Source organism: Ruditapes philippinarum, unplaced genomic scaffold (genome assembly GCF_026571515.1).
Source record: "Ruditapes philippinarum isolate M1 unplaced genomic scaffold, ASM2657151v2 ctg3206_1_1_1_1, whole genome shotgun sequence".
Taxonomy (NCBI): Eukaryota; Metazoa; Mollusca; class Bivalvia; order Venerida; family Veneridae; genus Ruditapes; species Ruditapes philippinarum.
This window is the reverse complement of record NW_026859304.1, coordinates 166,950-239,038: the sequence shown is the minus strand read 5'-3', so window position 1 is coordinate 239,038 and position 72,089 is coordinate 166,950. Positions and strand designations below refer to the sequence as shown.

The 72,089-nt window shown below is 32.1% G+C and overlaps 6 protein-coding genes across 9 annotated transcripts; 3 read left to right on the top strand and 3 right to left on the bottom strand.

Moving 5' to 3' along the window:
- Window positions 1–14,379: 14,379 nt before the first annotated feature.
- LOC132756008 (uncharacterized) lies at window positions 14,380–18,910 on the top strand (the record flags this gene model as incomplete). The annotated part of the gene is made up of 2 exons (XM_060746953.1): window positions 14,380–14,518; window positions 16,351–18,910. Coding segments are annotated over 2 exons (353 nt in total), but the record flags the coding sequence as incomplete, so codon positions are not given.
- A 1,907-nt stretch (window positions 18,911–20,817) lies between these two features.
- Window positions 20,818–29,193, bottom strand: LOC132756004 (failed axon connections homolog). Its single transcript, XM_060746948.1, has 6 exons — window positions 29,007–29,193; window positions 28,412–28,544; window positions 25,849–26,045; window positions 25,145–25,350; window positions 23,581–23,700; window positions 20,818–21,142 (listed from the first exon to the last, which is right to left on the bottom strand). The coding sequence occupies exons 1-6, from the start codon at window positions 29,114–29,116 to the stop codon at window positions 21,027–21,029; spliced, it is 882 nt and encodes a 293-aa protein (XP_060602931.1). The 5' UTR covers window positions 29,117–29,193; the 3' UTR covers window positions 20,818–21,026.
- Window positions 29,194–34,202: 5,009 nt separating this feature from the next.
- LOC132756011 (carbohydrate sulfotransferase 11-like) lies at window positions 34,203–37,171 on the bottom strand. Its single transcript, XM_060746956.1, has 2 exons — window positions 37,023–37,171; window positions 34,203–35,499 (listed from the first exon to the last, which is right to left on the bottom strand). Exons 1-2 carry the CDS (start codon window positions 37,087–37,089, stop codon window positions 34,274–34,276), a joined length of 1,293 nt encoding a protein of 430 aa, XP_060602939.1. The 5' UTR covers window positions 37,090–37,171; the 3' UTR covers window positions 34,203–34,273.
- A 143-nt stretch (window positions 37,172–37,314) lies between these two features.
- Window positions 37,315–47,251, top strand: LOC132756003 (uncharacterized). Of its 3 annotated transcripts, none has more exons than XM_060746946.1 (5): window positions 37,315–37,577; window positions 42,844–43,001; window positions 43,849–43,990; window positions 45,236–45,452; window positions 45,704–47,251. In XM_060746946.1, the coding sequence occupies exons 2-5, from the start codon at window positions 42,927–42,929 to the stop codon at window positions 46,248–46,250; spliced, it is 981 nt and encodes a 326-aa protein (XP_060602929.1). In that variant the 5' UTR covers window positions 37,315–37,577; window positions 42,844–42,926; the 3' UTR covers window positions 46,251–47,251. The 3 variants fall into 3 exon arrangements, with proteins under 3 accessions (XP_060602929.1, XP_060602928.1, XP_060602927.1); XM_060746945.1 differs by lacking the exon at window positions 37,315–37,577 and adding an exon at window positions 39,897–40,198 and having other exon boundaries at window positions 42,853–43,001; XM_060746944.1 differs by lacking the exon at window positions 37,315–37,577 and adding an exon at window positions 39,898–40,198.
- Window positions 47,252–49,599: 2,348 nt separating this feature from the next.
- LOC132756002 (uncharacterized) lies at window positions 49,600–58,227 on the top strand. 2 transcript variants are annotated; one of them, XM_060746943.1, is made up of 6 exons: window positions 49,600–49,719; window positions 51,409–51,984; window positions 53,081–53,239; window positions 54,196–54,327; window positions 54,881–54,935; window positions 55,201–58,227. In XM_060746943.1, exons 2-6 carry the CDS (start codon window positions 51,427–51,429, stop codon window positions 57,612–57,614), a joined length of 3,318 nt encoding a protein of 1,105 aa, XP_060602926.1. In that variant the 5' UTR covers window positions 49,600–49,719; window positions 51,409–51,426; the 3' UTR covers window positions 57,615–58,227. The 2 variants fall into 2 exon arrangements, with proteins under 2 accessions (XP_060602926.1, XP_060602925.1); XM_060746942.1 differs by lacking the exon at window positions 49,600–49,719 and having other exon boundaries at window positions 51,290–51,984.
- Window positions 58,228–60,036: 1,809 nt separating this feature from the next.
- LOC132756001 (uncharacterized) lies at window positions 60,037–67,613 on the bottom strand. Its single transcript, XM_060746940.1, has 4 exons — window positions 67,450–67,613; window positions 64,357–64,431; window positions 62,312–62,411; window positions 60,037–62,081 (listed from the first exon to the last, which is right to left on the bottom strand). Exons 1-4 carry the CDS (start codon window positions 67,514–67,516, stop codon window positions 61,481–61,483), a joined length of 843 nt encoding a protein of 280 aa, XP_060602923.1. The 5' UTR covers window positions 67,517–67,613; the 3' UTR covers window positions 60,037–61,480.
- Between the last annotated feature and the right edge of the window lie 4,476 nt (window positions 67,614–72,089).

Sequence of the window (72,089 nt, the reverse complement as noted above, 5' to 3'; positions counted from 1 at the left end):
AAACTCCAGGCAAAATTGCCTACGCCGTTTTCCTAAGAACATATTTTATAAACAGCATGGTAAATCCATTTATATATGGTTTCATGAATTTGCAATTCAGGAAAACGGTAAAAGATTTATTTTTCAAAGATCTTCTGTAGTAAATGTTGCAGAAGAAATAACATGTTATCTAGCAATGTGTAATTTTTAAGATTATTTTTTTCTTCTTTTTGTCATCATTTTTTAGACATTTATAAAAAGTTAAGTTAGTTAGCTTAAAAGGCTAGCGGATGTAAGCAGTCGGGTCTGCCTCTATACTGGTGTCAAAGACTGTCAAGCAGTACAAGATTTGAAGAGTTTTTTTAACACAATAATGGTTAATGAAGATTTTTCCTTTATAGAACTATAAGTTAAAAAGAAAATGTAAATTTATGTGTTCAAAATACAATGTAAATACATCACTTTAAACAGGCTTATCGCGGTATAAACCTAAATCATACTTGTATATTTTTATTATCAAGTTAAATCACTTATGTTTCTAAGTTATGTCACTTAATCGTACATTTAGACAAGCTTTACATGATGTGCATAGATTTATAAAAACAGTGAATATGTGATAAATGCTTTCTTTTCTATGTAATATCTTAGCTTAAAGTGGCCTTCAGTTTTTTTCTCTTCTGGTGGTCAAACGATTCCGTGTTGTTAAGTAAGTATTTTCATAAATGTTTATCTTTGAGAAGAACTATCATTAATACTGTAAAAATCTCCTTTAAGCCGTCTTCAAAATCCTGCGTCCCGAGAGCTATTTTAATAACGCATATAATGTGACTTTCCTTTCTTAAACTTAGAAAAATGATGAATTGTCCGCTTTTACTTGGGAAAATGAATTGTCCCGCTTGTACTGATTTAAATATAGAGGGTGCTGACGAGTAGATAAGGGGTATCGAAGGTGTGTTTCTTCATTTTCCACCCTATTCTTTTGATATGACAATTAAATGAAAGATTATATCTAAAAACAAACAAATATTCAAACTTTAGAACAACCTTTATCCCAAACCAGATAATGTTTTCCAGGGCAATTTCAGCAATTCCAAAAGTTCACTAAAACCAAATATATTTAAACTGTATAATGACTGAAATGTTTTTTCGTTCGTTGAAGGTGGTTTAACAGTGATGCTTAAGATTATTTTAGAACGATTCAAGTGCATGAATGTCTTAAAATTTTATGTACTTGCGTTTCTAAAGGTTTTCTATTCCCCAAACATTGCATTATTCTAGAATTGTCTCACATGCCCGTGAAATAATATCTTTTGGGGCATAATGGGGGAAATTTGTTTCATAAAACAAAAGTTAATTGACATCAGTAAACGTTTATGTTTTCTTTTATAGTATATGGACTTTAAACAATGGAATTTTTGTTTCAGTTTTATAAAAAGAGGAAGAAAGAATAGCTAAAAAGCCAAAAATAGTTAACTTAAAAACAGGTTTAAATTAAAGCCTTTCATGCGCAGGGGTATTTACAAGCTACAGTCCCCTCCCTAAGCACCGGGTTTAAGTGGAAATTTCAATTGGGAAAAATTTTGAAATTTTGAAACATCAGCAGGTGTGTTTCATAAGGCGGTTTTAAGTAACACCTGGTTTTTGTTAAAACATAAGTAAACTAAAGAGAGATAATGAAAATGTGCTTTCCTATTTCTTTTGTATAATTAATACATATCTATTTCTTTATATATAGAACTGTCTGTATTTTCCCAAAATATTAAGTGGCATAAAGATAATTTCAATTAATTGTTTTAACTGTGAATAAGTGGTTATTTTCTGTTTTCTGCTATGTTGGGTTATTAAATTAACTGATAATAATACTGTAATATACTAGTATTTTTATTGAATCACACAACCATATTTTGCTTTTTGGCGACAATGTTACATTGATGTTATTTTTAAAACTTAACTGTAACTGTTAGATCTTGATTGTTACTGTTTATCTATAGCGGTGTGTGTATAGAAAGAGATGGTGTGCTTATTTGTTAGTTTGATAATTATGTAAAAAAAGGCCAGTGCAGTCATTTTGTCGATTTGTGATCAAATGTTTGTCATGAAAATAATTGTATTATTGTACTGCTATATGAAGGTACAATCTATAAACTAACATTTTGATATACATACCCTTAAGATATGCTTTCATGTATGAGCGCAATTTTGAGATCTTCTTTTTTTAGTATGGTTTAACAAAGTAACAAATATGGTCATTACACTTTTGTGTGAAGACTGTGAATGGATTAGTTGGCATCTAGTAATGACAGTGTAGCTGAAGTGTAGCTGAAATGAAACGATTTAACTGGACAAAATACATTTGTATAGTTGTCAACCAATTAATCTATTTATAATGTATTTGTCATGTGATTTAAAATTATTTAAGATAGTTCTTATAAATTCGCAATGGTTATATATCAATATGTTTAACTGTTACACCATTGACACAACTATACTGATAGTAATTTATAACTATGTATCTTATTCAACGTCCTCTTTTATATTATTTCTGTACGTTACCATATTGTTTTACAAATGGAAATAAGATTTATTTTGAAACTAGGTTAGCGGTCTATATTTATTTACTTTTTTATTTATTTACGTATTTATTTACTGTTGGCCACCCAATATATCTTGATATGTACAAGTCTGGCAAAAATGACGGCCTTTTAATACCACATCATTGTGGTAGACTACTTTCATATGGAACGCAGTACCTTGGTGATAAAGGCTCCGGACATTATGATATAATGCATCATACAATGATATGTTTACCCGGGTATTGTAGAATTTCTTTTTCTGTCCACGGTAACCCGCCCACAAGAAAGACGTGGGACGTGTTCAATATTGCCTTGTTATGAGTTATTGCCAAAACACTGTTGTAAACATGGTAATTAAGATGTAATCATTGAAATCAATTATATCAGAGTTATTGAATGAATGCAAAACGCAGACGCACCAACAACTGATAATCAAAAAAGACAATAACTAGCCGCCGATTGCTATTAACAACTTCGGTATTGGTAATATTTTCATCATATATCCCTATGCGCTTTACACGCCAAAAAAAACTTATGATTTGATTTATTATGGGTTTTGTATGTGATACAAAGCCTTTTTACGCCTTGACAAAATAGGAAATCGGTATTGTAATATGACAAGATATGTATGTATATATGTATCAATTAATATGCTTTATCCTTGGCCATTATTCATTATATTTAAAGCACAATGCCTTTAGATTCATGCTAATTATGTTATGAAAATCTTTTAGAATGTAAAATATTGTCAAGTGAATATCAAAGAAATCTACATGTTGCAAGCAGTAGGTGAAATATATGAAAATTACCACAAATTGGACAGAATATACAAATTTAAAATAACCATTGCTAGTAAGTCACATAGTACAAAATATGGTGATGTATACTGCAAAGCCAGTCATTAATTGTACATAGCATGCAAACTGTGTCTTAAATTGTGATTATTTTTTACTTTTCTAAAAATCTAAGTAAATTTTTCTCAAAGTTTAATTTCTGGAAATATTATGGCTCAGTTGGGAGCCTGCTACTTTTCATACTCAAAAGTAAATCTAACACTTGTTATTGTTCAACTTTTAAATAGATGGATGTTTACAAATGAAAGTGTTTAACTGTTACAGAATTGAATAGCATAATAATTTTATAATTATGAATCATAATGATTGGTATTTGAGAATTTATCATTTTTGGCAAAAAAAAACAAAGAACAGAAAAAAAAACGAAATATTTCAGCGTTCAGAGCGCTTTCAAAAGTTTGGCAACTGGTTATCCCATGAGAAGGTTGCAGGTAAAATTAACGTGTTTAACAGGAAGCTTGATTTTATTCCTTTTTTTTATTTTCTTTGACAACAAGGGGAACACCATCATTCCATTGTAAACCCGCTATTCCTCAGAGATAACTTGCTTTAGAAAGGGCAAACAGGTGATTTATAATGTTAAAGATATATGTATTTAAAATTGCAATGGTTTTAGCCTGAGGAATAAAAAGAGATGTATATAAAATAAATCTAAATCATTAAAATGGTACCAAATGTAAACAAAGAGGTATTTTGACTTCAATACTCATACTCGTTGCAAGAAAGAAGCAAGAGATGGCTCCTCTAAATAGTGAACGGGTACTATTTATAAACTGTAACAGGACACCAAAAAATCAAACTTTTGAAAAATAGTCCGACGGAAAGAAAATCGTTAATTCTCTCATATTTTGTATGATGAAATTAATTCGTTTTACTTACATAGAGTTCGAGCACTTCTCGGGTCTCGACTATGATTTTTCATAGGACACCAGCACTGCTATAGGTACGGGAAGCTAAATACGAACGTTATATATAAGTTGCATAAGCTTGTTTCGAGCTTAAATATAAGTATGCTTCATTAAACCACGCTCAATAGAAGAGAGTGGCTACAAACTGCTCAATCAACCGCTTCCACTACAAATTGAAAGTAGATGTTCTAATACGCCTTTGCTAAAATACCGACCAGAGTTATCTAACTTTTCTCCTATATCGGGCATAAAGAATGAGAAAATAGTTACAATATTATATTAACTTCAAATTTAGTATAACAAGTAGTATCCGTGCTAATGTGGTGAAGCTGTTTATCTATCTAGACAATTCTATCATTTTAAGGGAGATAAGTCGTAAGGACTTATAACACGCAACTCAGAATATGCCTCCCTTTAGTTGAAATGCCACAGTTAATGCTAGCGCTTACGTCATCTGAAGTAACGTGAGTGTATTCAGTGAGCTGCGAAAGGAGCGTAAACCTAGTTTAGAACTTGATTCAATTTTAATAGAAATCGCATAACTCGGGGCAAGGTTATAATGTTTTTACATTAAATTAATGATGCTTTGTTGTTGTGAAAAATAACGTTGCAACAATTACAATCATTGACTGGTTAATTGGATTTTTTCGTAAAAGCAGTGCCCTCAGCACGTGCGTTTATTCGTCGGCTTTACTCAGCTGTGACGCAAGCTTAAAAAGCCGTATCACAAAACCCGCTTGTCAAACGGTCTTACTGCGATTTAAATATATGAAAAACTTTCTTGACTAATAATAATGGCAATTCGGTAATGAAAAGCACTTAATGGAAATCGAATTCAGGAATACAGTTTTTTTTTTGTTTTTTGTTTTTTGTTTTTTTTTGGGTTTTTTTGAGGCCCTTAAATGGTAACCCCGTTTATTTTGAACACAGATAAATACATACATACAAACATACATACATATATACATACAAAGACATACATATATATAAACAAACAAACACACGAGGTACATTAAAAAAATAGAAGCCTGTGATTAATTTATAATCTCACTTAACTTTTCAATATATAGTTTTGTAACCTGTAGTCTAATGAATAAAAACTGTTTCTAGTCATATTTTGTTTAAAAATAATAATAACACATAATCAATAACACAATGTCCACACTCACATACTAATCTTTGTATGAAGAAATGAAAATATATTTCAAACTGTCCCACTGTTTGTCAAAAATGTCTACCTTTTAATATTTTTTTGTGTTTCTCTCTCGATTTGGTATTACTACTTAATATAATGCTTAGCAGCCTCTATAGTCGGTCTTTTAAATTTCATTTTACAAAAATATATATACTTCTTGACAAATAAAAGCAAAAGATTAGTTTCATAATCAACATTTTGTATTCCTAAAAGAAATTCTATTCTTGTCAAATGTAAATGAGTATTTTCAAAAAGACCATGAATCATATCAAAAACAACTTCACAGTCCCAAAAAAGGTGTTCCAAGCTTTCAGAAAATTTGTTGCAAAACTGCTGTTTGGATTATCTTTGTATTGTATCTTATACAAAAGTTCGTTTGTGCCAAGTATTCTGTGTACAATTCTGTATTGAAACCATTGTAAATTCGTGTTTTTAGTGGTTTCAAAAATACGTGAAAAACATGTATTCCATTCTTTATCTTCAAAATTAGTATTAAGTTTTTGTTCCAATTTAAGTTTACAAACAGCTGTACAGTTATTTGATTTTAATATATTATGCATAGGTTGTGAACTCTTTTCATTTTTTTAATATCTGAGAGAGTATCAATTTGGTGGAATATAAGGTCTTGAAACATATTTTAAACTACTAATAGAATAACCAACACTTTTAAGATATTTAACTACTGCGTTACATATGCCTTGAAAATGCAAAAAATTAGCACTCAAATTATAATTTTTATTGAATTCATGGATCTCATATAAATCCCCATTCATGTTAAACAAGTCACCTATACACTGGACACCAGCATTAAACCATGACTTTAAAAATATACCTTTTTTACCAATCAATATATCTGGGTTATAAAAAAATGGATATTCCAACACTTTATCGAAACATGGTATTTTTTTTTTACATAATTGAACAAAAGCATTTAAAGTATCTTTCCAAAATAAGTTTTTACAGGATTTTGGTATGGTTTCTGGGTAATGAGAGCCACAATTTAATAATTTATCTATATCTATTAGTTTAGAAACAATATCTAGCCATTTTCCGTTGCTCGTAATGATTCGTCTAATCCAAGTAGTTTTTAATGCAGATATAAATGCATTTAAATCTATCATGTCAAGACCTCCATCTTTTTTTATTTTTTATCAAAACGTCTTTTTAACTTTGCACGGACCTTGCCATATAAAATCAAAGAATAAAGTTTCTATTTGTTGAATATAAGATTTTGTAGGATTAGGCAAAGAAACAAACAAGTGATTAAAGAGTGACAGTACAAGAGTTTTGATGACAATTATTCTTCCAATTGGTGTAATTATTCTTCTCTTCCACATTATAAAAATATTTTCTGCTTTTGCAATTTTAGATTTGTAGTTTAACTCTATCATTTTTGACAAATCTTTTAAGATATTTAACTACTGCGTTACATATGCCTTGAAAATGCAAAAAATTAAGGAAACTTAAAGCCAAGCATGTCAAAATTTTGCTGATTCCAAGATAATTTTCATTTTGTTTTTATACTATTTGCACTATTTTTTTCTTTTCCAATCCAGACGACTTTTGTTTTGTCAAAATTAACTTTCAAACCAGAAATAAAAGTAAAAGTGGACAATGTGTCTAAGGTTTCATTTAAAGAAGAGGCCGAACCATTTATATACCTTTATATACATTTTATAAATTGTATTAAGCAGTGTTATCGGTCGCCAATTTTTTAAAAATTGTTTTGGCTTATCACCTTAAGGGATACATGTTATTATACCCTGTGTTTGTGTTACAGATAAGTTTCCGGATATAAAAGCATGGTTTAGAGCCCTGCAAACAAATACGTCAATTCTGTTCCAAAAACATTTATAAAATTCTGCTGAAAATCCAGATTAGCCTGGACTTTTATTATTTTTCATATTCTTTAAAACGGTTGATGCTTCTTCTAGTCTGATTTTACCCTCGAGGGATTTTGATTATGTATTTGATAATGTTGGAATGTTTATATCTATATGTTTAAAAACATATTATCCTCTAAGCCATGTGAGGTACAGGTATATAATGATTCATAAAAAAATGAAATTTCGTTTAAGATTTTCCTCTTGTTTTGTTATTAAAGTACCATCGTTTTTCATGATTTTTGTGATACATTTATTAACATAATTGCTTTTTTCAAGATTACTAAATAATTTACTTGGTTTCTCTCCATCAATTACCCAGTCCACTTTTGATCTCAAAATGTAACCTTGAAACTTATTTTCTTGTATAATATTTAATTCGTTACGCAGCTGTTCGAGTTTGTCATTATTTTGAATAGTTTCAGAATTTTCTATTATTTCAATATCTTTTTTTATCTGTATTTTCCTTTCATTACTTGCTTTTTCTTATAAGAACCGTAGGATATGGATTTACCTCTTATTTCCATTAATAAAGTTTCTAAAAATTAACTGATCGTTTATTACAAATTGTATATCCTCGTTTGGAACACTTTCAATTGTTTCGAAATTATAAACAGGTATGGCATATTGCTTTTTAACGTCTTCAATTTTTTTATTTATTTCATTAACATATTGAATATCTCTAAGTAGAGAATTGTTGTGTTTCCAGAGCCCTTTACCATGCTTAAAATCATTAAATTTTAATTGCATTATAACAATTGAATGATCAGACTGAAAACAAGGTTTGATAAAAACATTTTCACAGTATGGTAACATAAAAGAAGATAAAATAAAGAAATCGAGTCTAGCTTGTTGCAGTGGGTTTGCCTTTCGCCAAGTATATCGCTTTATATCAGGTTGAAATTCCCTAAAAGGATCAGTTATACTTTTTTCTTCCATGTGTTTCAAAAGAGTTGATCTTGCATTTTTATTATTTATATTCTTATAGTTATAATAATCTAAATCAGGATTTTGCACTAAATTGAAATCACCACAAATGCAACACGAGTAATTTCCTATATTCTCAACGACCTTGAAAATGTTCTCAGGAATACAGTTGTTTACAGACAGCCTTGGGCAGTCAAATTTGGGCTGTGGTATTTATTTCAATGGTTGTTGTTTTGCATGCAATTACATCAACTGAAATATACAGATATTCTTAAAGATATTACCTTTTTGGGAATAATATTAATAATATTGGCTTGTTTGTTATGGTCCGAACAGTTCCGTTCTATGCGTATTCAGTTTATTTAATAAAACTGCTATTTCATCGGCAAGATTGACATGAAGTCCCGCGGGATTGGTGTTGGATGCCCTTCTTTTTCAGGTGCTTAGATTCGGTACGTCTTCCACTGCATATGGGAAATTGAATCAACACTTTTTTTTGTTTACACCACTGATATGCACAGCATATGATATTGGAAATCAAATTTCAGAAACCATAACACTATTTGTCGAACAAATGCCAATACTCTTTCAGATTGCGAAAATTCTGAATTAAGTTTATGCACTTCTGCCATTTTGTCGCAGCAAAACTGAATACGCACAGTACGAATCGTTTTTTTATACAAGCTATAAATGTATTAAAGAGCGTTCGATGTTTGCGTGAATTAGCGGGTGTGTGGCCCCTACCGATGGATCACTTGATAATTTAATAAGTTATATCTCAATCATGAAGTTTGCTTTTGCTACAGGTAACTCCTATTTATCAGGTATTTCCTTTGTTAAAGCTGACTGATGTGCCGGATAATACACAATTATATATAGCAAAACAGATGCTATGAGGAATGCGACGCATCCGATCAAAAAAGGATGTGTTCATGCCAATAACGTAACTTCTTTGCTTCCAAATGGTTTTAAAGAAAGTGCATATTCAAACTATGAATCAATATTGTACAAAACATCTTTTGTTTGTGCATTTTTTTGTTTTCTGACATGTCTGAGGGTAGTAGAAATAACCGTCACCTCGTTTTGTTTGGAGGTACTCCGAAAACATAAAACTATGGATGGAAATCGGAAAAGAATAAATAAAGCATTGATATTTTCTTCTAACACAGCTTGGTCATAAGTCTATAAATCCAGATTGTTCAAGACAAAATACAAGCATTATTTTCTGATGATATATCTTTAAACACAGTTCAATGTGCTATTGTAACATTTTTGACAAATTATTCAAGCGTATACCCATTTGACTGAATAAATAATAGCCTCGCAGCAGCGAAACTTAATTTGGGCGTGAGTACTGCGTACTAATATGCAGATTTTTCAACATTCGACATTAGTTCTTAGATTGGTCAGTCAATGTGTACGAGTCGAATTTGTAATTAATTTGTTGATTTATGTATGGTGAACTGAATGATAAACAATGATTTTGGAATGAAAAAAAGTGATAAATTATGGTTCAAAATGAATATACATGTAATTGAAAGGTGACTTGGTCTATTCCCTAGCACTCTAATTTTCCTTTGCATGTTTCGATGTTTAAAATAAATTCGATATCGTCGACTGTCGTGCTAATATTCGCTTATAGATTTTAACGATAATTTTTGTTTTTGTTCTATTGTTTTGGTTGATTAGAATTTGTCATTGATTATAAGTATTATCCGTGTTAATGTGATAATGCAGTTTATCTAGACAATTATGTACATATTAGGGAGATAAGTCGTAAGGTCTTATAAAACGCAACTCACAATATGCCTCCTGTTTAGTTTAAAGATCAGAGTTAATGATAGCGCACACATCATCGTCTATGTCATATATTCAGGAGCATTTGGCCCAGTCTGTTTTTTCAGATGAATAGAAGTTGAAACGACCTACAAATGAAACAGTTTACTAACTCCAGTTCGTTAGACAGCCGACAAAAAATCATTGAGGATTGCCCATGGCAGAATTTTCGACGCAGTTTTTTATTAATTTAGAATAATTAAATTTAAGTAAAAGAAAGAAATAAAACGTTATGTTAAATAGTTTTTGTGATTCAATCATAACAGCTATATCTAGCCGTAATTATTAATTCGGAGATCGATCATTCAATCTGCCATTTGACTTGTTGTGTACTAGTCGAACTTTACATTGATTTGAAGATTTATGTATGCTAAACTGAATGTTCAAAAATAAAAAAATAAATGTTCAAAGTAATTACGTTAAAATGTGTATTGCATTAGTTTTAAAGTATTTAATTAGTTTCAGTTTCATATCAAAGGAAATAGATACCACTCTGGTAAATTCACATTCTGTCACTCAATTTCAGGATCATAACTCGTACCATATTGTTTATTTTATCTCCAAAATTTTCAATTAATTTTAAATGTATAAAGAATAAACTGCGATCCGGCACAGGATTTTATGTATCACATTTAATCGAGTTTTATAAAAAAACACATTAACTCATGGGATTTATAATTAGCACGCACTTTTCGGATAGTTTATATTTTCACTTCATGCATTTTTGGTTTTATAATAGTGTCGTGAGATTAAATTAGTTGTAAATGTAAGTGAAAATATTTGACATCTTTAATCAACACATTAAAGGTCAAAAAAATCTATAATTATTAACTTTTTATTTAGCAAAAGCTTTTTATTTTTGGTTCCGGATTGCAGTTTAAAAAAAATCGTCATCTATCTTACCTACTTTTGCTTTTTTTAAATTTTGCAAGTAAATATAGTTATCAAATTTATGCATCTTGTATGGATGTAAATATTCAACATTGATTGTATTTTGCTACCTTTATCACAAATTGTTTCACATTCAACGATCTTTACATTCAAACACCTTAACTTTTTGCCCTTTTTTAGAAAGAAAAATACTCATTTCTTAGACATAATGTGCCATTAATATAATATTACATATAAATACATAAGATCCCTTCAAATAAGAAACTTTCAAAATGTACTGTATGAACAATATATAATCAAAAATGTAAATTCAACAAGTCCATGGTCATTTATGTAAAATATAGACAATGCTTTGATCATCTTTGGCTACTTTCCCTTCGGGCTACAAATTTCTTCCTCCTGGTTTCCCTTTACCTTGTCAGTCGCCCCCGAACGCATGTCTTAGCATGTTTCACTTTAACAATACCTAGGGCACAATTTTTGAATATTTTGAAATAGTCTTAAAACATTTGTTACAGACAGAACATATTTCAAGTTGGAACTTTTCGACTTCGTGAATTCACAATTTCAACTTCATTAATTAAAACCTTCCTGATTTTGCAGCAGCGGCACTAAAGATTTTCGTGATTTTATCAAGATACACAGCTGCATTCATCAGTTTGACACCTATCGAAATTAAACAAATATTGAAGTTAAAACTAATAAAATTCTTTGTTGGAGGGACAATTATGTTTATGCTATATTCAACAAAAGTAGAAAATTTAAGATTGAATCTCCGATGGATTTATTCATTTTAATTTAACCATTATTATTATTGTTATTATTATTATTATTATTATTATTATTATTATCATTATTATTACTATTATTATTATTATTATGCAATTGCGCTATAAGTTCATTGTAACTCACCATTATCAGGTTTGATATCGTAAGGGACTTCTTCATTATTCAATCTGATCTTATACACTTACTATTTTGCAAAAAAGTTTAAGAACACCGGTGTAATACCGAATGCACGCACTATGGGCTGCTGTTATGTTCGTTTTCTTTTCCCACCAGTAACCTGAATATTCTCTCATGACCATAACAGTTTTGCTGTGATTAAAAACTTGGTAGGGTATACAATTTTCAGTCTTTCGAAAGAATAAATCGTATATCATGTTATAGTCTGATTTTATTGACCTGTCAGTTAAGAATACATTATTTAGATATTCGACCCCACTTTGGTTATATCCGTAAAATTTACGAGAATTAATATGCAGTATATAACTAATCTTTTGAAAAGACACACTAGCTTCATGTATAGTGTTTTGTCACATCAGCAATATCAAAGTCAGTTAATTGATTACCTTTTATCTGATAGGTCTATGGTTCGATCAATACTTTCACCATTACTTTAGGCCTATTCTTTCTTTATTTTTTAATATATTGTGATTATAATGGCCAAAAGCTTTCAAAATTGTTTGAACAAAAATGAAACAACTTAAGTATCGGTGATTTGTCTCATTTTTGTATTGTTTTTACGGCACTGAAATGACACATGTTGATTCTAATTCCAATGGTTTTTAAATATTACTTCTTAAATTGAGCCTTGACACGAAATTTTCAACAGAGTAGTCAAATTACTTAACGTTAATTCAAAGTTTACGCATATTTTTAAATTACACGACGCGCACCTTTCCATTCAGAACCGTGCATTTTTTAAAAGTTGAGGACATCAGTTGACTTTAAGCAAACAAAAAATTGTTATTGCACTGCAATAATAAAATTGATAAACCACAATGATGACGGTTTCCTCAGATGGAAATGACTCATTCTTTGCAGCCTGAAGGTTAAGTACATACTGTGCTTACTGATATACTTGTTATGGTAACCTTAAACCTGCTACAAAACACTCGCTGAATCGTGATCTTACGTACAAAGACATAAAATTTCAAGGAAAATATGAGCTGACAAATCTAACTCCATCTATAAAAACGACCTTTGACACTAGCAACATAAAACACGTTCAGGGCTTATGTACTAATATAACAATGAAACAGTAATAGAGAGTTAACTCAAAAATCATAATTCAAATTGAGTAAAAGCGCATTTCAAGCTGGAGTTTAATTTCGTGCCAGCTCGAAGATCGCAATTCAAAAATTTCAAAGGCAGAATTTTGAACTGGATTTGAATTTCGAGCCAGCTCGAAGATCAAAATGCAAAAATGTCAAAACCTGAATTTAAAGTTTAAGTTGACTTTCCAGCAAACTCAGTTAATATGGTACTATATGAACGGATACTTGCATGCATTACCCGCCCAAATGTTGCATGACTTACTTCATTGAATGACACGTCATCAAAACAATTTGTAAAGACTTCTCTTTTTGTCAAATGAACAATCCGCCACATAAGCTCAATAGGTAGGGCGTTGGACTGTGAATCGGGCGACCCGAGTTTGATTCCCGCATTCAACTATTCTTCTATCCTATCAAAATAAAAAAAAATCGAAAAAGAAACATAAAAACGCAAGCACTGGGTTATTTGGATAATTTGGAACTACAAGCTAAGGTTAAGTGTTGCTTAGCTTAATCAATATTTTAAGTATGTAACGGTCAAAGCTTAAAACAAACGTGATAATCAATATCAAACCCGACAAAAAGTCCTATTATTAAATCTTCCAGTTTTGAACAATATACATGTACATAACTTAACTTAATACAAATAATTCAAAATATTTAACTCGATACGACAACGCAACACAATATAATATCTTGAGAAGCATAATATTTTTAGTTAAGATCTACCATTTTTAGAATCATATATTTATGTTTATATGAATACTCTTTTTATAATGTAGAATAATATAGCTTTTCCTTTTCTTTTACATACAGACAACAACAGATAAATCAGCAGCTCCTTGAAACACAGGGCTGATAAGCTGGTAGATCAATCCTTTTATTATTGATATACTATTCATGAATTTGGTATTTTCTAAGGCCCATTAGGCCTATGACATACATGACGAGTATGTAATCCATGTGTTTTTAAAGTTAGGACAATAGCATGAAAAATTTGAAAAAGGACGTAATTGTAGACATGTTTTAATTGATACTGATCGTGAGTTATATTAGAAAGTGTGACTTTCTCTGGTAAAGTTTCAGGTAATCTTCATGCATAATTTATAATGCATATTTACGTTTATTCAATTTTACACAAAAAAAATCACGAAAACTCAATTAGTGGATTGCTTTGCCTCATTGCTTAACTTGAATTTCCTTAAGATTTAATTTTGTATTATGCTGAAAAATATTTAACCATGATGTACATTATTATTATCATCTATTTTAGCAGGTGAAAATGACGATACTAATGACACCAGAAACGAAACCGAAAATAACAATGAAAATGACAAGGCTCTTGTTGCTGCGATATCTGTTGGTTTGCTTCTAGCTGCAGGAAATTTGATTATTTGTATTTGGATCAGGAGGTAATCAATAAATACAGTTCAAATATATTGTTAAGATTCAACTTAATAACATACACACAAAAGCGAAAACAATTTAATCCGTACAAGAAAGCGTATTTTATTAAGATTATTATTAAAATTTCCTCTATATACAACATCTTTACAAAATGTTAGCTAAAGTTTCCATTGTCGCGATACTCTATCAATAAATGGCTTACATGTCCTCAAAACGAAATTGTTAAAGTGCTTTAAAACTTTCGCCGATATGAGTTATATACATTCTTCAAACAAGAATAGCATTGTCACAAAATAAACCCGTCATTAAATCTTTAGGCGGAGAAGTAGGCGATAAGGAGTGTGACGAGCAAGGTCAACCCCACACACATTTCCGTCTGAATTATTTTTCTTCTTTTGTGACTTTGACCTTGGTTGCAATGATCGCAATCTTATGTGCGCAACACTCCCCCTCGCAATGATGAAAATGTGTACCAAATTATATAAAGTTCCCTCAATGCATGCATAAGTTTTGCTCTGAACAAACACTTTTCAAAGAGATCTAAGTTAGACCTTGACATTTGAACTTGGTTGAGACTATGTTCATGAAAGTCGATTACCAATTGTATAGAGTAATATTAACATTACTCCAAGCATATGCTCAGGTGTATAATTATCTTTAATGCCCCTGACCTTGAAACTATTAACATAAACTACATTTTTACACCTAAAGTAGTGAAAGTACCATTTGTTTTACTATTCCTCAAAATGTGACGATGGGTAAATGGTCCCTTAACACATCGTCACATTTTATCTAAAACTTTGACCTATATATGTGTGACCTTCACTTTGTTCGCAGGGACCTTCATTTTAAATATTTCTCTATGGGTGTAGCAGATATACTCAAGACATTGTCTGGACAATTCATATTTTTTAGTGACCTTGTCTTTGCATATAGTGACTGTTATTATAAGTGTCACATCCGTAGGTCCGTAGGTATGACTTAACCATTTGTGTTACAATCCTTCAATAAATGACAATTACATGGTCCCCATATACATCTTTATATTTTTCAGAAATTTGACCGCCTTGCAATGGTTAAAATTTGTGACAAGTTATATTGAAATTCTTTTATACATGTAATTCCCAATTTTCTGTTCGGTGACTTCTGGATGCTCTAGTGACTGAATTATGCAGAGGCTGTGTGGTGTAAACTTGTCTTTTCTTGTTTATCTTTATACTCTTTTTTCAAATTTTTGGCATTTGTTCAAGAGATCTGCATTATATTTCTATGAAGGTTCACACAATCTTCCATATGTGTAGGAGATATGCTTTGGACAAAATCGGACCCAGCCCACAAGGTCATCTGTCATGTAATACAACGTGTATAGCGCCGATGCCTGACTGGTTAAAGCCGTTATCTTCTAAAAATGTGCGCCATCGCTGTGGGTTCGAATCCCGAAAAGGATTTTTGATTATTTCATGTGAGAAGTTATCCAACTAGCTTAAAATACGCCAGTGGTTCTACTCAGATGCGCGTTCAAGCCTGAAATAGTGCACGGAAGGACACTTGAGATTTTCCTCCACCAGTAAAGCTTGAATGCGCCATATGAACTACACAGTGTTGGCGTCACATAAAACCAAATCATAGATACAAACATCAAACAAGCTTACAAGTATCAAAGAAACACCGACAAATATCCACTGAAATCCCAATTTTAGCAAATTTAAACAAATTTTATGCTAAAAGTATTTTAGAAACACCGACAAATCTACTGAATTTTAAGGTGTTGAATTAGCCATATTTATCATAGTTCTTTATCGAATTCTAACAGATTTACCTTTTAATATATTTTCAGGCGAAAACATGATAGACAACAGCAAGACACGCTTCCAGAAACCCCGGCATCAGATAATTCAGCAGCATCCGACGACCCGTACAATTATGCTGAGATGGATCTCCAGGATTCATCAGAAAATTGCACACAACAATCCACTGAAAGAAAACCTATACCAATAAAAGAATGTGCAATGATACGAAAGCTTCCAGAATCTCAACAACAGATTATTTAACAGTAACAAACAATGCTGACAACTACAATGAAATAGAACTTAAGGATCCACCAAGCAGTCTGGAAGCTGGAATCAAATGCTCTGAAACGAAGTCTAAATTTCAATACGATTATGCATATTCTCTTCAATCTCAAAACCAAATAAACAATGCCAGTTATAATTATATTGAATTCAACAGTGACGGAACTACGACAGAAATACCTGTACAAGTTAGCTCTGATATTTAAAATCGTAGCCTCTTGGACATTATGTCATCTCTCTTATATGTTAAGTTTGTTATTTGATTTGATGTTAGAAGTCGGTTGATTGAGATGTGCACGTGTGTTCTTGTTTGATTATAAGTATGGACTGTACTGCAGCCTGATGGACATAATATGTCATCGTAATTCATACTCGTTCTTAAATGTTAATATTAAGTATTTTAGTTTGATTTGATGAAAGTAGTCGGTGTGCCAAGCGCCTCATCCCTTGTAGGGTGTCTACCGACCAAGTATTTGATATGGTTTATTATCATTGTATTGTTAGTATTAGTTTCGTTCTTAGTCGGTGAATTAAGCGTTATATCACTAGTTGGGTGACTACTTTCTTCACATGATACATAAGGGATTAAAAAAGTTTATACTCAGTATGTTACTTTTATCTTGACTGTTGTTAAATTCTACCAACCCAAGTTTTCTTGGACCTCTTAACAAGACGATTACATGCGTGTATTTAACTATTATATTTTTTGTAAATTTTGAAATTAAATATATAAGATTAAATTCATAGTTGTATATTCAATTTACATAATAATTATATACATATATATCGGACCACTGTCTGTCTATACAAATAAAAATTTTTGTGACGTACAAGTATGTAGCAATTCAGTGACCCTCAAAAAAAGAACAGAAATAAATCTTTTTAATGCCAACTTAGCGTGTCTGTCCAAATATGTGTCTATATTTATGGGGAAGTTGCATATTAAACCCTGTCCTGCTTAGTTCCACACTGATAGACGATTCCTTGGCATTTCAATCCCATTTTATAAAGTAACGACCTTTAAAGTGATACTTTATGTTATGATACATGTATCCATAGTAACTTAAATCTTATTTGTATTTTTTATAAATTTGAGAATCGCACCAGCTATTTCAAACGGTGGATCCAAGAGTTGTTTTTATTGATACTATTTCAAATTGTCTGGTTCATCACACGCGGGACAATTTTTATCGGCGGAAATAGTTGCTTGATTTTTAGAGAGGCCGACATTGACTGATATTAGGACACTTAAACCATCTGTAAATATTTCTGTTTTATCAATTTTTTCCTTCTTATTATTTCTATTGCTTGGTTAATAGGCTGCTGTCGTTTCACATGTATTAATATAAGAGTATTTGTTATATTTTATTTTATATTCTTGAATCATTACTCCATTTTTGTCATATTCTATAATTCCTGCACCTGCTAAACCAGCATCCGGGTTTTTACTTTCATCGGTATAAATATGATAATTGTCCATATAATTCTTACTTTTATGTATGTTAGAGCTAGCTGTGACTAGACTTTCTGTATTTATGTTACCTTTACTTATTTTGCTAGTTTAAGGATAAATCAATGTTAACTGGCGATATTTCAGTTTTTTTTAGCTATTTAGCTTAGAATATCTAAACTTTGTTGTTACGTTTTTTTAAGATAATTACTATTATTACCCCTCATTTTTTATGAAGTGTTAATTTCCGAAAGACCACTGGAAATTATTGATACTGTTAATGCAAGTGTACCACCTGACTATGAAATTTGTACTGTTGCAGGGTATTGTTTGATTTTATTAACCTGTCAATTGCATACTGATTATACGATCAATGAACACAATATATTAGTCTTCGACAAATGTCTGGTAAATTTCGTGAGATGTGAGTAGTAAAATGTGATTTAATTCAAATTTTCAACGAAATAAATACACTGAACATTACAGCACAATATGATAAACTGCAGTTTTACAATTTCTAAATGTCCTACATGTTGTAAGATCGAGACCGCGTGTGTCCATATATTCTTTTTATAACAATTTTCAACATTATTGAAGCTATGATGTTTTATGTTGTCTTTTTGTTTTATAATATATTTTGAACCTATTTTGGTAAAGACTATTCCTTTTCTTAATAACATAGTTAAATAAATAATATTTAAAATTCATTCGGATTAAAATCAATAAATGTCATTTCAGTGCCGTAAAATACAATACAAAATTAGACAAATAAGTGTTTCTAAATTGTTCCATATTCGTGTAGACAACTTTGCAAGCCTTTGGCCATTAAAATATACTTAAAAATAAAGAATGAAAAGTTCTAAAAAAACAAAAGCGGGGATGTACGTAAAATTAATGTTCGAACTTCTCCAATTATTGATGTGTGAGGTACATTTTTGCTTGTCATTGTTCGCCATTTATACCATGCTTGTAATGCCATCATGGGCATATTGCCTAATGGAATAACTATAAATTGGTAAATTTTCAACTTACTAAGAAAAGATTGCATCGAGAATACTAAGAATAGCTTTGACAAAACTGTGTATTTCAGCTCATAATCTTAGAAAAAAGACAGGTAGATATTCATGTGAAAGAATAGATCGTAATTTGAGATATTGTTTAATTTGCAATACAAATGAAATTGAGGATGATGAGTTCAATTTTGTGTTTAAATGTCTTGCATCTGGAAATTTTAAAAATATATATATTAAAAATTATTATAGAAATAGACCAAGTATGTTTATGTTTACTCAATTATTACAAAGTGATAAAAAATAAAGAAACAGTTATGCTTTGTCAATATATTAATGAAGCTTTCAAATTAAAATACCAGCTTATTAATGCTTAGATATGTATATATATTTCAACCACTTTTATGTATACCTTACATGTTCAAACTAATGAAAAGTTTTTACTGTGTATAGAAAAGTATGTATTAGCTACCATGCTTTTTATTCTTGTCATTTGTATTTTATTTCGTCCATCTAATACATCATGCTTACTTTCATGTCATTGTATTTTTCATGTCATTATATGTGTATGCTTGCACGAGAACTTTGTATATTAAGTGATAAATAAACGGTCTTCTTCTTAAATATTTTTGTTATCTATCATTTTAACAATCAACAACAACGACGTTAAGACATTTTATCACATCATTTATTACCATTAGTTACATGTCGTTACTCTATTTCGAGAGCATGTCCGAATACTAAAAGATAGCAATTTATCTTCTATTGTATATTTGCTTATTTAATAAGTAAGGCATTTGATTTTCAATAAATCTTTACTTCTTAAAATGATGAGACGTAAAATGATGAGATGTTAAATTCTAAAACTGAGATATTATTAGAAAATTTGACAATATCTTAAATACACTGACTATACTAAATAAATGTATTAGATTTGCTAAAATCCACAATAACTATGATACCATAAAGCCAACGAAATATACCTTTAGGGATGGACCCTTGATAATTATGATACAACATATCTTTATAATCATATATTTTATATAGTATTGCAGACATGATATAATTGTTTTATATGAGTTTACCATTGTTCAACATAGAGTAGTTCTCTCAAAACTCACAAGATTCAGCTGATCATCACATACTACATGTTGTTAAAGTGATCTTAGCATTTAAATTGAAATATATCTGAAACAGTTAAAATCTCTAAATGTGTCTGGTTTTTTTTTTTGGTTTTTTTTTTTTTGCATATTAACAAAAATAGTACAGATACAAACCTTTAAGATTATACGATATAAAAGATATTTCCTGTATTACTTGTTTATACCTGCAGAAAATTCTTTTTATGTTATCCTAGAATTAAAACCAGGTATTATGTACAAACTAATTACTTTTAAAATACGCATTGCATTAAGACTTAATTAATTTCATATCAAAGATAAAATCGCAGCAGCAAATCCAATTACAGTTATCTAAATCTGACATCATGAGAATACTAGTGTCTATCTTCAAAGCCTTCAATTATTTTGAAATTATTAAAAAACATGAACACGGAACAGAATTTTCTGTATCAAATTTAATCGAGTTTCATAATAATAGGAGTAAGCACGCGAACGTTTTAGGAAATATTAGTGTTTGGACTCATTTTTTGTCCAATAAGAATGGAGTATTTAAAATGAATCATAACATACTTACTTTTACTTTGGTAAATCGGCAAACTGTTAATCAGTCTAGTAAATCGACTGTTTATGAAAATACTTTCAAATACTATATACGCTGTTTAAAATTTATTAGTACGCATTTACAAAAGTAAATTGGTCGCGTTGACAATGGATATAATAATAAACCCCCTTGCAAGACTTTATTGTCATTAATCCACATTCATCACTTTTTGATGATAAATTTCCTTTTCATATTTATTAAGTGATAGATAAACATTGTGTACACATTACAGACGCAAACTTTTTGCAATTGTAAATGATTAATAATTGTTTTTAATTCCTTTCTTCCCAGCGGCGGCAAGTATATCGTCCCAGTCTGCCCAATAGGTGTCCTTGATTCTATCAAGATATGCAGTTACATTCTTGAGTTCGTCACCTGTTAAAACAATAATGAAGTTAATCTAAACAATGTTTATTTTACCATGACAAAAATATGATGTTTAGCTCGACTATTCGATAAGAATAAGAAGAGCTATCCTACTCAACCGAGCGTCGGCATCAGTGTCGGCGTCGGCGTAACCACTTATGTAAAAGTTTTTGTAACACCTCAAATATATAAGTTCATTGACATATGGCTTTGAAACTTTGCACATTTGTTCACCAATATGCCTCTAATGTGTACCAAAGAGGAGGTAACTTTATCAAGCATTTTGACAGAATTATGCCCTTGACTTAGAATTTACGTTAAAGTTTGCGTACCACCTCAAATATTTTCAAAGTCCATTGACATATAGCTTTAAATATATATGCAGAGTCCCTCGGAACTGTTGGAGCTGACTCTGCAGACGATATAGCACGGAAAAACGTGCGTTTACTCTATATTTACTATACCCCCTTACATATTTTTTTGATAAAAGTCCCCATTACATACTTTTCTTGTGATAAATAGCCCTTTCATTTTTATGGGGTGAAACATTCCCCCTAACACAACTTTCTGGTGATAAATGCATCTTTCATAACTTTTTAGTGATAAATGCACTTTTCATAACTTTCTGGTGATAAATTCCAATTTCATCTGATTATAAGTTTATGATGTTTATAACCTGTAAGTGTTTATATGATAAACAAGATTCAGCAGAATCATACAACATATCAGAGGAACACGTTAGGACGGCTCTAAAAAGCATACTGAAGAGAACAAGAGGGCCATGATGGCCCTAAAGTCGCTCACCTGTATATAGGCCCCCGGAGCGGGGCCAGTTTAAACCTCAGGGCTTTTATTTGAACAAACTTGGTAGACACCAATTAGAAGATGTTTCATGCTAAACATCTAAGGTCTAGCTTGTTGGGTTTTTTAAAAGAAGTTTTTTTTCTTTACACATATAGTTAAAAACAATGACACACCTGGGACAGGGCCAGTTTTGACCCCAGGGCTTTTATTTGAACAATCTTTGTAGACACTTACTAGACAATGTTTCATGCTTAATATCTGAACTCTAGCTTATACACATATAAGGAAAATCCATGTCCCCTGGGACGGGGCCAATTTTGACCCCAGAGCTTTTATTTGAACAAACTTGGTAGCCACTCACTAGAAGATGCTTCGTGCTTAATATCTAAATTCTAGCTATTTGATTTTTTTCAAAGAAGATTTTGTAAGTTTTTGTCATACACATATAAGGAAAATGAATGACTCCCGGGGCGAGGCCAATTTTGACCCCAGGGCTTTTATTTGAACAAACTTGGTAGACACTAACTAGAAGATGTTTCATGCTTAGTATCTAAACTCTAGCTATTTTTTTTTTCAAAAAAGAGCTTTTAAGTTTTTGTTATAAACATATAAGGAAAATGAATGACCCCCGGGGCGGGGCCAATTTTGACCCCAGGGCTCTTATTTGAACGAACTTGGTAGACATTCATTAGAAGATGCTTCATGCTAAATATCTTAGCTCTAGCTCTTTGCATTCTGTAAAAGAAATTTTTTTAAGTTTTTACTATATGCATATAGGGAAAATCAATGACCCCCTGGGGCGGGGCGAATTTTGACCCCAGGGCTTTTATTTGAACAAACTTGGTAGACACCCATTAGAAAATGTTTCATGCTAAATATCTTAGCTCTAGCTCTTTGGGTTCTTTAAAAGAAGATTTTTTAGGTTTTTACTATATCCATATTAGGAAAATCAATGACCCCCTGGGGCGGGGCGAATTTTGACCCCAGGGCTTTTATTTGAACAAACTTGGTAGACACTCACTAGAAGATGTTTCATGCCAAATATCTAAGCTCTAGCTCTTTGGGTTTTTTAGAAGAAGATATTTAAAGTTTTTTTCTTTTGGTTGCCATGGCCACCAGAGTTCTGCATGGAATGGAATTCTTTGAACAACTTTGTTAAGGCTTCACACAAGGAACATTCCTGTGAAGTTTCATTATGATCTGCCTTATGGTTTCAGAGGAGATGTCGTTTTAAAAGTGTGAACGGACAACGGACGACGTACGACGGACGACAGACGACAGACGAAGAGTGATCCAAATAGCTCACACTGAGCATATGCTCAGGTGAGCTAAAAACGGAATCGTATCCTTAAAAAAACACTTAGCTAAATAGTAAAACTGCAGGTTCAGTTTGACTGAGCCTATTCATCGACGACGATTGGTTAGTGCAAGTTATATATCAATTATCAGTTATTTTTATGAAACAGGTCCATCATAAAATTATGTAAAAAATAGGAGTTACTTCTCACAAATATTGTTCAATTAAAGAAACCAAGTTTGGCACAAGTTATTAGATAGAGGTATACAAAGCAACCTGTTAGTGCAAAATATCTAAAACATATATATGAATTGTTTGTATCACAAACAAAGGAATGTTCACTAACTTTGTAGAAGCTTATGTCCAGGACAATTTTCAGGAGTGCACCAACGTATCTGCGAAATAATTCCAAATGCTGCACAGTCTGTTTCGGTTATTGTTTCTCCCATGATGAACCTTTTATCCCCTGTACGAACAATAAAAATAGTCTTATTGTCTGCTTTCCGCCAGAAAAAAATCTACTGTACGAAAGATTAATAAGAAATATATATAAGACACAAAGAAAAAGAAAGTCATTTTTAAAAAGTTAAAAAGTGCTTAAAACATTTCGAATGATTCCCATAACAAAAACAAAAATGTAAATTTTTAAACAAATCTTTAATTATTTTGTTTCAGTTAATATTTGTAAAGTTAAAATACACGTGTACATTTGTATAATATGTAACGTATTTTTTAACTTATATGTATTATAACTTTTTAGACTTTTTCACAAACAGGAAGGCATATTAGATTTTTGAAATTAATGAAACATCAAAGTATCAATTATATTATTCATATTCACTTTCAATATAAGCAAATATTTAATATGGATCAATTTAAGAAGCGTCCGATTCCATTTTAAAAAGAACTCTTGAACACTGCGCCTACTATATCACAAAAAGAAAGTCGCATTTACAAGTATCTATAGACAACGTATGGGACAAAAATGCAACAAGGAATGGCGACATTGTAAGTCTTTTTAAGTTTTTAGCATTGTACACGAAACCTGTTGTTTCGGTAGGTGATTAAGGTTGTTGGCCACAAATGCACGTGTTTCTCTAAGATCCATGTCCTCTGCGGGTTTGTATACAGCCCGTTATTTTTACGAAAGATTGCTGGTTCTACAAGGCACGCGTTTATGCCTGAAATACTGGAGAACGGACATCTTAGTTTTTTACCCCTTATCCTTTAACCTTTGCAGCCCTACAGTTTATCTGTGATTAAAAACCATGTTTGTTAATCATATGGGGCTAGGTAGAATAATAGCTATTATACAGTATTATTATTTCAGTCTGTACCCATTTCAGACTGCAAAATAACGGAAAGAGGTTATTAAAAGTTTCCTTGTAACTATTAATTACATGATATATAAATATTGATAAGTCCCGAGCTTGTTGAACGTAATCTTCAATGCACCCAAGTGCTGCATTTACCAACACAAACCATTAAATGTTCTGGAAATAGGGTCGGAATAACATCTTTGTGTATTTAAATACGTTAGTGGGCATACAGCACAGTAAAATTCAATCACTTCTCTTAAGCATTATACAGCCTTGTTTCAAAAACTTCTTGTCTTTACAAACGCCCGTGTTTTGTTGCTTTAACCTTTATAATTTATCAATAAAACATACTATTCTATTGTAATACATGTCACATTTACGATCAATAGACTGAAATTAACCCAACAATCTAAATCATTTTAAGATACGCGATATATAGCAAAGGGAAGTTTTAAGAAAGGGAATAGTGTACAACATTCTGTGTTATATTTATAATTTACAAGTAATGGGAGGTAACTCTAGTAACAAGCATGCTCAGACATAATGCTTAACCTAGATTAAAAAAAATACGGAATTGAGCGGTATACAAACCTAGAACTTCCGAAAACTGTTTCAAATCTTTTACAACCATCTCCTGTATTTCCTCGTTACTATGACGACCGACACCCACTGTATATAGATATTTAACCGCTTGACGTTTCATAAATATTGTATAAAACAGTGCCATCAGTTTTGTAGCATTAACATAACGCATCATGTCGTCCCAACCTATAACCCATCTGGTAAAAACGTTTAACCTTTAAATATATACATGAATGTTTTGAATATTTGAAAAAAAATGCAAAGACTTGAATCACGATCGTTATAGCAACAAGTGGTATATACAAAATATAACTTAACTGGAAATGATTGTCGGACCATTTTATAGGCGCATTTTATTTTGTTATGAAAATAACTACATTGAATGAGCAAACATGTACAAATTAGTTGTAATCGACTCCGTACCTTACCCACAGGGTATCGTGGGTTTTTGGTGTTTTGATTTGCAACAAAATCCCTGCAGGTAAAGACCCACGAATAAAGAAAAAAGTAAGATAGTAAATTCTTAATGCCTCCCAATCGTTCCCCATCCTTTCTCATTTGGACTTCAAGCCAGAACTTGCGCAGTGACCATGTAGCGCCGAGGACACACGGAGGTAAAACATCACCTATTTACTACACTAAACCTCCCGCAGTGCCCAGCGTTCATGTCGCTGCTTATAACTGACTGGTACATACATTATATATAAACTTACCAATAGGTGTATTCTTCTAGCCATTTTTGTACAGCCCATGCTATGGCACGCTCTTGTTTACTAAGATGACTGTTCATGTCTATATTCAGCTGTTTGTTCAGATATTCAATAATCAGTTGGGAGTCTCCCATAGTTACACCGTTGTATTCTATCCATGGAACTTTTTTCTTTGGTCCGTTTTGGTAATTAAAATCAAGCTGAATTATAAACCACAATTTATGATTGCTTGCACCAAAGACATGGTAACTATAAAAAATATGTTACGAGGATAGAGAAACATAAACCAATACTTTCATCAGTGAGTCCAGTAATTCAAAAACCTTTCGTGGATGAATAACATAAATATGGCTAGAAACAACCATCGATTTTTTTTTTGACATTATATAACAATCTTCTTCTAATCTGTCGACCTGACCTTTGTGTGTTACAAGTTTTCCTATTGTGACACAAAAATATACTTAGTTGTTACAAAATAAAGTCATGGATGACAGAATTGATGACTGGATAAAACCATCGATGTACTTCTATGAAACTATAATATATGATAAACAAGAAAAGCATTGATGCAAAGCATCAAAGGGCGTCCAAGCAAGAAATGCAGAAAGAGAAGATGAACTAGTAGACATATGATGACAAGATATTCTTATAAACTTTTCAATGGTTAATTTGTTTTTACCAGAATGAACGGACGAAAGACATTATTCATTATGAACTTTGATTGGCATGCTAGAGATTAGAATATTACTTGTTATTTCTTTATGATCGTGATTATTAATAGCAACGGATATACATGTATACAATCATTTATAGTCCATATGTGTAACGCATGATCAACACCACACTTGTGGAATTGTCTCTTATTATGCTATCGCTATTAGCGAAGACCCCCTCTTTAGGTATCTGTTCACACTTAGTAAAAATATGACACTGGCTATATTACCATGTTGATCATGTTGAGCATAATTGTTTATTATACAATAATTGTAATACCTATTTTAATATAAAAAATACAGATTTAATGAATATTGTTTTCCTCTCTTTTTTTGTGTGTTTTATGTGCTATTTTAATACTGAGTTTTTACGTTTACTACTCTTTTTTTATCAAAATTGTAAAATGTTTTAAGAATTCAATTGTCATATTGACCGACGATTATAAGTCAAAACTTAACTAGAAAAAGTCAGTAAATTATGCTCAATCTTTCAATAAATTAAATAAAATATTTCAAAGTTGATAGTGTCATATTAATACCATAAAATGTACCTTTTTTCTCAATTATTGCATATATTTATTGTTTTTATCTCATATAGATAAAATGAAACATGCTATTGTTGTTGTTGTTGGTTTTTTTTCGAATTGTATGTTTGTGTGTAATAATAATCAATAAATTTGAAAGTTGAGTGACAAACATTCATTTTGGAAAAAAAGCTTATTTATCTGTTAAATATTTGTTCTGTTCTGTAACGATATCAAACATCTACTCCAAAACCGGGAGAGACCGGACAATAAACGTGTGATACTATTCGCCGGTCACTAGTAAATCCCGGTCAAAATAGACCGGGAGAGACCGGGAATTACCGATAGCAGTACATCCCTCTATAAATAGATTTTCGGAATGTTTAGGTCATCAACTCATCATACCATAATAACCCACTTTGTACTACAAAATGATAAATAAAAAAAGACGAAGAGACGGAAAAGGTTATTTCATGTATTGCGAAATTCTTCTTGTACATATCGAGACATTTTTTTAATCAAGCACCCTCATACCGATCGGAATGATCGGCTTTTATTATGACCGACTAAAAGGCTCGAGAAGTTGCTGTCGCCCATTCACAAAATCTGATTTCATTCCATAAGGGCGCCGCGCTTCGGCGCGGACGCCAACAAGATCAACAAGGAAAGGCGGCGTTCAATGAACGTAATCTTAAAAGTCCTAGCGTGACCTTGATCTTTAAGCTGAAACCTCATCACAAATTGTTGTAATTAACCATATAACTTTTAAACAGAAGTTATAACACAATCTGTTACTGAGTGACAAAAGGACATAAATTGGGCATCAATTTACAGTCATATCATGTAATTTGGCATTCGAGTATGAACGCGACCGTTTGGCTGCTGAGCTGAATTTGGTTCATTATAAGCAGCATCTTTATCAAAGTTCATCCATTATTGACAAATTTAAGAATACACTAAAACAATCTATTCACAATCATTTGACATACAAGTGTGACCTTGATCTTTGAACTGGATACGTGACCCCTATACGTAACACATCATGATCATGTTTTACACATTCATTTATAATATTTTTTAAATCCATCCTAGAATGACAGAATTATTGACCGGACACGAACATCAGTGAACATTTATAAACATTCATGTCATTACTTTTGATCTACATTGACGTTTTGGGTAGGGATATGATTCTTGCGTGCGACACTTTATCATTATGTCCAACACATATATGCATAATAGTCATTAAATGATTATAACAAATGTTTCAAATCAGTTTTTTTTTAGAATTAGATTTGATTTTTTTTGATGTTTGTTGTTTTTTTTCACCTGATACGGAATTTTGTTGATCCTCAGGTAGGTTTCTAGCTTCATAACAAAATGCCCCATATTCGGAATATACTTGTTTCCGGGAAACACATGCAATATCACTGTGTCTTTTGGGTAGTCTACTCCGCATATCCTGTTAAAAATATAAATGCAGTTTACTTTCTTAACTCCAAGTTGGAAAAAATATGATCATAACATAAATAAGCGACCAGAGCTTTATAAACAGTGATCACGTTTACAGACTGTGATAAAATTTTATTGAAGGTACACTGTTTAATCAATTTCCTTATACATGTTCATTTCTTTCGACAAGTGGTTTCTACTAAAATAGATGGATTCGGATGAGAAATTTATGTAAAATGTTAACATAGGTAGGTCTACAGCACTGCTATTTTGTGTAAGAAAATGACAAAAGAAAGTAAGGACAGTTTGATGCAAACATGCATGATTTAAATGAAATGATATGTAAACATACTTATATGATTATCAATAGATATCGATATTTTCAGATATTGTGAATATTCTCATAACAGAGTTATGTGCTCTTTATCGGGGTTTTTACTAGAGCTACATGTATGAAAATGCTAGAATTAACCTTGTACGTTTCCTCCATCGCTTATACAGGAAACAAGTAGCTCCAACGACAACAGCTCCTGCTGCTAAATATGATTTATTATCCTTGATAAAATCACGAGTTAAATCCATGTTGAAGGAAAATGATAATAAAAATATTTTCGTCCTATTTTTAGCCGAGATAATGTAATGAAAAGGTTAAATGCTAGAGCGTTGAAGGAAAAGATACCGGTATACGGTACACGGTATATACGTTTATTTTGTGTCATTAAAAGATATATTGGAGAAAATGATAACAAAAATGATTTAGGAAACAGTTGTTGGGTTTTTGTTTTTGTTTTTTTTATGGGGGGGGGTGTTATTTTTTTATATTTATTTCATTTTATTTTTCATTATCTTTTTTAGCTTGATCGAAGGCGTAACTGGAAACAATCTTATCTTTAGGAAAGTAGGAACTTTAACATACAATTGTTCGATTTCTATAATTCTTGAAAAAAATTTAAGACGTTAAAATTCTTACGATAGTCGATGTCAATCGGAACACTTCGGCTATTAGGGTTCACGATTGTGTCTACTTTATCTGTTGACTACTGACGTGTGCGTTTATCGCAATTGAAAGTCCATTCTCATGTGTCCGAAAAATTGATTTTCTCTATAAAAAAAATAAGATAAATTTTTGTAACTTCTTTCGATTATGTTACTATAGATGTTTACATCAACCTTCTACCTATCTCAGTCACCAGACGAACAATGTCTAAGGATAGTGACTGCACTAACAAATGTATTTTAGACATAAAAAGAACTGTATCCAACGGCAAAAATATCGCCAACAGATATACAGTTTTTTTGTGTGTGTGTTTTTTTTTAGATTTTTGTTTTCACAATGTAACACATTTATGCAGAAACATACAATATATTGAAATATAGATGTACAATTAAAGGGCATAAATCTCTTTATCTTATGAAATATTTTTGTACAATAAGTTTATTAACAGTAAAATTATATTGGTGTCATATGGTTGATTCCCGAAAAAGTTGTAGCATAGAATGTCTCTGTTATTTAATACACATGAATATTGTACGTAATCAAAATAAAATGTTCCGGAACAAAATAATATTTGCAGTTTAAAGTAGGGTTTTATTCGTTTAGCAATGATTTTGTACATGGGTCATTCGCTTTTAAGGCAATTATCTACCATGCTTTTTTGTTGTTGATTTTTTTTTTCATACAAACATTTTTGAAGTATTCAAACAATAATTCTTACAGCAGATATATAGCTTTATACACTTTAAAGAGGAACCAAAAAAAATTTTTAAGATTCTACAAAGCATATAAAGTAAGTAATACAATAGTATCTTACCAATATTGTAAAACGTTGTGGCAAAAAAAAATGAAAAGGCAGACATGTTGCAGGTGGGTGTACGCAACATGTCAACGGTACATGTGACGTGGCATACACTCGTCCCCAATCGGAACCACCTCGGTTATTATTCATAAAAACCTCGGTAAAAAAGTTCTACCACGTGGTTTCAGATGTAAACAAAAACAGAGATTGTTATTGTTGATAATGTGAAACGAATGTACGTATTTGACATCCAATGAAATATTCGGTACAATTTTTATTGAAAATATGTCTGAAAACCATTTTTTTATTTAAATATACCCATGAATTGATCAAATCCGACTAAATGTCAGCAGGTTTGCATTTTTTTGTACTTTCGGTTACTTTAACCATAATAGTAAGTATATAATTAAATGTTGTTTACTTTAATATCTATGAATTTAATTGGCAGACTTAAATTACTTGATATCTTGGGGGGAAAATCTTGTCAATAATTCACTGCATTTAATTACTTTTTGTTAACATGTTTAGTTTCTTAGCCAAGGTTATACCGAAATACCGTATCCGACGTTGTGTTCGGGGTCCTTATCCGAAGTATGACGATAGGGGTCAGAAAGTTGCGAATGACTCGTCCCCTGCATACACAATGCGAATTTATTTTTTCGGAATGCCTGTAAAAGTAACAGGGAAGGACTGAATATAAGAAGAAATTTTATTGGTCATTTTAATATTACAAACTAAAATCGTTGAATCTCATTGGTCATTCTAAAATAAAATGTAAAACGTGAAACAAGGAAAGGAACACCTTTAATAGAAGTTGTTCTTTGAAAAACAATCAATATAAATATGCTATAATTTAATTTCAATGGTAACAATGTGTGTATTTTCTTAATTGCTACAAGAAATGAGTATTATTTCATTGTTGTGCAAGCATTGCTTACATTTATTTTTGTATTGAAAACATAGAAATAACATAATTTTGCATGTTAAACAGATTTACTTCGGCCGAGTATCATTTTAAAGTATACTTATTGTTTCCTTTATTTTATTTAAATAATTTTTATAAATGGCAAAACGGCAAACTTCCGCCACATAAAACACTTCAATCTTCATTACTTGTCCCGTATTTTCCAAAAATAAAAGAAATATCATGCGTTCTTATCTGAGTTAGTATCATCATCATAGCAATAACATTTATAACCTATCATCATTATTACCATTTTCACAATAATCATAATCATCTCAATCACTATCAATATCACTACCTTAACCATTATCACCATCAACCTTTATCAACACATAACAATCGTCATCATCATCATCATCACCATCATCATCATCATCATCATCATCATCGTCAACAACAATTACAACAACATCATCATCAACAACATCATCATCATCATCACAGTCATCATTCCTTCCAGCATCAGCATCCCCACCATCATCATAACCATTACCAAAATATCACCACCACCATCACCACTGCAAACACCGCCTTGTTAATATTGAAAAGTATGCTTTAATGTCGAGCTCTGCATAAACCAGGGATATGGGATGTCATTAGTTACTTGTATTTACCATTTATGAACTGGCTCAAAGTGAATTGATCTATAATGGAAGGTTTGTAATACAATGAATATTTACGTTGAAAGTATTAAGTATTAGATATAACAACACAACACGAAAGTATTATATATGGATTTGTTTGGCAATGTAAGTTACATAATCCGATATAACATATATTTAAAAAGCAGATTATAAAATGTTCTGGAACAGTATATTATTATACATCCGACATATCGCTCATTTTAAATCACAAAAATCTTTATCAACATTTGTATCAAGCATCATTTTTGTATGTATATCCAAATGATATTGTTTTTGTTTTCTCAATATTTTAAGTACTTATGGAAAATGTATAGCAGTCACTTACAATACCTTCGATCAAATGTGTGTGAAATTTATACTAAAATATATACGGTTATAATATACCAAATATACAAAAGAATGTAGTAAATTCTGTCATATTTAGCAAAAGCGGGTATATTCTCAAGCCTGTTTTAAATAAAGTAATAAGTAGTAGATGTAACGTCGTCGTTGTTGCAGTCATATAGAAGAAGTCATCATAGTCGTAGTTATATGAGTAGTAATAGTTGTACATGTAGTAGCAGCAGTGGTGGTGGTGGTGGCAGTGTTAGTAGTGATAGTAGTCGTAGTGTAAGTGGTAGGGTGAGTGTGGTAGTTGTAGTGGTGGTGGTAGTAGTAGTAGTAGTATATGTAGTGAAAGTGGTGGCGGTGGTTGGTTTGGTAGAAGTGGTAGTGGTAGTAGTAGTGGTAGTGGTAGTAGTAATGGTGGTAGTAGTGGTGGTGGTGATGGTGGTGGTAGTAGTAGTAGTGGTGGTGGTGTTGGTAGTGGTGGTGGTGGTGGTAGTAGTAGTAGTGGTGGTAATGGTGTTGGTAGTGGTGGTGGTGGTGGTGGTGGTGGTGGTGGTAGTGGTGGTGGTAGTGGTGGTGGTGGTAGTGGTGGTAGTGGTGGTGGTGGTAGTAGTAGTAGTAGTAGTGGTGGTGGTGGTGGTGGTGGTGGTGGTGGTGGTGGTGGTAGTGGTGGTGGTGGTGGTGTTGGTAGTGGTGGTGGTGGTGGTGGTAGTGGTGGTGGTGGTAGAAGATTTAGTAGATCTGATGGTGGTGGTAGTAGTTATAGTATAAGTAGAAGTAATAGTAATAGTAGTAGGAAGTGGTCGTAGTGATGGTCCTTGTAGAGTTGTGGTGATGTTGGTGGTAGTAGTAGTTATTGTGATGGTGGTAGTGGTAGTGATAGTGATAATCGTTTAATATAATTGTCAAATCGAAAGATTTAAGTTAGACAATGAAATTTGCCGTGGTTAATATACATAAACAAGAAGGAAACCCCTCAATATTTCTAATCTGCAGGTCCGCTCTAGATATGTAAATTAGTACCGCGGTTGATTGCTGTCCAGATCTTCTATTTTAAGAAGCGAACGTCACTGCCGCGACGCTGTGTTGGAGAAGGCCTAACACTGATATGAAGCACTTTTCAAAGATAAAGTAACTGAAATACTAAGAAACTTCAAAGAATTGTATTTTTCCAATAAAAAATAAAGGCTCAAAGCAGCTTTAAATTGACTTGTTAATAGAAGTTGTTAGAAGTATGAGCATTTCCAAAAATGCTAGGAATCGCCGTTCAACCTGGCTATTTGCTTTATTTTTCGCGACTCCTTACTAAACAATAGAGCTAATGTCTCGTAATATTCCTTATATTGTTTACGTGTTTTCATCGTGGCCTATGATACAAAAGAAAAAGAACATCAAAACACCCGGTAATGTGGTTAATACTCGGAGGCTCCCCCACCTGGTACAAATCAGATAGCTTCGTGTTTCGTTGCTCTTTCTATTACTTAAAGCATGTCAATCAGTATTCCATATGATACATTACATGTTTACGACCATTCGGACAACAACACTTTGTCATATTCTGAAAATCCTCTATATTATATATTGATCCAATGGTGTCTAATATCTATCCCAAAGAACTTCAACTCTTGAAATTTAACCCCGTCATTTTTGGATCTTTATATCATAGTCGATAATAATACTGTTCACAAACAAATCTATGATGAAAGAGATGACTTTGATATTGGTATAATCAATCATCCATAATTAGATGGACATGTACCCATGCAACATCTTACTTGGTTTATGTATCTCAGTTAATTAGATTCGCTAGGACTTGTAGCCTTTTGTAGGTCCATGAGTTTTGTGGGTAGATGAGAGAAGAGATTAGGCGGATTTTGGTTGTGTAAAGGAAGGGGGTTCTTAGGGGGAACAAGGGGGAACAACTACAATTATTTTGTTCTGGTTTATCAATCAGTTTAACTTTCTGCAGTTCTATAAAACATGAAAAAAGAGATATGAAAAATGTATTTCACGTATCTAAGCCATCAAGATACAAAAAATCATCTTGCAGAGGTTTTGTTCGATCAAATAAGTGTGTTGGCTTGTCATCGTAACCGAACAACTGACAGTCCTCCCTAACAAACACTCTCAACCGTTCCATGTCTTCTATTGAGACCTGTCGATAAGACTGTACAAGAGCCTCTTCTCTTTGTTTCTTGATCGTTTCACGGTCAGGTATAGCCGCCACAGCTTTTTTAATCTCCACAATAAAGTCCTCTTCTGTAATTGTGGTTACATTGTAATGTTCATATGGAAATTCAACATGCTTAGATATATATCCTCTTATTTGAAGGTCTCGCCATGTTCTTAACATTAGTTTTTCAAAGGGGAGCCTTATTTGATCTAAAATTTTCTTCGTTTGAAATAAAAACTTAATCCGTGCTCTCGCAGTATCTAAAATAGAGTCTTTCTCGAAGTCCCCGAACTCTACGCTAACGTTTCCAAACTCTTTCTGCCATTTTGATATAAGAAAAATGGCGTCCTTTTTAAACGTTTCCATCTTTCCTATGTATTGAAAGTGTGTGCTGCAGGGGTCACATATTGAAACCATTGGTTTAAAATGAATGTCGACATTTTTGTTATTTTCATTGAGATAAATTAAGTACTTAATGAACTCTGGGAAGGTGACGTCAAATCCATAACTGGTATACACTTCGTTATTACTTTTACGAATGAGTCGAATGACATGTTTGCCTACTAGCTTCCAGTACACTACATTTGGATGATAAATCTTGCTTATATAACCTGAAAATATGCGCGAGTAAGGATTTCTAACAAACATGAAAGATGTCCCATTCTCCTCGACACGCTTTAAGTCTGTTGCTGAAAGTTTTGAAGCGTTTATTGATTTAACTTGATCTAGATTCAATTCGAAAGGTGATGAATACTTTCCTTGACTATCAAGTACAGCTAGAATTCTTTTCCAGAATGTTGATCCAACTTTTGTTATCGGACAACATAATATTAAACGATTATGCGAAACAATTGAATACTTGCTTCCATTCAAACTGGAAGAAACAGTCCTATTCGTTTTTAGACAACCTTCATCTATGACTCTTCGTCTTTCAACATAGAATGATTCCCTGTCATAAGGTTCATCGTATAAAGGGTCTGCACCGCCTCTTCTTAGAAGGATATTTTGAATATCATGTTTTAAAGAAAAGTTTCTATACTCACTTAAGATGAAATATAATCCTGAAAATACATGTATATGACATAGCCTGTATCTACTATAATCTAAATAACCTTACTGACATTTTTGTTTCTGGATATTTTAGTTAAAACGTTTAAATGTAAACAAACCACAACAATAAAATAACCACAACGCTTTACATTTTAACGATTTTATCATCACAATATTACATTTTAAGATAGTCGGACAATTAGAACATTGAAACAAATTCGTAATTAGTAAAATGTGATTGATAACGAGAGGAACATTCAAAAAATCAGCCAAACTTAAAACCGAATTAGATAAAAAAAAAAAACTTGTTTGTTTTGCATCTAAGATTAAATTTGCTTGCATATCAGACATAAATATCTACTGTTTGCACGGTTGCTAAGTCAAAAATAGAAAATATAGGAATCCCTAAAGAAAGTCCAAACTGGCAAAATTGAAAATGTTGATGGCTGGGTTTGATTGTGCCTGTTCATGGACGGTACTGTCAAGTGCAAAAAATATGATAAACAAGATCAACAAGGAAAGGCGGCGTTCAATGAACGCAGCCCCCACCCGACCCAGCAATAAGCGCAAGCGGCAAGAAGCCCAGAAGGACCCCAAAGAAAAATTATCTTCTCAACCCTTAGCACGGGCTTAAGCAGAAATCAACATTTAAACATGAAATGGTTATAAATTGACTTTTTACATCATCCGCAGATGTGTACATATGGCGATAATCATGTAACCTTAACTGTGACACTTCCGTGCCATTCCATGAAAATGGTCACCAGGTAATAGAAAGCGTGTGCCCTAAAAAAGAAAACAGTGGGCGGAACTAAACAATATAGAATTTGAAAGAGGAACAGAGGTTTGTTTCATTTGTTTCATTTTACGCCTTTTCCCAACAATATTTCAGTCATCTAGGCAACAGAGGTTGAGAAGCCTGAATATCACAGGTATGACGTCAAAAGACAAAGTTAAAAAACAGGCAACACAGCCTAAGGGTGATTCAACATTATTCAAGAAAGAATACTGGAACCACTCAAGTAGAATAATTATGCAAAAAGAATTTAAACTAAAAATACCAAACAGACAACAATAATGTCGTGCTGAACGATATTTAAGTCGCGCGTAAAAGACGTCATTCACACTCGCCTTTGAATGAATTGCGTTTTAGAATGATGTCATTTCTTCGTTATAAAGTTGTTTATTCATACCCTACTTAAAGAAAAATGTGCTACATGATAATATAAGTTTTCACAATTTTTTTTCCGAAATCTGATTAATATTTGATATGCAAGTAAAAGAATCAAATACTGGTTGTCGCCACAGACGGGAATATCTAGCTCTCGGGTAACTGTTTAGCGGAAACTCTGCAGGGCCTCATAATCGTCGTAAACAGTGACCCTCGGGCTAGATATTCCAGTCTGTACCGGTAGCTGGTGTAAGATCCTGATAATATATACATTGCTTTGAAGTACGTATTTATATAATAACCCGTCATAAATCTTATCAGCTCACAAGCAGAAGCAAAGTAATGAAATGATTAAAAGTATACCTTTAATAGCCATGAACAAGCAAATAACACATATTAAATATTTTCCTTTTTCAAGGTGAAGTTTCATTTTCAATTTATTCTAAAGTAAATCTGTCAAATTAAGCCAAGAAACGCCAATAAAATGCCACCTATGCAAACTCACAAATGCTGATAACGTTAACTTGGTAAAGAAAATACACTTGATTTTAAGCATTTATAGTCTTATGTAATCGATGGAATCAAAATTAAAGAACCAGATGTCACAATGTATATATCAATCGGACGATGAGACAGATGGAAAATTCTTGCGCGTTAGGAATTAACATAACAAATATTGCAGATGTTTTATGAAATGCCAAAAATGATGATAATGTATTATATTAATCGTGAAAAATGATTTGTGTTTGGATGCGTGCGAGTGTGCGATTTGTGCGTGTGTGTTTTAATGTTTCCAGTATAGTGTCACACTGTTAGTGAGGTCATATAATGTTGAATATATGTGCGATTAACCCTGTTCAGGCTGCGATAAGAAGAATTGTGCGACTGGAAAAGAAATAACATTGTTTATTACTATTTGTAAGTGTTAGTTTCCTCAATCCTTACTGTTATAATTATTATATACAATTAGCAATTACATTGTATGAACACATGAGTGTACAATGTATTCTTAAGTTATGGGAAGTAAAAACTCGTTTTAAAACTGAAGCTCCTCAATTTTCCCTATTATCTTCCTGTTTTGACTAGGTTTTTAAAGTTAGAAATATCAGTATTAAAAACGTTAGATTGAAAATAACATACTTTTCCCCTAAGACTAATGATCCCTAATTTGATAATACATCTTGGTGCACTTGATTATAAGCATCAGGAATGGGCCAAATATAATAGATATTGGACTCGGTTTCGCAGACAAGGTTATTTCTATAGTTAATGTAAGTTTTCATTTTAAACATATTTAATAATTTTTCTTATCAATTTTCATTCCAGATTAGATTTTTTTGGAGGGCAAATTTTCAAGACTACAAATACAATGTAATTTTATTACACATTGTTTCTACGGTCTGCAAACATTTATTTCCAAGCAAAGTAGCGCACAGTAAACATTTAACAGCAACACAAACATATTCTTTACAATTTGTAGATAATGAACACATATTTAAGAACTTATTATTAAAATATTTTAAACTCCATTTTGTTCTGATTTATTCCCTTAAGACTTTGATATTTAAAAAAAAAGAATGAAGTTACAATGATTTAACATTTGATAGTTTCATTTGCAATTATTCCATAAAGGTGCCCTCACACATAAACCACGACCTTACTGCGACCTGAAAACTAGTAAAATAGCATTTTTCTTTCGAAAATCGTTGGTTTTCTTCCAAATTTCTCTCGCAGACGGTCCGGGGCTCTGCAGTCTTGTGTTCAGTACGTTTTCTCTATGTCCTCAATACGACCCTTCTACATCCATGGCGTTTCCACTGCGACTGTATTGCGTTCCCAAGGCGACCCAACGGCGATCATCGGCGACCCAGCTGCGACTGTGCTATGTTCTCTGCGTCCTTACGGCGACTCTACGACGACTATTTCGTTTGTCCGGCGACTGTCCTGCGACTGTACGACGACCCTACTACGTTCTTGCTACGTCTATAAAAACAATACTTTTGCCAGTAAATTTCATTCTGAGTCTGACCTTACGGCGTCCTAAGTACGAGTGTACTACGTGTATTGCGTTCTTATTGCGTCCTTACGATGCTGCTGCGACTATGGCGACTCCACTGCGATCCCACGGCGACCTAACCAGGACTCAGCAAGAACGCAGAGTTTCTGCGACTGTTTTGTGCATGTTCAAAATAGTCGCCGACGGTCTGCGACCTTGTGCGTCCTTGGGTTCCTCGCTACGACCTCTCTGCGTCCCTGCTGCGTCCATGGCGACTGTGCTGTGTCCTGGGTCGTAGCAAGGTCGCAGTAAGAACGCAGTAAGGTCGCGAGGTATGTGTGAGGGCAGTATAACAAACAGCAAATTTGCCATAAAAACATATTTATTTTCAAATGTATCTATTATCTATCTTTCATTATATATTCAAAAGAGAGGCTGGGATAATTCTAATTATCTGATAAGTGAATACAATAAGAATTTCCCCACCACATACGTGTTAACAAAAGAGCACATGTCAATGTTTGTGGCAAAATCGATTGATATTCAAGTAAAAGGTCAGAGTACAGCTCCGTTAAGAAAACTCAGCTATCAAATGTCTTAAACAAAAAAAATATCGATACTTCTCTAGAAACGTTACACTACACCATAACTTTTAAACACTTGTTTGATTAGAGTCTATTAAAACTTTCCTTTTAATCTACCCAATTGAGCGGCTGCTACCAAATTTGGCTTTTTTTCAGAAATAAATAAGGTGATATTGTAAAATTTTAAACTCTTCATCGCGAAGTTTTAATTTTATTACACTTACACGTCCCAATTTTTTTTAAAAAGTTTCGTTTTTAATCTATTGGGCTAACCTTAAATCAATTTGTCAATTGGCCTCTAACATATAAGATACTTCAGATATTTCACATGTATGATCGAACACGAGATTCATGATATCCTGTATTGAAAACTTAGATAGTTTTAAACAGTAAACATTTTTATTTATAGTAAGAGTTTAAAGGAAAAGCACAAACAATACCTAAACTATCTCAAAATATAGAACGAATTATCCTTCTTCCTACTTTTATTATCTTAATTGTTAATATAATCATCATCATCATCATCATCATCATTATCAACAACAACAACAACAACAACACTATTTTCTTATACATGTATATATCTTTATGTATATTCATTTATTTATTTTAAGTTTAATGTATTATTTCCTTTTTGCTCATCTTCTGGAGTGTGTAGTTTTAATTATGACACTTATATTTTCGGACATGTTTGATGATTCATTTGAAGTACCTCGGAATATTAAAATAATTATATTTTCAAGTGTCATTTATGTTTTCTGCGTTTTTAAGCTATTTAAAGGAAGTTTATGATTGTTAATGTCAAATATCTCGGTTTAATGATTTGACACAATATCTGGAAGTTTAATCATAAGAAGAAACAACAGTGCCGTTTCGTATCGTAATTTAACTGAGAAATGTTCAAATGACGGGACTATTTATTCCAGGCTTGATTTTTTTATTTGCCAAGGCGGTGAATCGTAAGTTATTATTAAACTTAATTTTTCAATGTTGTTCGGTGTTATTCTTGTTGCTCGTGTAATTGCTATTGATGTTGGTATTGGTGATGTTGTTATTGTTGTTATTGTTATAATTTCCGCTGCTGTTGCTGCTGCTGATGATGATGATGATAATGATATTGATGCTGTTGTTGTTGTTGCTGTTGTTGATATTGTTGCTGCTGCTGCTGTTGATGATGGTGATGATTATATTTTTGTTGTTGTTGGTGGTGTATTTAGTGTAAATGGTATTGTCAGTGACAAAGGTGTTAGTTAAGGTGGTTGCTGCTACTATAGCGGTGGTGGTGGTAGATGTGGCCGCATCAACATCATCATCATAATCATTTTATTCAATTATCAATTGAATTCTTCCACATGTTTCAAAGACTGATTTTTTATTTTTGCATGCCTCCAGATAGCAAAATTATTTCAAGAAATCAAATTTTAAAAAAAATTCAACTTTTTTAGGAAAAGTTAAAAATTTTAAAAATTCTTGATTAGTGTTCGGGGGTTATGCTCGTTTAAAAACGAACCATATATGACCCGTCTGACAAAACCAAACAAAAATTGGTTTGCGACCCCGCATGGATCCCGACCAGTCGGGACATCGCGCAGTCGATCAATCGGGTCCCCTGCTGTTTGCTTCATTTCTCTCCTTGTATAGGGGTTTTTAAGGGGGAAAGCATGGGTCCTGATCAGACTGCGCGGATGTGCCGACTGGTCTGGATCCATGCTGGTCGCAAACCCCCATTATGTTGGTTTTGTCATGACGCGGCTCATGTTTCTCCTGCATGACTCAAGCAATAAGCGATGTGTGTGCATAATATGACCTTTATTTGGGAATTTACGTAGATTTTAAGTGCTGTTTGCAATGTGTTAATCAATTTTTTTTAACTTCAAAATGACCTATTATTACTTTTATTATAAATAGATTTTCGAAATTCTTCATAAAATTTTGCATGAATCATTAGACATGCTGCTTAACTTTAATGTGAAAGTTTTCTAAGAACTCGTGTATACATTCGTGTTGTTTTTGTGTGTGTGTGTATTTTTTTCTTTTTTTTTTTTATTTCCTTATTAAACTTACTGACTTATCATGTCAAACCAAAAACACACAAATGATAAAAAAAACACAAGATGTAAGCGCTTCAAATAAATTTTACAGAGATGTAATTTTGAGTCCATGAATTTACGATTTCACCTTCATAAATTCACGATTTCAAAATCATCACAAAATTTCAATATCACAAAATGTAAAACTAATTAACAAAAAAAAACAATTTTCATATCGTTTCCTTGGTGCAGTATTAAACAGTTTAATTGTATTAACAAGGTTAGCTTTTAAAAAAGCTAGTAGCGACTCGCTTCGTAATTTTTTTTCAGGGGTGCGTTTAAATGTAAAAATGACAGTTCTGTTAGCTGAAGAGACTTCAGCGAACATCAAAATAAAAGTGACATAAAGTAATGGAAGCCAGTTTCACTCAGTTTAACAAAGAGGAATTTGAGTATATATGAAGATGCATGTAAACAGATAGAATGAAGTTCCTATGTCTATGCACATTTACTATATGGCCTTTTGACCTTGACCAAATAAATGTTAGATAGGTAGAATTCATTAAGGTCTCTTTATACGAAGTTAAGTTGTAGTCTTTGATTTTTCCAATTAATTAGGCATATAATAATAAGTATTGTGATTTTTAAGTTTGTTGATAAATAGCTCTAAATATATTTATATCCAAAGTTTAATTAACTTAACGTTCATTACATACAATAAAAAAACTTAACGTTTAATGGCCTTTCATTACGACAATAATCAACACAAATATAGTTTATAAGCTTTTCCTCTATATCTTATACGATCCCGGATCCCGGCCAGTCCGGGCGTCCCGGATCCCGGCCAGTAAATACATACACTAAATACCGGAAAGGATAAAATGACCGGAAAAAAGGAAAAAGAAAAAAATGCACAGAACCAGGTGTACACTGATGTTAATTAACAAAAACAAAAACTTACTACAGAGGAACAGGTGAAATCGCTAAATCAAAAGTCAGTGTTAATATGATTTATTGAAAAGAATTCATGAAAACAAACATTTTTAATCATCATAATATCTTTGCGCTCAAAACAATACTTGCTGCTTTTTAAATATGGCGTGAAAATTGAAGGTTTTTTGACGCTATGTAAGATTAAATTTGATTGGCTAAATAATTTTGGATCCTAGCCCTGATAGATAAATTTTTATAGAAAGCTGGAAGCCAAGCTTCGATTAAATATTTGGATAGCTTCGGAGTTTTAGGTTGTTTCTCAGTAAAATCCTACCGTAATACCGGCTCGCCGTGGCGAGCCGGCACCAGTTACTGCATTAAGGCGATGATATAGAAATTTGACAGAGATGTGCGATCCAATAGATTTATTGTGTGGTACATTGTGTAAATGGTGGATCTTATAAAAGGGACGTACATTTGCTAAATTATTGCATCCATTACATTTTGCTCTAGTGATAGCTTTTGCTTATAATATAAAATGCTTGTCTTTAAAAATTGTGCTCGTCTTTAAAAATTGTCTTATATAGTATAAAAATAAAGTAAATATCTAATCTTTAATTTCTAATTAATATTTTTATAAGCTCTTACAGAAACACCCGGTTTTATTGGATGCTACAAAGATATAGCAGGAAGAACTATTACTGATGCTTTAAGGCATAAAATAATGAAGAGAGATGCTTATGTATTAGAATGTATCAACTATTGTGCAAGAGCCCATTATAGATACGCCGGGGCAAAGGTAATGTAATAAGGTGTTAGTTTAATCATACTCATTTTAGATCTTGCAACTTACATCAATCACTTTTCGGTCTGCTTCTTGGACCCGAATAGGACTCGAACCGATGTTCCTTGGGTTGACAGGCAGATACTTTAACCACTCGGCCATCTCCCCCTTATAAGATGTAAGCTATAACTAGCGAATTATACTAGTAGTGTATATAAAAATCTGTTAAAATTACATTAAAGTTATTAACACAATTTGTGCCTTTGTTTGATTTTTATCAAGACAAATAATGTCAACAGTTTAAAGACAACCAGATTTCCCTGAAATGTAAAAACAAGAAATGTTTTAAATTGACTTGTCAAAAGTGTTTGTTATATAATAAGAAATCAGACAGGGCGCAGTGTTATTCTTTGGATATTATTGCAAAATTAACATATACCATTTAGATCACTTTCCATTTACTAGCCCGCCTCTTTCTATGCTTTATTTTACTATTCGTAAGGCAATTTTGTAAATAGACCACTATAATAAATGATCTAATTAACAATTAACGATATCTAATAATAATAAATAATAATTAATAATAATCTATCCTTTAGACGACCTTTAAAAACACATGGAATATCAAATTTGAATGAGGCCGGTGACTCTTAACAGTTTTCGCTTGAAATATTATCATGCAGAGTTGTAATAAATTCTATTGTGTAGTGTTCATTCTGTAACATGTATTAATGTGACCGTAGCATAAAACGAACGATTGAAAATCCCATAAAAAGCCCGATACTTTGTTCAGTATTTAATCTTTTCATGACTTTACTAAAAAGATTTTAATAAAATATGTGTTTATACCTTTTCATGAAAGTATCACAGGCAACACATGAACTGTTATTGTGGCAACAAAACACGATATCATAATGTTGAATCAAAGTGCGATTATTCTTGCCCAGGCAGCGGTAAAAAGGAATGTGCGGGAGCAGGAGAAATAACATTGTTTACAACTGTTTGTAAGTTTTTTTTGTTTCTTCAATTCTTAACGGTTATAAATATAACATAACTAAATTGTAGTTTCACATTGATGTACCAAGGACATTTTGATAAAGGGAAGTACATACTCGAATTTAAAACTCGTACGTCATCAATTTTCCAATGGCTCTCTTGTTGCGGCTAGGCTTTTTAAAAAATTGAATTAATACTTAAATGTATAATACAGTAATTATATAATATTTATTACTGAACAAAATTTTCTTACTCATAGTTATAACGTAATACAGTAAGAAAATTACATACATATCATTTATTTATTTATTTATTTATTTATTTATTTATTTATTTATTTATTTATTTATTTATTATTTATTTAAAAATAGTTAAAAGTTTGAAAAGCTTCACCAATTTGCTGTGGAATATCTTTCTTTATATTGCGCGCAATCAAAGGCTGACCTTACGTACGCCTTTTCCAGCCCTTCTATGTAAACAGTCGAAGAGTGCTGTGTTTTTCCGTTATACTGTCGCTGACGCGTTATATGGGAGAATATAGCACTGCTGACATGTATGAAATATATGTACCCTCGTTCATCGTATCAGAAACTTGTATGACTAATATACTTACACGCTCTACACAACTCCCTAATATAGTATCAAAAGATAGGACAGTCAATTTAGTATATTTAATGAGAGTAGATTCAATATCGAATTTAATTAACTCGTTCTAAAAATAAAAACATCAGTCGTGTACATAATCTATATCTACTTCACGCGTATCCAATTAAAAGCAGTATTACGGACATGAAGTATAACTTATATCCACTTATACAGAAAAAAACGGTAAACGGACGGACAGACGGACATTTATGTTTTAAAGACGAGCCGACTTTCTAATGTCTGTTGTATTTAAAGTTCATATGCAGTCGTCATGTTGAATGACACATTATACGAACAGATCAGATAATTGAGGATTTCAAAAAACAACAATAACAAAACACAGCTGTTTTCCATAGCATCTTATTTAATTTCGAACACTATTCGCTGAAAAGCGATGAATAATTATTTTAATAAATCTTCGAGGAATAGTTATAAGTCCCCAGCCTTGAATACATAGTTACACGTTTAGAATTCCTAAATATGTTGAACTGTTAGGTTGCATAGCCAATAGGTCATGCTTTTATTGGATTTTCGAATATCGATAACATGTGTTTTGTGTATTTTTAATTCTCAATTTACCTGTTTAAAAATTGTAACGTCTACTTTAGACGATGGAAAAGACGACGAAAGTGACGGTAAAAATGATGATGAATATAACAATGATGGTGACGATGAAAATGACGATAAAAATGATGATGAATATAACGATGAAGGTGACGATGAAAAAGACGGTGTAAATGACGATGGAAACACAACTCCAATTATCATATCTGTCATAATCCTTGTAGTCATAGCAACTGGGGCTGTCATTTTCTGGAAAAAATGGTAATTTATAATGTGGATAACAATGATTATCATAAATTATCACTAAAAAGATGCATTATTCACGATTTAAGTTTTTAATCCATCCTTATGGTTTTATTATAAGTTTTTGCATTTATATACAAGTTAAACGTTTAAATTAGTTTTTAGTTAACAAGACTTAAATAAGACTTAAGATATGTATGAGTAGCTTAGCTTTTAGTATTATAGATTTGTTTTGTTACAATAAAATTTGCATGTTTGTATGATTAAAGGCAAAGATGTCATAATGACAAACAACGATTCCCTGAAGTAAAGCCTGTCCAAAGAACAGCAACACAAGGAAACGCAATGTTCCAAAATCTTCCAGAAATATCAACGTCGATTTATTCAACCGAAACAGCTGACAACCCTTACAATTACACAGAGATAACAGATTTTCAAAATTCACCAACCAGTCCAAAACCTGTCCTTGATGTCTCTGAAACGATGTCAAAAGGCTTATATGACCGTGCTAATTCAAGACCACCTCTAAACGCACCAAGCCATTCGAATTACAATCATATTATGATCAACAAAGATGGATTGACTTCCGAAAACAGTTATTCGTGTACGGAAAATCTTCGTAGACATGAAGTTCTTCTATCGAGACTAGGGAAGAATAATGAAGGCACATATAACACGCTGACTGAGGATGCCCATATAAATGTAAACGGTGACTTATATAACCATGCAGGTGTGAGATTATTTTCCACCAATGTCAATAAGCATGGAAGCAAAGAATATTGCCATTTAACAAGCGTGGAGAGAGAACACAAATGATATAAAGAATATGTCGTAATAAAATTAATTTGATAATGATCTATTAAAGTGGACACAAAAAGCTGTGAAAGGGTGGCACTTTTTAAGATATTCATTTTTTTGTTAAGTTAGTCAAGTAAATCTAATCCCAATCCAAGCCCCAGGTGTTTTGCATTATGTTGCATTAAAACTGTGATTATTTGAATTCCAAAACGTATTCAAAACTGTAAAGCAAGCATACTTGTAAATCAAAAAGATATATTGTGTTTTATTAGCTCAAACTTTTAATTCGTCAATGTCCGTGTTTATCAAAAAGGGACCAACAGTGTTCAAACCGTTACAAATCGAAGTATACTTATTTTCACCTACAATGCGGTTAAAATATAATATAAATTTATGTGTGCTGGTTTGCTTTTAACATAGAGATACTCACATCTTTTGTAATACTCTATCGGTCGCTCCATTTAACATGCTTCCTTGGATATCAACCTACTGCCCTATCAGTGTTGTGTTGGTGAGTGACAAATGGCCATTAAACTCAATTTCCGAGATCAGTTTTCACGGCGACATTTTACCTCGGCTGATGATCAAATCATTAAATCTGATGCTCACATTATTGAGCAAGTACGCGGAAAAAACTTGCAGTAATTGCTTACAGTTTGACATGAACGATCTTTTAGGACACAATAAAAAGCATTAGAGATATAACTACAATTATAAACAACGTTGTTTTTTTAAATAATAAAATGTTAGTTAAATAATGGCCTTATTTCTTAGTTATACAAGTATTTGGTTGAAGTTGACGGTCATTCAATCAAACGCTTCAATCAAATAATTACTATTATGTTAGACATGTGTACATTTATCATACTTTATATATTTCACCACGTTCAAAATTTGATTAAAACAGATCTTAAACATTTTGGTGTCAAATCTTAGATAATTTATAAGGGAAACAACACAGACAACTTTGCAGAGCCCTTCTTAGCCTGTTATATCAGACCCTAGCGTTGTATTCTCTATTTGAGCTGCGTCATGACAAAACCAACATAATGGATTTGCGACCAGCATGGATCCAGACCAGCCTGCGCATCCGCGCAGTCTGATCAGGATCCATGCTGTTCGCTTACCAACTTTATAACAAGTGGAGAAACTGACAGTGAACAGCATGGATCCTGATCAGACTGCTCGGATGCGCAGGCTGGTCTGGATCCATGCTGGTCGCAAACCCATTATGTTGGTTTTGTCATGACACGGCTCATTTATTCGTAATCAGGCACAACGTTTATATACATGTATAGCTAGGTGGAATTGCCTTCATAAAAATGAAAACATCACTATGTATATTAAAATTATTCAAACACGCAAATTCTATTAGAAATAGAACATCAGAAACTAAAAGGTTTTGTATGTGCAATGTCACATGTGCTCTGAATTGAATATTTTAGAGTACTTTAACTTGCAAAAGTTGAAGAGAAGTTAAACCTTCCTAGGCACTACAGTATAGAAATTTAATAGTACTGTCCCCAGGAATATAGCTTTGGATGTTTAAATATTTTGAGTATCAGAAAGTTCTGAATCAACCTAGGCTATATGACCTTCTTTAAGACAAAAGTTTCATTATTTAGATCAGTTTTTCAGGGATGATGTATTTTTATACAAACTTTGTTAGATATGTCATAAAATTTGTTAATACTCGCCAACAATACTTTTCGGCTAACTGTAACACTTTACATCACACAGTATCTGAATGACAATAAATTGTATATATACAATTTTATCTTAAATAGAATATATGTTACAAGCTACATGTTACATTTCTATGGTCTCGGCTTAAGAAATAGTTTATATAACGTAATGTTTTACTTTTGAAAGGAATATAATTTTGTTCAGAATGATGATTATCAAAATATTATTAATTGTATTTCTAATCAATTGATTCAAGATAAGGTTAACCAATAATCCAACATAATTGACAATCGATATCATTAGCAAAGATAATACACGCTACCGCGTACATAAAGCACTGATTCTTTTATTGAAGTTATTGGTCTTGTCCTACACGAAATGTGCGGTGGGCTAGCAATAAAGGTGTCTGGCAATCAACACAGGGATCATAAGCTCGAGTCCTACTTGATCATTTTTCTCATATTACACAAGAACTTGTTAGTACCAGGAAGAAGGCTCGAGAGTGATAAACATAAGTTGCAATAACTTGTTTCTTCATCGACCTAAATTTCGTAAGTTTAAGCGAATCAAATTGAACAATTATTTTGAAATCCTTATTTCCAGTCACAGCGTGTCAGGAAAGCAGTGGAGTCCCTTTAATTTCAGATTTATATTTTTTTGTAAATTGCATAATTAATCAATTTATTTTTTCAATCTACATTGCGCGTGTTTAATTAATTTATTTGAGTTGCTATTTGAAATGATCTATTTTTGCATAATAAAAGCAGATGTGTCCCGAACGCAGAATTTGATTTGGCCTATTTGTTAAGAGGTAGGTGCGATGTCGTATTTGTACTATTATTTTATCAATGGTCTGATACTACGTCATCGCGCACCTGCCGAATGCTCCCACTTGGACCATTTTTTCGTCGACTCGAAGATTAATTACAATTTTATTATAAGAAAACGTAAGAGTTCATAACAATCATGTAGCGCACCAAAGAATGGCTATTGTACTTGAGATAATTGTGAAAAAGTTTATAGATTTATTGCATGGTTTAGGTCTGAACACGGGATTTAAATGTATCCATTTAAGTCGCAATTTTTCTTTCACTTGGTTTGGATTGATGCTGGAAAGCGGAAGTGTTGCAATAATATTACTTCTTCATGCTTGATATGTTATCATATAAACTATTTTGAGTTTTATATTGAAGTTATTTTAAGAACTGTTTTCTCGTCTTAATTTCTCGAAATAACACGAATTTGTTCTATTTGAATGTATATTGTAGCATTTTTATCTTTATTTGTATCAACGATACATATGTTTCCTTATTTGAAAGAAAATAAGACAAAAAAGTAATTTTATGTTTGTTTGTTTACATTTAGTTTCTGATAACTTTAAATGAATAATTACACATTTCATATACAATCTGTTGAATAAATCCTCTGTTGATTTTATGGTTAACTGCAATCTGTTATTTTTGCATTTAAAAGTTTTACAGGGTTTGTTTACATTTTGTTTCTGATAACTTTAAATGAATAATTACACATTTCATATACAATCTGTTGAATAAATCCTCTGTTGATTTTATGGTTAACTGCAATCTGTTATTTTTGCATTTAAAAGTTTTACAGGGGTTTTTTTTTTTTTAATTTTGCTATCTTGTTTAAAAAAGACTTCAATATACGCCCCTGGTAAACCCCATCGGTACACCTCGGACAGCTTTAATAGATATCAGGTTTAAACCTGTAACAAATATAATTACATGAAAACAATGGCGGTAGCGAATTACAGTAAACATTGAAAAAAAAAAGTTTAAAGGTAAGTCTTCGAAACAAGTTTGTTTATTTCTTTTTCATATCCCAATCAGGTGATTTGATAACAACCGAAATTCAGTGACTATAGAAATGGGCTTAAGAAAATCATTTTTTAAAACCGAAACTAGAAATTCCCATTTTGTAATTTAACGCTGATCATCGTAATGTTAAACATAAACTGATGGAGGTTTTAGTTGTACACTGTAATGCATAACTTACAAAGCAATACAACACATGCATACAGACCAACATTCTATTTCATATGAATCATCATGTTTCCCTCTTGCAATATTTCGACAGTATTATTAATGAAGATGCATAAAGTATTTGTTGGTAATGACTGCTTATGTTGTAGATAAAAGGTTCGATCGTAGATAACTAACAAAATTACCATTACTTCTGGAATTATTAAAAACCTAAGCACCCTAGTGTGTAGGTCTTACAGTGAAGAATCAGCTCTATTTTTACAGATATTATTCTCGGCGATGACCAATGAAATAGTGTACCTTTGAATAAAATTTTGTTGAGAAAGTATACTCTTTATCACTTCAAATTTTAAAAAATGTTAGGTCTCTCTTCTTTTGAGAATACAATTATTTCATGCAAAAAAAATCAAAAAAGAACACTTTGACAATTTATGAGACAATATGATTTTTACTGCCTCTTCATTATTTATGCTCTAGGATATTTAATATTTAAGCTTTATATACTTGGCACTGCACTTTTTCTCTTTAAATCATATTATGGCCTATGACCTTTTTACTTGTATTCTTCCTTGTGTAACAAGAGGTACAACTCTAAATTGAACATCAACATTAAAATAGCAGAGTTATTTTCCTTAAGATATCAACTAAGCCAGATTAAGGATTTTGATAATCGTTGATCATTCAAGCAGCCTAGTTACTCGCTGTCAGGTCTGGCTCTTTGTTGTTTGCCGTCTCGACAGTATTTTATTGAATATTCTGAAGTTGGTTTTAGAATATATTTGTAGAAGACAACATCTTTTAAGGAGGAAGATTTTGTCAAAAGGTTAAAATTAGGTTAAGTAAAAATGTAATGTTGGGAATCCTCCGTTTTGTTCTATGATAATGCAACCAATGTTGTGCTAAAATTAAATCTGACATTACTATCCTTTTACAATTTTGTTACGATTTTATTAAATACTTTACTAATTATCATTGTAGAATCTTAAAAGACAATTTGTGTATCTCTTTAAACGAACGTCTCTATATAGTGTATGTATATGCATTATGTTTTGTACTTTGAAAAAAAAAACACAAAAAAAACTGAAAATGATTTATAGTTATATATTAAAGTGAGACTCTGGAGAACATTATATTGTTTTATTCAACATATTCAATGAATGTAGTAGTGAAGCTACTATTTATCACATACCCAAAATAACTGTTTAAAGTAAAGATTATTATTTTTCATTGACGTGTCTATTGTGGAACGTTAACATTTTACGCTTATAGTGTATAACGTAAGTGACTTCACGTCAGAATATGCACAGCCGAGCAATACCGCCATGTTTAAAGTCATATTTATTATTCTCTGTATTTCGTTTTCATTTTCATTATTTATCCTCCATGGACAATTCTTTAGATGATTTAACGTCGGTGGTCCAATATAACAAAGGAAGAATAGCATTTTCTTCATTTAATCATGTAAACATAAATATTTTCCTTTACAGGATTGGTTATTGACAAGAATGTCTCTTCAACCCGATTTAGGAAATAAAGGCAATTGTTATTGGGTTAAAGCAGCAGTTGGTTTAAAATATTTAGGAGAAGGACTTTTCCCTTTTTGCGATAAAATTGTGAGACAACAGCATGCTAAAATTTTAGATACTGTGAAAAACAAGAACGGCGTCACAAAAGTTTTTTGTAATGAATGCTCAATCCAAAACCTTCTTCCAAACCATGAATCTAAAAAAGGCAATCCGTGCCCAAAAGGACGGAAGGAATGTAATTGCTGCATAAAAGCGGCTAAGGCATGTCCCAATAATGTATGCGGTGTTGTATATGACATTATCTTTGACAGTTATCGCGCATTACCACAACCTCCGTATTGGAGAAATACTAATGCGCAAAAATGGTGTGAGGATCCTTGGGCTATCGCCAAATGCTTCATTAATATTAATGGATACGCAATATTGGCAGCCGAAGACATTGACTCAATAGGGCTGTTGAGTCTAATTATTAACAACTCTGAATTCCACCAAAATGAAACAAATAATCCTATTGATGGAGATGATCCACTATCGAAGGTAATATTTCTTGATTATTTTCTTTTATTTTAATTTTTCTTTTATTTTCTTATATTTCATTTTGCCAATTTTAAGATATTATAAATGGTGACTTTATGTTTCTATGTTTCATTCACAATTTTGATACATGTATTAACTTTTTGGTATCATTGCTCCATTTACATGAGCAACAGCAAGATTGCTGCTTTCGCCATTTGTTCGGATATAAATCGGCTGATGACAAAATAAGTAAGAATAAATATTGAATTTGATCCATTTGACTTTTAAGGTAGAACGCGACACTTTGCGAACTTTCGAGTAACGTCTTGAAAATTGGCATGCAGAAAGTTGACCATATTTCTGAATTGATTCCGTTGATTTTATTTCAATAGTTTCAGCCAATTTTTGTACACACGACGTCGAAATTGACCATCAAAGCCCGTTTTTGAACATGACGTCGTTGCGTATCCTTGGCAACTGTTATGGGTATTTCAACGTCATTGGCGGACAAAATATCTAAAATTCTACAGCATTTGACGGAAATTATATTTTCTTTTAAGGTGGTGTAAAATTTATTGTTTAACGCCGAGAAATCTTTGAGAAATGGAAAGAATACTGTAAATTTTGTGTAAAATTTGACGTTCAGTTTAGCCGAAATTTTCTACTTTAAAGCGGCTTATTAAAAAATCCCTGAAATAAAGTTTTGATTTTTTTCTTTAAACGTCCTTTAAATGTATACTTAGTCAAAATAACTAATAAAATTAGGGGATCACCGACTCAAATTTTTCGGTACACGTGATTTTATTTCCCCCAGCCCGTGAGTAATTTTGTAACGAAATTCGACGTATGCAGATACGTTTGAGAGTTCAAAGTGCGTTAATCATGAAGTCACCATGTATAATATCTTAAAATTGGCAAAATAAAATATATATCTTAAATACATATATAAATACAGCTGCCTACAGTATAGAGCCTGATCCATTTACAGGGACCTTTGTTGCATATGCTTGTTAATTCGATTTCCAGCAGGTTAAGGTAAATTTGTTTCAATCAGTTATTGTCACTATTAAATATTTTACTTTGAATATCTATATTTAACAATTTTTTATATTTACAGGTTAAAGTACATAGGAATAATATCTTTCACTCAAGCTCCATGGAATTAGACAAAGCTGTGTCAGACAGTTATATTGATGACATGATAGGCGTTTTGGAATATCTTGATGAACTAAAAGAGAGAACTGAAGCGAAAAATGCAGTTGATAAGCTTAAAAAAGTATGTAAATTGACACCTCTGTCAATGTTGTTGTTGCTATATTTTGTTATTGTTCTTGTTGTTGCCGCTTCTCAGTTGCTGCTGCAGTTAAACTACCAACCTTCCTGCTACTGCTACAACTGCTGCTACAATGTACAACAATTTCTATATCACTAACAATGATATTTCCACAAGTGGTTAATAAACTGATGAACAAGATGAATGATAAAACGATATTTCATATACCGTAGGGCTTTTTTTCAGATGGTTAGAAGTTTTGCAAAAAGAGAAATGTGGTCAATGCAGATCAACACCAACCAGATATATTCGTATATTTTGGTCATGGCTTGCATGGTTTAAAGGTTCCATTATAACCGCAATATAAAAACATCAGCGAATGTTTCAAAATTAAGAATTTTACCAGTTCTTTTTAAATACATGTATTGAATTCTGCTAAAGCAGTTGCTCGGGAGCGGGACAGTTGCTTGCAATTACCATTTCCGTCCATGAACAGGTTAAATGAAAACGAGATTGCAACATTTTTAGTTTTGCCGTGTTGGCCTTTTTGGGGGGGTTCTGTTTTTCACTATTTTTACAGTGTTAAGTACATACTTATTGTCCTTTAAATCAATAAATATTCTTATCAAGATTAAAAGATGGACATGTCCTTTTAGGTAAAGATTTAAGTTAAGATTTGAATTATTTCACGCAGGTAAAATAACATTCTCAAATATGTTGTAAATAAAAACGTTCTAATTTATGTATAAATTTGATGTATTTATATACATGAACATGTCCAATTGTGTGAACACCGTATATATAGGGAAAAACTTGCTTTTAAAATTGAAACACGTTTCAAAGACAAATAACTTTTCAACAAGAACACACAAAACTTAGTGCTCTATTGAACTCGATGGAATGTAATTAAACTTTAAGTATCTTCCTGCCTTTTTCTTTCTACGATTTAATACTTATAGCTTAAGCAAGATGACTACATCATCACCACACAAGACAAGCTACACGCTTTATATGATGCACAAAAGATCTTGAATGATGGTTATCAAAGTCTTCACGAGAGAGTTCAAACCCTGGAAGATGATAAGAAAAGGGTATTTATATCACATTTATTAATACGACAAAGGTCTTGACCTTTTAAGGCCATATCTGTAAAGGAGATAATGTTGTACATTTTGTACTACTGTGTTCGAATTAGAATTGACTGCTGTTTAATTTGGCGGTATTGTATATTCTTATCGATAGCGCTTTTTTGTAAACGCCGCAATTTTAAAACAACAGATTACCAAATATTATGCTTCTGTAAAATCTAACAAAAAGAACTACATGTATATTGTTATATATAGTAAATTTACAAGTTTCTTAATTAGGAACTTTAACAAGTTCCATAGCAACATTTACAATTACATAAAAACATCTACATGTTGCACTCAAATAACCCCATTTCAAAAATCAAACATGGATGCAATTGTTTCACATTCAAATGAAAATTTTGTTTGATTTAAGACATGTTTAATTCTTGGTAAGCTTACAGAATCTTTCAATAAAGATTATTAATAAACTGATCAAAAGTTCATAATAGTATCTTTTACATGTGATTTTCACAATGGTATCAATAAATTAATCAACATGGAAACTTTATTATAGGAACAATCATTAAAAGACATCCAGGCGGCAGTTGCTTACCAAAAATCAATATTAGGTAATTGTTAAGATTTTCATTACTCAATTCATGTTATCTAGATCTAGAAGTGGCATTATATGTTGTATACGTTCGGTAGGATTTATATATTATGTAATTTATGTCGTTTACTGGTTCTTCTAACAAACATTAAAGTCACTTACCAAGTTAATCTTTATTATTTCTTTATCTGACGTGACTTCAGGCATGGGTTTTCAATATGGTTTAAAGATTGTGAAACCTCGTATATCTTTAAAAAAAAATATTTTTATTATTTTTCTTTTAGATTTTAAAACCAAGCTGATAAATCTCTACAGAAGCAGCACATTACGCGTGAATCCAATGCCTTTTCAGACAGACCAAGAATATTGCAATTTTCAAGATATCTATGTAAAACCACATATTATTCTTAAATCAGCTGATGATACTGGGAGAGATAGAGAAATTACATCAATATCTGATGTGTTTATGAATGACAACAAACAGGCGAAATCTGTTTTTGTATTTGGAGAGGCAGGATCTGGTAAGACTAGTTTTTGTTTAAGTTTGGTATATTTTTGGTGTATGGCACACTCACCAGAAGGGCAGATCAATGACGGATTTCGAGGAATGACTGAAATGAAGAAGTACGAATTTCTGTTCTACGTTTCCATGCGCCACTGTCACGATACACGAACAATACATGACATGATCATAAAGCAGTATAAAGACAAAGAAGATGTCATTAAGGAACTTTTACATAAAGAATCTGATAAACTCTTAATCATATTAGACGGTTTAGATGAATGGACGACGGAGCCGGTTCCAACAGAATTAAGTGACCAGTTTCAAATAAAACACGCACCAGTTCGTGACTATCTTAAAGATTACACATTAGTTGAAACGTCAAGACTGAGGCAAGCAATGACAAAAACTAAGTCAGAACGGTGCATTGAAATCAAAGGAATTTCTAAAGAATCTGTTTCGTATGTAATAGAGAAAACAATCAATCATTTTGATAAAAAATTGAAAACAAGCAAAGATGCCAGTCGGTGTGAGAATGAGCTGAACGATATTAGCTATGAAGATATGAAGTGCATTCCATTAATGTTGCATTATTTGATATGTCTATGGTATGACAACAAATTGGTGAGTAACTTTTTAGCTGCAATATTTGCAGAAATATTAAAACGGTATTTTGACTGGTACATTAAAAAAAATAGAAAAGGTCCACAGTATGAAGAACTAAGGCGGAAAATATCAGAATTAGCATACAAAATGGTTGTAAACAGGACACCTTCGTTACCCTTTGACGATTCCACAAGAGCGGAACTGAAAATATCAACGGAAGATTGGCAGTGCATGATGGATCTTGGAATACTATCAAAAGAACGAGGTCGGATTATGTGTGTTAGTGAAAGTCCAAAGGAATTGGTTTCTTTCGTTCATAAAACTTTACAGGAATTTCTGTGTGCTCTGTATCTTGAAGATGAATGTAATACAGATCTTGATGCAGTTGTTGACTTTTGTGAGCACTGGATCATTCAAGATATATTAGATCATGCTAATATATTTGTGTTCCTCTTTGGTTTACAGCCTGAAATCTCGAAAACTATCTCATGTTCCATTTATAACAAATGCACGGATGACACACATATAAAAGAGTATAGAACAGAAAGAGGATTTTCATCTAAGCATTGTAAACTGGTTTCCGATATCCAGAACTTTATCTTAAAATGTGTCACAGAAATGAAGAAAAGCCGAGACAATTTTAAGCCACAAATTCATTTGGGAGATGTAGTTGTTAATGATTATTTCATTTGTGATGAATACTTCTGCACGAGTCTTGATGAAGAATATATCATACCCGACCGTGTACTGTCTATCAACGTCGATATTCACAAAGATGATGAGAACTTATGCAGTGTTTTCAAATACATAGCTAAATGCTGTAAACTTGAAAATATGTCAATCCAATTATCTGACGATTATCCCGGCGAGGTTGAAGATGTGGACAATATCTATTCTAGCTTTAATTTAAATGCTTTGCAACTAAAATCTCTATTTCTTACTTGTAAATCAAAAGAAAAATATAGTGCAATACCGAGATCTTTGGTCCGTAAACTTCCGAATATGGACAAATTGATGGTTATCGAAATGGAAGATGTGATTTTGGCAGATAAGGACTGTGAGGAGCTCTGCAAAATAATATCTGACAAAACGCAGTTGGAGAGGTTATCACTTAGAATGTTTTGTAAATGTGGAACACAGCACGCTCTCGATCTACGCAGACACCTGCATCTGAAATACCTAAGCCTTGACAATGCAGTAAATGTTACATTTCCGAATTGTTCAAAACTTACAACATTTAAGTTCTCTGACATTAACACCACCAATTATATGAATATATTTGAAAGTCTGAAGACAGCAGGACATCTTTTAGAGCTTGAGTTTAGAAGTATTAAACGCATCGAGTGTGATAAAGAAGAAAATGTAGCAAAATCGCTTGAAGGGTTGCTTCAATCTCTGACACAGTTGGAAATCTTAAAACTGTACAATTTGGCTTTCTCAAAAAATGTACTACGAATGTCAATTAAAATAAGGCACTTAAGGGCGATTCATTTATATGATGACCAGATGAGCTCTGAATCAATGCATGCTTTTTGTGACGGTTTATCTCTTGGTGAAATTGTTGTATACCTGAACTCTGAGCGGCTTTGAACTAGTATTTGTTATGTCGGATAAATTTACGTCATACTAATTTCGGGACGGCGTTGGAAGAAATCACGTTCAGGATGTATGTTCAAGTGTATATGGGAAGATTATGAAGCGTTGCATCATATAATTAACGCACCAGATAAACTCAAAGTAATTGAATGAAGAAGAAAGATGCGGAAAACTCAGGTCGGCACAACGCAAAACAGAAATAATGACAGTGTAACTTTTAAATCTCGAACATTTGTGGAACTAGCTAAAACGTTAGCATTTTGGGTGTTTCCGGAATTCCGAAGTACGAAATTATAACATGAAAAAACAGTTGTGTTAAGACTTTCTGTAAATATATGAAACTTATAAAAAAATGACATAGATTTATTATTATTGACCTGTGGCCGGCATTTTGATATAATAAGATAAAGTAAAGTTATCACAATTTATCCTTTAGCTAGTTTGATGTAGTACCAGGTAGTAAATAAAATATGCTTCTAAATTTCTTAAATTACATACTTATTTATATCAATAGCATTACATGCTTGACATGTTATTATTCTTATAGGTGACAAGCTAAATGATCACTGCTTATTGGGAGATACAGACAAATTGCAGGTTTTACAATTTCATGAATGCAAGATAAACAAACTAAGGCCATGTGCAGATTGATACCATGTATGAATCAGTAGACATAAAAGGCTGATTATGTCTCATTGTCGGTATTTTGTTCCCATATTGAAATCCAACTTTTTTTTTAAATGGTAGCACATAAATATTGCGATTTGTAGCCATTTTCAGATTTGTCTGCAGTCATGCTGTAAACAAAATTAACACAGGTTAACAAATAAATTCATTTACAAAATTAAACTGACGATTATATTAATCATCAGCATAATAAAATGTTGTTGTTGTTTTTTTTTAATTTCATGTTTTACTTATATACTGTTTCATAAATTATGTTTATCTATTTTTCTTTTTGCAAAAGTAGCCTTGATAAAATGTGTAAAAATGTATATATCCTGATATTTTTTCTAGCCTTTTTCAGTTAAAAATACCTCTTATTGCATATTCATAGTTTAAGTGGTATTCAACAATAAAAGTTTTATAATTTATGACCCCGAAGTACCAGAAAGATATACAAACACTGACAGATTTTTTTTTGTTTTCCGTGAGACTGAAAGCTTTGGTAAGAAAGTGTGGCGTTGAAACGTTCTGACGTTTAGTTACATTACTCCTTGGTCATCAAACATAGTATTTTGCCGCAAAAAGTAATCAAAGTTGTAGAAAACACACCTTACTGTCTTGATATTAGTTACTTTATAACTTTTGCCGAGGAAAATAAGTTTTAATCTTAAACGTTCGAAAAGCAAGATGATGATCAATTAAAAAGGATGTCTTGATATTATATCTGAAGATAAACTTTTTTGCAGCTGAAACAAAAATAGAAATGTGATGATCGGAGCATGTATCAGGACAAGCACTTGTACTGACTAAGACGTATGATTCATTTCCATCAGGGAAGTTAATTTATATATGAATGAATTGTTACATTGTTATCACCGACGGTTTTAATGGTTTTGACCTTTTTTCTACATACATGTAATACAAAGTTTTCATAGGAAAATTGATTGATTGATTGGTTGTAGTGAATGATGAATTTGGTTACACAGATATATCATTTGGATAGCGATTATATAAATCTTTACGAATGGTAGAGACTTGAATTGTTTGACATTTTATAAACCTGTGATCAAATTTTGTTAATTAAGTAAAATCATATCATTATTTCTTTCTCCTGTATTTGAATCTTCATATGAACATCGAGTATCACATTTTACCACATAGAATGTGCTGCTTACATGGTTGTTTAGTGTTTGTTATACCGACACGGTTCCATTATCAGGACTCTCTTTCATTGCCATTAGTATGAGTCAATGAAAATTAACAGTTCTTCATAATAGTGTTATGGCCGGAGGTAGTTAGGATTACCAAGAAAAGTTCAAAGATAATAGTAAATGTACTCTTTGTATAGTCTATGTACATTTATCATCAGCCTTAAAATTACTTAAAGAATTATCACCATATATGCAGTTGCAGACGATAGTAAATCGACAAGTGAGAGACAGATCTACGGTTCTACTATCAGTGGACACAACTAAAATACTATAAATACCCTTCAACTAATGGACTACAGTAAGGTGATATCATATAAAATTCAATGAACGGCAAATTGTAGATATTGCAGGTACCCAGTCACTTTCTCACATCCTTTGTATTACGGGGGTGGAACACCATATGGATCTGAGCATCGGTTAAATATCTTTGAATTTCCGCTCATCCAGATGTGAGGTATAAGTCGATATGTGAAGCAGTAAATGTCATATGGTATTATGGCTTTTACAAATTAACAATAAGTTATTTACAAGAAAACAAGTAAAATTATGAAATACATCTATTTGTACAGTAACATCATATTTTCATAGAATACAATGACAAACAGAGACCAATCTTCCTATTATCAACAAAGTACGATACTGAACGAAACTAGTTACAGGCGCTTCTTAAAATAAAACAATATTCGAAGCATTAAGTGATTTGTCCGTTTCTGAGTCATAAATCTTTCAATTAACTCAGATCTAACATGAGTAATTATCACGTAAATGTAAATATTGCAAAGTCACCTTTTGTAATGACCACCACAACAAAAATGTTGCAATGTATCATAGGACAATTGAGTTTCACCAACACTCTTTATAAATTATTTTGGAATATTGCCTTAGTATAAACATTTTGCTAAAGTAAATGCCTTTATATTCATCAATTGTGTGAACTGTTCAGAAGAGTATATGAAACTAGAACTCCGCGAGTCGCCTTTTGAACAATATAGTTTAGTTGAAATGGCCAGGACAAAAATGAAATATGAAAATTAACAAAGGGCAATAACTCAAACAATAATAAGTGCAGAGCAGCAGATTCTGTGCACTGCACTTCTTATCAATAAGATCTATCATTCTATGAAGATTCAAGTCCATATCTAACTTTTAACTTATGAGAAATGGCCTGGAAAAAATAAAGTATGAAAATTAATAAAGGGTATTAACTCAAAAATTAAGAAATGCAGAGTACTGGTTCCTGTACATTGCAATTTTTCTTAATGAGATCTATCATCCTATGAAGTTTCATGTCCATAGCTTTCATACTTGAGGAGAAATGACCTGGACAAAAATATAGTATGGGAATTAACAAAGGGCAATCACTCAAAAAAATAAGAAATGCAAAGTACCGATTCTTTTGCACTGCACTTTCTCTTAATCATCCTATGAAGTATCAAGTCCATAGCGTTTATTTTTTCGGAGAAATGGCCCGGACAAAAATAAAGTATGAAAATTAATAAAGGGCAATAACTCAGAAAATAATAAATGCAGAGTACCGGTCCTTGTGCACTGCACTTCTTCTTAATGAGATCTATCATCCTAGGAAGTTTCAAGTCCATAGCTTTTATACATAAGGAAAAATGGCCCGGGCAAAAATAAAGTATGAAAATTAACAAAGGATAATAACTCAAACATTAGGAAGTGCAGAGTATCGGTTCCTGTGCACTGCACTTCTTCTTAATGAGATCTATCATCCTATGAAGTTTCAAGTCCATAGCTTTTATAGTTGAAGAGAAATGGCCAGGACAAAATTAAAGTATGAAAATTTACTAAGGAAATTAAGAAGAGCAGAATACCGGTCAACGACACGACGCCGACACCGCCGACGCCGCCGACAAAAGTAACCCCTATATTACAAAAATGTAATGGCAGTCTGGAATTTCTTTCACCTTAATATCTAAATCACAATCAGTTAAACAAACCAATGCGCTTTTAAACAACATATTACATTGTCGCATTGCACTCGTGAACAATGTAAAGATTACCATCCGGGTCAAGAACATAATATTCATGTTCCTTACTGTCACAGAGATCAGGAGCAGCTTTTCGAGGAGCATCCTTATTCGAATGTTTGTCTTCTACAACTTTAAACCGATTCTCTTTGTTGGTTTCAAATTTTGGTAAATTCAAGTGAGAATAGCCATCTTTTCTTTTTGGAGTTGTAAAAGCATCATTCGCAATCATCACGTGATCGTATGCTGGTCTGTTTTCGCTCGTAATGTTTCCCGTATTTGAGTTTACACTTTGTCTGACTGTATCGTAGCTATTGTTATCAGAATTTGAATTGCCTGTAGCTGGGATATCAATATAAACCGAACTATACCAATCCTCGGGGAGTATCATCGACTGAGTACTATATGGTGATATTTCTGAATAATAATCATTTGTACTTGGCTTTGCAACTTCAACTAGTCTAGCTCTTGCACCGGCTTTTAATCTCATAAAATCTTTTGGTTTATTTTCTGCACCATCGTATACGCGCCAAAAGACCTTACCTGTCCTTTTTGTTTTACCATTATGTTGAATATCAGCAATTTGTCTTCTCCTACAATAAAAATGTTAAATGATAAACTGAAAATATATAAATAATTGTGTCTGTCTGTTTGTCTGTTTCTTAATTAATTTCAAATCTGGCGGTTGTTTGTTGTTGTCGTTGTTTTGATTTTACAAAATACCGTCAGAAGCCGAATGAGATTATAAGCATAAGATATGAAAAATTATAAAAAAATATATGATTAATGTAAAAGAGTTTGAATTCCGGTACTATCAACTAACCTCACGATGAAGACAGCGGTAAGAGCTCCACCAGCAACAGCCAACACTATCACAATAGGGAAGGAGACATAAATCCCAACGAGGTCATTCCCGGAGTCTTCTGTGAATAACATTTTCATAAAAAATAACAATCAGTAATATATACATACCTTTTTTTAAAAAAAACTGTAAGATGAAAACAGCACGATTTTTGATGATGATGATACTACAATAATAATTGAAATAAAACAAAATGTGGGGATGGTCTTTCAGAGAAGAAGCCAACTAATTACAAACACCAGGGCGACTGACGGTGACATGAACATTGAATTGAATGGAAAAAACAAGAAAATTATAAAATAATTAGTAATACGTATGTTAACTTTTTTTCTTTCTTACAGCTACAAAACTAACTGTAAGTAAATTAAAATGAGTGATGAAGTTATGATGATTTAAGATTCTAAAACAATCCAATTGTTGAGGGCGTCTTTGAATGGTACCAAATGCACTTCAAAGCTTGTTAACATGTATGAGAAATAATCATAGGAATGGTGTCGGTCAACATCAAATTTATATATTCATTTGATTAATAACAAGAGAGCCATGATGGCCCTGAAATTGCTCACCTGAATATGAAAACACTTCATGACAAGGAACAAGTAATATTGTAAACTATAAACAAAAGCAGATATAAAATCTTAAACTGATATCACAAAGTTATATCTTGAAATGGTACATGTGTAAAAAACATTACTGGTTGCTACTGCTAAGGGAAAACAACAGTTCCAAAAGATTTGTGCCTAAAAAGGAAAATGAATGAACCATGAGGCGGACCAATTTTGATCCCAAGGCTTTTATTTAAAAAAAACTTTGGTAGACACTCATTAGAAGATGATTCATGCTAAATGTCTCAGCTCTAGCTGTTTGGGTTTTGTAAAGGAAGATTCTTTTTTGTTTTTACTTATACAAATAAGGAAAATCAATACCCCCACCTTGGGAGGGGCCAGTTGTTACATCAGGGCTTTTATTTGAATAAACTTAGAAGACACTCACTAGAATATGTTTCATGCTTAATATCTAAGCTCTAGCTCTTTCGGCTTTTAAAGAAGAATTTTTAAGTTTTTAAAATACACATATAAAGAAAGGTAATAACACCCGGGGGTATTTTAACCCTAGAACTTTCATTTGAACAACTTTGGTAGACATTCAATAGAAGATGTTTTTAATAAAAATTCATAAGCTCTAGCTCTTTGGGTTTTGTAAAAGAAGATCTTTTTAATTTTTTTTCTTTCGGTTGCAATGGCAAGCAGAGCTCTGCATTTATTTAAATTATTTTAACAAGTTCAAAGATGACCACCAAAGGAACATTCCTGTGAAGTTTGGGTGAAATTTAGCGGTTAATTAGGAGATGTCGTTTAAATTAAAACTTTATGGACGAACGCGGACGGACGAAAGCCGGACGAATTGTGATCACAAAAGCTCACCTTGTCATTTTGTAACAGGTGAGCTTAAAATAGAAAATGCAATAAAAAATACATTGCAGTGGAGAATGAAGGTAAGTTGAGTTATCAATACAGACAAAAAGTACAGCGACCATTAGTCAGATATTATAATGGTTTTTGAACAAGATATTTTTTCGCTTCACGAGCTGTTTGTTTTGAAACTATTGCTTACCTACTAGCCGTTGGTTCATTAGTTTTCATGGGCGGTCGGATAATAATTCGATGTACATGCGTTTTTCGTTGTACTAGATGAATGAAACAAATTTTGCATTGAAGACACATTGGATCCTTACATGTCTCAAAAGAATGGTTTAGGTCATTTAGGATTACTGAATCCTGGTGCTCCCATATTGAAATTGACGTTGTAAAGCAACAGAGTTTCAACAGAAGACATAAAAGGTTTGTTTAAACAGATCGATCCTTGAATTGATCAGCTTGATCAGTGACTACTTGCATGCAGTGTAAAGAAATAGACGACCTCACTTATGAAGGTCGACCGAAATAAGTTCGGAAGTTACCGGGATTTTGGTTGAATTGGCTGTTGTAACATTAGCAATATACTACCTGATGTTGAGAGTTTTGCAGTGGTAACAGCTGATGTGTTTGTAGAACTTGAAGGTGGTCCGGTAGTCGTAGATTCTGTACAAAAGTAAAAATACATATAAATTGTATTGAATATTTTGAAAGAATCATGTATGATAATATAAACGCAAACTGTCACAATAGACTATTATGAAATAATCACGAAGGCATCTATTCAGCATAGCCTCAGTGACACGAAAGTGACATCCTAGAGTTATGATCACTAGGATATTTGATGGGTAGCGGTGGTATAGTGGTTTATGCGTCTGCCTCTCAACTAAAGGATTATGAGTTCGAGCCCGACTTAGGTCACGACCATGTTTATTAATATGACACCAGTAAGTTTGTTGGCTCTAGGAAGTGGATCTGAAAGAGATTATAATAATATAAGTTGCAAGAACCTATTTCACAAGTGAGTATATATGTCATTGTTTTAACTTGTGCATAGGTAGATTGTCTTAGAATGAGCATTTGTGTTTGTATAATGCTTACTTAAATTGTATTAAAGTGTAAATAAAATATATGAATTGTTTTAGATGTGCACATCTGTATTGTTTTAATATGAGCATTTGTAAATTGTGTTGAAGTGAACATATAGAATTTGTATTAATTATGTATTTGCTTGACATGCCAGAAAACATTTGTATACATTGCAGGTACTTTGTGTTCGACCTTACTATTGTATTATGTTTTAAGGCTTCAAGCCATGTATGGTGCAACATGTAAGTCGGTTAGAAATAATACTAACAAATATATGACAACTTAAGCAAAAAACACATGAAATGTTTAAATAGTAAAGTGTATCTAGCCAGTAAGAGTTCGATGCAATCTGAATCACTTAGTGTTTTCTGTTGTTGTTTTTTTGTTTGTTTTTTTTTAATTCCATCATTACCGAATTAAAATATAAAATGTCTTCCTCATATTTGCCGTTGAGTGAGGAATCTAAATACTTGAAAGTATCTACACTTGATCTTAGTTTGTATATACTAACTTTAAAATAATACGAAAATTACTGCGGATTTGAAGTATTTTGAAATATTCAAATTTGGTTAATGTTATTTACTGTTGATGAGGTCAGTCAATACCTATATTGGACGTCCCATTCTTTTCAAGAAAATTAAAACACTGTTGTCGTCAATGAAGATCGATATTGGACGTCCCGTTTCTTTAAGAATTTAAAAAAATCATTGTGACTCTATTGGGATTTTCACGGTTGGAAAAACAAAGCAAAAGTCAATGCGTTTAATTTGCTATGTTCACACTTCACAAATATGCAAATATGTAGATATATATGATATATGTAAATAAATATATGTGAGAAATTCAATGTATATGTTCAATGTACATGTAAACATATATGAGAAATTCAATGTATATGTATAAATATTGTTATAGTATTTCAAAATGGTACCAGAAACAATCATTATGTATTGTTTGTAACATCATCGGGAGAACTCAACATTTTTACAATCGCGAAAATACATTACTTTTATGAATATTGTGTCTCCAACACAGAAGTAAATAACAAAACATTATCGTGAACAATTATCAGCACTTAAAGTATTTCTTAACACCATTATTTACATCTACAAATACATTCAACTTACTCAGGAATGAATTAAATCTTTGTGGTGACAATTTGACAGTGAAGTCGGCATTTTGGTGTCGGTAAATTTTGCAAGTGTGAAAAGTACAATCAAAGGTATCAGACTGCAATAAATATCTAACAGTACCTATTCGGGACACCTATCCTAAATGTGTAACTCTCGTATCGTTTACTTTGTGTATAAATGAAGAATTCTAAATCTAAAACTAGGCTGCGGATCATTTAATTTTAGTGTATTGATAAACTTTTGTGACGTAAAACGTCCGCAGCTCTTTCCGTGAATCTGATTGGTTCGTAACATTCCGTAGTCTATTTTGATTGGACAAAGACTCTGTACCATTGAAGTAGTCCGCATTTTCCAAAGGAACGGAATTCTTACGCATTTGTCTATATATTGAGCGTCGCAAAGCATTCTGTGGCTTACTGATGATTAGAGAGTTGATAATTTAGTTAACATTCTATGCAATCCGCATACATTTACTCCGCAGACACCACAGCATTTGTTATGTGAGTAATATCCGCAGCTTCCGCATTTAAAAATAATCCGTAGTAACATTAACTTCCGATATAAACAAAAAACATCCGCAGCTGTCAAAATCCGCACCTTATACAGTACGGTTTAAAACTGTGTAGATCTACATATAAATAGTCTATACAGTATAGTAGCTCAGCTACTTTAATTATATCAGAAAGTACATCTCCTTTGGAATAATAACAACAACAAGTCTACATAAGTTTTTGCTATTTTATTGCTAGATCTTTTATTGACAGAAAATAAAAGCTATTTCAATCTACCAAGGGCATACAAATTAGAATTAAAACAAGGACACAGAGCTTTTGTATAATTTATTTATCATACAATACGCTCATACGATAAACTTGGAATATATTTCAACGTTTGAATAGTTAAAGTTTAAAAGAGTTATATATATACATATATTAAAATTGATTAAGTTTCAATATGTTTCTCTTATGTGTTCAATAGTACTTATGCACCTGTGTGCAAGGATTGTATTTATTTAAAGGTGATTTCGACATCACTACCGTATTTAATATAAAAGGAGTATCCCAATGTGCAGTGTTCATGTGCCTTATATAATTGTTGAAGAACAGGTGACTGGTCTATATTAGATGGCCTAGGTAGTCAAGAATAAAAATAGAAGTGTGCCCTTTTCCAATATTATACTATTTAGGTTGAATACCACTAAATTAAAATATGTATTTCTACAAATAATCTTCAGAAGTAAATCCTCATCAATTTTAACGTTATATAGTGCTAACGTTTCCGCGCCATCCCTGACAACGACACTCGGAGACGCCGGCATTTTTATAACAATATATATGAGAAATTCAATGTATATGTAAATATATATGAGAAATTCAAAAGAGAATACGAAATTTGGAAAATGACAACAGAACAATCAAAACAACAACAAGAAAAAATAGAAAATAAACAAAACAATACTCACGACAGACTTCTATTGCAGTCATAAACAAAATGAAGAAAGCTAAAAAATAATTAAAAATGTCCATCATGAAGTGACAAGATTCACAATGTTACGAAATTAAAAGGAAATTTAATGGAATGAAAATAGGGACAAAGTGTTTCATTTTGTTACTCATTCATAACAATGAATAATCTCATTTCCTGCGTTTTTATTTAATTGAGAGAAAAATAAAAACTTCACAACATTGCTCATAAATCACTTGTCTTTGTTGCGTTTCCTGTTATTCAATTATGAAAAGAAACAGTGTATATGTTTATAGTACATGACGTAAAACAATGTACATACAAATTGCTGGAAGAAGTTCATTTCATTTGAATGGTATCATTTCTTTGTTATTATAATCATTTTTGTCATTGTCATTACATGCTTTTAAATGGACAGAGGAGTTATATATTTGAGCCGCGTCACGACAAAACAAACATAGTGTGTTTGCGACCAGCGTGGATCCAGACCAGCCTGCGCATCCGCACAGTCTGATCAGGATCCATGCTATTCGCTTACAAACCCAATTACAAGTAGAGAAACTGATAGCGAACAGCATGGAACAGCGGATCCGCACAGTCTGATCAGGATCCATGCTGTTCGCTTACAAACCCAATTACAAGTAGAGAAACTGATAGCGAACAGCATGGAACAGCGGATGCGCAGGCTGGTCTGGATCCATGCTGGTCGCAAACCCATTTTGTTGGTTTTGTCATGAAACGGCTCATTTGTAATTTCACAGTGAAATTATGAAAAAATAACTGTAGCCGGACAGCACCTGAATCGTATCGATCTATTCAGGGAAATATACATAACACATACTATATTGTCACATATATTGACATTCATATAAAACAAACATTAAAATGCAACAAAAATATAATTGTAAAATTAAGTATGTTTTATGTTACCCTGCGAGTGCCTATTAAGCCCATTAAGTTAAAAGCTTATTTCAAATGTGGTCCAAATACTGTACTTTGAACACACATTAAAATTATAATAATAAATACATACTCATGAAGTTCAAATAAATAAAATAATTTTGCCAACATTGTACTACAATCAAGACATATTTATCGATATAAAAAGGCAAGATTTTCAAGATTTCAAGATTTTATTCAAAACCAAGGCATATAATATGCATAAGGTTTTGATATATCAACAATATAATGAACAGTTATTCAAAAGTGATTAACAAAACATATATACATAAAATTATATAATAATGAGATCAATTTGACTAACACATATCGGTATTTGACTAAACTTTACTCTTTGGACATGATTTGTCTTACACAAATGTTATCTAAATTGTTTATATGTTAATACACTCATACAGGTTGAGAAAATCATGCCTTACAGGAGAATGAGTTATTTAAATTTTGAAATAATAATTTGCAGAATAATGCAAGTTTTAATAAAGTTGAATGGTCAGAGCAATTCATTAAACATTCTAATTTATAATTATTAGGATGATTTGAGAATTTTGAATCAATAAACTTTTTACGACGAGAATTAAAACAGTGAAATTCAAATAAGTAATGAAATTCATCTCCAAGAGATTGTTTTTGACATAAATGACATATTCTTTGATTTCTTTCAATATGTAAATGTCTACCCTTCTCTTTAGGTAATAGGTGGTTCATAGTTCTGAATTTACAAAGTATTCTACAGAGATTGAAAGGTAATCTATCTAAGCATTTCTCGAAACAAAAATCTTTCTTATACACACGATAAATTAAACATTTAGGGGATTCATTTCTGGTTCCTTTCCAATTCTATAAGAATTGGTCTTTCAATCTCTGTTTCACAATAGTTTTAAAACTAGCTCATCAAGAGTATTTTTTAACAAATAAGATCCAAGTAGAGATCATAACAGTATTAACATGTAAAGAAAGAATTGTATTATACAAGTAATAATCAATCAATAGCTTCAAAGAAAATACATGGCCAATAGTTCCATATTGTTTACGAAAGCCTGCTTGCTCTTCATTAAGTAGATTGTGATTTTCTAAGTAAGCATCGAGTCGCTCATTTAAAATATTAGTGAGTCGCTCATTTAAAATATTAGTAAATAGTTTTCTTAAACAATTAAGTATAGTAAAACCTCTATAGTTATTGTGGTCACATGCATCTTCTTTATTTATATATATATATATACATTGTAGTACACGATCAAACTAAATTAACTTCCGTATACATTGTCTAATACGACATCAACATGTAAAACATTATCACATAAGCTACAAATCAAGTGAGTAATATATAAACATATTTTTTTCCATTTTCTTTATTTAAGAAAAGTTTAATGTCTGGATATTTTCGAATGACCTTATGCTGTCTAGTAAATAATTTCAGTCTTTTGTGTCATTGTAGGAAAATGTGCTTGCAAAATGAGAATCATTTTTTAGCCAAACAAAATTAAAATTACTTGTCCTTTAAATAAGAAGGGCTTTTGCTATGGTATACTTTATGAATGTGGTTATGTCTTAACTGCCTAACTAGGGCTATTGTTATAGAATAGTTTATAAATGTGGTTGTCTTTACTGCCTAACTAGGGCTTTTGTTATAGTATAGTTTATAAATGTGGTTGTCTTAACTGCCTAACTAGGGCTTTTGTTATAGTATACTTTATAAATGTGAGTGTCTTACCTGTCTAACTAGGGCTTCTGTTATAGTATGCTTTATGAATGTGATTAAGTCTTAACTGCCTCATTATGAATGTGGTTATGATCTAATTGCCTAACTAGGGCTTTTGTCATAGTATACTTTGCCTCAACTGTCTAACTAGGGCTTTTGTCGTAGTATACTTTAGAAATGTGGCCTGACTAGGGCTTTTGTTATAGTATCCTTTACGAATGTGGTTAAGTCTTCAGCCTTTTATATTATAACTCCCCGTGGACAAGGGGTTTACACATTCGCTTAGGAAGCGAGAGGTCTGGAGTTCAAACTCCAGTACAGGAAACTGTTTTTTTTTATTTTTATTTTTTTATTTTATTATTATAATTGTTTAAGCCAAATAAACATTGAATTGAATATCTGTGTTGCAATTAGTCTTATAGCCAATTTACTTTAGCTATAACACTGGAAACAGCAGTGGTGACACTATACAAACAAATTGGTTTATAATCTCACAACCATCACCTTTCTGACATTCTGAGAGCCAAACAAATTCAAGTAATTTGTTAAAAATAACTTCAAACTTTTTTTCTGACAAAAATAGAAAGAAATGTTTAACTTTCACGTATAACGGTATTTTGATACTTTTTCTAATGCTTATGTAAAAACCGGTTTGATTGCATGTAATAATAATAAATATAATAATAATAATAATAATAAACACTTTATTTCATGAAGGTAACATATTAAGAAATACATATCTTATTGGCAAAATGGCCTTCAATTAAACAAGATAATGAAATTTACAAATATGTACACACATCCACTCATGAAATGTGCATAAAACTATGTTCTTGGTCTTCAGAAATGTAGCACATTCAAGGTAAATATTCTTATTGTTATCATGTTTATTTTTGTTTATAATTGTCCTTAAAATATAAACCTGGAAGTGTACTTTCAAATGGTTCATCATTTTACAATGTGAGCTTTGTTGTTACATGAATTTTGGCCTACTTTCACTTTTGACAGACTTAGTGAAAACAAACATGGCTGACAAAGCATAGTTTATTGAACAAGTTGAAATCATATTATGTGAGCCTCTGGCATATGTATCACATATTCAAAATAACGACGCTTTACAGTAAAAAAGAGCCATTTTTCATTGACGAACCAACGATATATAATACGCTAACTTTTGCGCGCTATAACGCTGTGTTTGTATATATTTTGTATACATGTATGTTTACACAACTACGGCTACTTTTATGTGTTCAATCACTCGCCCTCGTAGCACCTGACTACGTTTATATATAAATTTCATGAAAATCTCGCGTTTTCATTATCATTTCCTTCCTATAAGCTACTATCGTTTATTTAAAGATGCACACACAAACAATTTTTACCGAACATCTCTCTGGTACTACATTTTACTGTACAATACGGGAATATATTTGGACAGTTAACAGATTGAAGTCATATTGGAAAAGCCGATGTTGGCGAGTCCAAATATATTCTGTATTGTACAAATGTATAATATCCTTTTTTATTATATATCTTTCGTTTAATTTGAAATATCTTCATCTTCAAACCACCACCAATATCACCATTCACACCACCAGCATTATCAGCAACAAAACCACTACCACTATCATCAACACCACCACTACCACCATCATCAATAATAGCCCTGTGACCCCTGTCAAAATTGTTTTAGTGCACGTGCACCAAACCGTTCAATATGAAAATAATATACTTTTCGGATCCAATACGAGAATATATTGGACGGTCACGAGGTTCAAATGCAGATTGTCGATCGCTTGGATTTATTATATATATAATAATTACCGGTATTTAAATGCTAATTGTAGATACCACCATTATATAAGATGTTGGGAACTGTGACCTCCGCCACCTTTGCATAGGAATCATCGTGAAGTCGGCGGTACTCCTGACTCTCGACCGCCTCTGGGAAGTCGAGGGTCTGGAGTGCACCTGGCACG

Bases quoted from the DNA above. Each gene is read 5' to 3' on its own strand.
- LOC132756004 (XM_060746948.1), bottom strand. From the start codon at position 29,116: ATGGATTTAACTCGTGATTTTATCAAGGATAATAAATCATATTTAGCA. The intron at 25,351-25,848 runs GTAAGTTTATAT...ATATATTTAAAG, and splicing joins CTAGAAGAATACACCTATTG to GTTAAACGTTTTTACCAGAT. The intron at 21,143-23,580 runs GTTAGTGAACAT...TTGTTTTAACAG, and splicing joins TGGACATAAGCTTCTACAAA to GTGACGAACTCAAGAATGTA.
- LOC132756011 (XM_060746956.1), bottom strand. From the start codon at position 37,089: ATGAAACTTCACCTTGAAAAAGGAAAATATTTAATATGTGTTATTTGC. The intron at 35,500-37,022 runs GTATACTTTTAA...ATGTATTTTCAG, and splicing joins CTTGTTCATGGCTATTAAAG to GATTATATTTCATCTTAAGT.
- LOC132756003 (XM_060746944.1), top strand. From the start codon at position 40,144: ATGACGGGACTATTTATTCCAGGCTTGATTTTTTTATTTGCCAAGGCG. The intron at 40,199-42,843 runs GTAAGTTATTAT...TATTTTTATAAG, and splicing joins ATTTGCCAAGGCGGTGAATC to CTCTTACAGAAACACCCGGT. The intron at 43,991-45,235 runs GTAAGTTTTTTT...CGTCTACTTTAG, and splicing joins AACATTGTTTACAACTGTTT to ACGATGGAAAAGACGACGAA.
- LOC132756002 (XM_060746943.1), top strand. From the start codon at position 51,427: ATGTCTCTTCAACCCGATTTAGGAAATAAAGGCAATTGTTATTGGGTT. The intron at 53,240-54,195 runs GTATGTAAATTG...TAATACTTATAG, and splicing joins CAGTTGATAAGCTTAAAAAA to CTTAAGCAAGATGACTACAT. The intron at 54,936-55,200 runs GTAATTGTTAAG...TTTTTCTTTTAG, and splicing joins TTACCAAAAATCAATATTAG to ATTTTAAAACCAAGCTGATA.
- LOC132756001 (XM_060746940.1), bottom strand. From the start codon at position 67,516: ATGATGGACATTTTTAATTATTTTTTAGCTTTCTTCATTTTGTTTATG. The intron at 64,432-67,449 runs GTGAGTATTGTT...ACTTTTGTACAG, and splicing joins GACTGCAATAGAAGTCTGTC to AATCTACGACTACCGGACCA. The intron at 62,412-64,356 runs GTAGTATATTGC...TGTTATTCACAG, and splicing joins TGCAAAACTCTCAACATCAG to AAGACTCCGGGAATGACCTC.